This window comes from Aquarana catesbeiana, linkage group LG01 (assembly GCF_042186555.1).
Source record: "Aquarana catesbeiana isolate 2022-GZ linkage group LG01, ASM4218655v1, whole genome shotgun sequence".
Classification (NCBI taxonomy): Eukaryota; Metazoa; Chordata; class Amphibia; order Anura; family Ranidae; genus Aquarana; species Aquarana catesbeiana.
Window position 1 is genome coordinate 16,351,411 of NC_133324.1, and position 72,089 is coordinate 16,423,499.

The 72,089-nt window shown below is 42.7% G+C and overlaps 1 protein-coding gene across 1 annotated transcript; it reads right to left on the minus strand.

Moving 5' to 3' along the window:
- Positions 1–16,958: 16,958 nt before the first annotated feature.
- Positions 16,959–42,715, minus strand: LOC141130150 (vomeronasal type-2 receptor 26-like). Its single transcript, XM_073618115.1, has 4 exons — positions 41,984–42,715; positions 24,626–24,871; positions 22,325–22,448; positions 16,959–17,848 (listed from the first exon to the last, which is right to left on the minus strand). Exons 1-4 carry the CDS (start codon positions 42,713–42,715, stop codon positions 16,959–16,961), a joined length of 1,992 nt encoding a protein of 663 aa, XP_073474216.1.
- Between the last annotated feature and the right edge of the window lie 29,374 nt (positions 42,716–72,089).

The following is a 72,089-nucleotide window of genomic DNA, read 5'->3' on the forward strand; positions in this document are numbered from 1 at the left end:
ACCCGAGAATGCAGCCGGTGGTTCCGCCAGCTGACCATAGAGCTGATCAGAGATCAGAAGGGCTCTAATCATCTCTATGGCCTAAGAAATCAGAAGCTACGAGCATTTCATGACTTAGATTTCGCCGGATATAAACAGCTCCATTGGGAAATTGGGAAAGCATTTTATCTTCACCGATCTTGGTGTGGTCAGGTGCTTTGAGGGCAGAGGAAAGATCTAGGGTCTAATAGACCCCATTTTTTTCAAAAAAGAGTACCTGTCACTACCTATTGCTATCATAGGGGATATTTACATTCCCTGAGATAACAATAAAAATGATTAAGAAAATGAAGAAACAGTTTAAAAAAAAAATGTAAAAAAAAAGCAAAATAAATAATTTAAAAAAAAAAAAAAAAAGCACCCCTGTCTCCCCCCCGCTCTTGCGCAAAGGTGAACGCAAGCGTCGGTCTGGCGTCAGATGTAAACAGCAATTGCACCATGCATGTGAGTTATCACCACGAAGGTCAGATCGAGGGCAGTCATTTTAGCAGTAGACCTCCTCCGTAAATCTAAAGTGGTAACCTGTAAAGGCTTTTAAAAATGTATGGTAAGCATGTCATGTTTGGTATCCATGTACTCGGCCTAAGATCATCTTTTTTATTTGATCAAACATTTGGGCAATATAGTGTGTTTTAGTGCATTAAAATTTAAAAAAGTGTGTTTTTAAAAAAAAAATGCATTTAAAAAAATTGCTGCACAAATACTGTGTAAAAAATAAAAATGAAACACCCACCTTTTTAATCTGTAGGGCCTTTGCTTTAAAAAAATATATAATGTTTGGGTGTTAAAAGTAATTTTCTTGCAAAAAAAAAATATTTTTTCATGTAAACAAAAAGTGTCAGAAAGGGCTTTGTCTTCAAGTGGTTAGAAGAGTGGGTGATGTGTGACATAAGCTTCTAAATGTTGTGCATAAAATGCCAGGACAGTTCAAAACCCCCCAAATGACCCCATTTTGCAAAGTAGACACCCCAAGCTATTTGCTGAGAGGCATGTCGAGTCCATGGAATATTTTATATTTTGATATAAGTTGCGGGAAAATGACAAACTTTTTTTTTTGCACAAAGTTGTCACTAAATGATATATTGCTCAAACATGCCATGGGAATATGTGAAATTACACCCCAAAATACATTCTGTTGCTTCTCATTTGTTTTTGAAAATTAAGAAAGAAAATAAAAATGTATTTTTTTTTTCTTTTTTCAATTTTCAAAACTTTGTGACAAAAAGCAAGATCTGCAAAATACTCACCATACCTCTCAGCAAATAGCTTGGGGTGTCTACTTTCCAAAATGGGGTCATGGGGGGGGGGGGGGGTTGTGCCATCTTGGCATTTTATGGCCTTCAAAACTGTGATAGGCAGTGAGGAGTGAAATCAAAAATTTACGCCCTTAGATATCCTGAAGGCGGTGCTTGGTTATGGGGCCCCATACGCGGCTAGGCTCCCAAAAAGTCCCACACATGTGGTATCCCCGTACTCAGGAGAAGCAGCATAATTTATTTTGGGGTGTAATTCCACATATGCCCATGGCATGTGTGAGCAATATATCATTTAGTGACAACTTTGTGCAAAAAAAAAAAAGTTTGTCTTTTTCCCGCAACTTGTGGCAAAATATAAAATTCCATGGACTCAACATGCCTCTCAGCAAATAGCTTGGGGTGTCTACTTTACAAAATTTGGCCATCTGGCTGGGTTTTGTGCCCTCTTGGTATTTTATGGCCTCCAAAACTGTGATAGGCAGTGAGGAGTGAAATCAAAAATTTACGCCCTTAGATATCCTGAAGGCGGTGCTTGGTTTTTGGGGCCCCATACGCGGCTAGGCTCCCAAAAAGTCCCACACATGTGGTATCCCCATACTCAGGAGAAGAAGCATAATTTATTTTGGGGTGTAATTGCACATATGCCCATGGCATGTGTGAGCAGCAATATATCATTTAGTGACAACTTTGTGCAAAAAAAAAAAAAAGTTTGTAATTTTCTCGCAACTTGTGGCAAAATATAAAATTCCATGGACTCAACATGCCTCTCAGCAAATAGCTTGGGGTGTCTACTTTCCAAAATGGGGCCATCTGGCTGGGTTTTGTGCCATCTTGGCATTTTATGGCCTTCAAAACTGTGATAGGTAGTGAGGAGTGAAATCAAAAATTTACGCCCTTAGGAATCCTGAAGGCGGTGCTTGGTTTGTGGGGCCCCGTACGTGGCTAGGCTCCCAAAAAGTCCCACACATGTGGTATCCCCGTACTCGGGAAAAGCAGAAAAATGTATTTTGGGGTGCAATTCCACATATAACAATGGCATGTGTGAGCAATATATCATTTAGTGACAACTTTTTGTAAATTTTTTTTTTTTGTCATTATTCAATCACTTGTGACAAGAAAATAAAATATTCAATTGGCTCAACATGCCTCTTAGCAATTTCCTTGGGGTGTCTACTTTCTAAAATGGGATCATTTGGGGGGGGGGGGGTTGTACTGCCCTGTCATTTTAGCACCTCAAGAAATGAGATAGGCAGTCATAAACTAAAAGCTGTGTAAATTCCAGAAAATGTACCCTAGTTTGTAGACGCTATAACTTTTGTGCAAACCAATAAATATACACTTATTGACATTTTTTTTTTACCAAAGACATGTGGCTGAATACATTTTGGCCCAAATGTATGACTAAAATTGAGTTTATTGGATTTTTCTTATAACAAAAAGTAAAAATTATTGTGCCGGGAACAAGGCGGCGGGCCGCGGCCAGCTTATCGATAACAGGGGACCAAAAGGGGGGCACAGCAGCACCTCCTCCAGTGCCTCCAGCCCAACCACAAGGAGTCCAGTGAAAACAAAAGCCTGCAAACACTCTCAACCCGGAGACCCAGTGGCACCAGACATGGAGGTGAGTGAACACCAGACATCCCAAGGAACCACCCCATATCAGCTTTCCCCATTACAGGACAGCCTGTGTCAGATACTTTGCTGAAGGATATGATGTTGTCACACAGGGCATCCCTGCAGGCTGACTTAGTGTCCACTGTGAAACAGTGCCAAGTGGAAGTGCAGGTTTTAGGAGGTAGAATAGATCATGTGGGACACACCATCAGGGAATACTCTGCATCCTTTAATAGTGGATTCCCATAATGCACAAAATGAACACATTACAAGGTTAAAAAAAAGGTTTCTGACCTGGAAGACAGATCCAGGAGAAATAACATCAAAATCAAAGGCATCCCTGAGTCTGTGCCACCCAACCAACTGCAACAATTGTACTGAGCCTATTTTCCTCAGCGCCAGCACTGTCAGCACAAGATCTAATGATTGATCGGATCCACAGATTGCCTAAACCATCTTTTTTGGTTGCGGATGTGCCTAGGGATGTCCTTTTAAGAATACATTTTTACCACGTGAAGGAATTACTGATGACATCATTCCGGAAAGCTGAGCAACTACCAAATGTATATGCAACAATTCAGCTCCTACCTGATTTATCCAGACACACCCTTCAATGCCGCTGAAACCTGGCAACAATCACTAAAGCTCTAAGAAACCATCGGATTCTACATAAATGGAAATACCCTCCTACAATTTCAATTACCCACAATGGAGTAACAACCACAATGTCAACACTAAAAGAAGGTCTTGCCGCCTTACGCCAATGGGGCATACTTCCTGAATCTTCATCCGCACCAACCTAACCAATACCGCCAGTGACTGTGGAACCAGAATGGCAGGTGGTATCACACAGAAGGAATACTAAAAAACATGGTAGTGGAACATAGCTCTTCCACATATCACCCAACCGAGCACAACCCTCCGGTTAGAGGAAAGTTATCCATACCTTCCTTCCCCCCTTACATCAGTTGCATTTATTGCACTCGGATCTAACAAAGGATCCTCTTTTTTACTGTTACCTATGTTCAGGTTACTGCTTGTTGTACTATTTTATTTCTCTCTCCCCCTATACGGTATACAGCATGTTGGAAAACACCCGATAATCGCTTCTGGATATAATCTCCACCCAAAGACGAAAACGGGCACACCACAAACTCGCCGTACCGGTGAGTAGCAGCACCACATCATCACACACATCCTTGACATTACAAAATGACTTTCACTTGCCTGTCACTCAATGCTAGGGCCCTAAACCACCCAGCTAAATGTTTCTCTATGTGGAAGGAAGCACGCAAGTACAAAGCTGACATACTCAGCATCCAGAGAAAAACATTTTCAAGCCTCCAGCATACCCAAATGCTCCCATAAAGACTATCCCGACATGTATCTGGCATGTGCCCAGGAAAAGAAAAAAGGCGTTCTTCTAGCCATTCAGAACTCTCTTGCTTTTCATCTAAAGGAATCCATCTTGGACCCACAAGGCCGGTTCATCATTATTACCTGTGACATCAACGCACAACCATATACATTGGTGGCATTATATGCACCGAACTCTCACCAACTTAGATTCTTACGAACACTCTTTAAACGCATCGCCTCTGTGAAATACAGACAACTTTTGATATGTGGGGACTTTAACTTGACAATAAACCCTAACCAAGACAACAGCTCTCAGGTGACAGGCCGTAATGCCTCATTACGTCAACTGCTTGCTATTCAAATTCAAATGTATTCTATTCGAAAATTCAAATTTCAGAAGATGGTTATATTCTTTCTATTCTATTCTATGCTGTTGTTTTTTTCTATACTATTCTGTTATTTTATATTCTAATCTATTTTTTTCTATTCTATTCAAATTCAAATTGATTCTATTTGAATATTTGGGAAATGGTTATATTTTTTCTATTATATTCTATTGTTTTTCTAATTCTATTAATTTCTATTCTATTATAGTCTATTCTATTCTTTTTTCTATTCTATTCTATTCTATTCTATTTTTTATTCCTCTCTTTTCTTATGTATTCGAATTTGAATTTATTTTAATTGAAATTTGAATTTCAGAAGATGGTTATATTCTTTTTATTTTATTCAATTCTTATTTTATTCTTTTCGATTCTATTCTCTTCTGTTCTTCTATTTTCTATTTTGTTCTCTTTTACTCTATTATATTCTATTCTTTATTTTATGTTATATTCTTTTCTATTTTTTTATATTCTATTTCTTTATTTTCTATTCTATTTTAGTCTCTTTGGAAATTATTCAAATTTGAAAACTGTTTGAATTCGAGTTAAAAAACTATTCAAATTCAAAAACGATTTGAATTGATTTGAAAACTATTCAAATCTATTCAAATTCGAATTCCATCCAAATTTTTTTTTCTTTTTTTTCAGATTCATTAAAATTTGGTACTGTTGTAATTTGAAAATTCAAATACATTTGAATTCCTGAAAAACGTCATATGACAACCTCCCGTACATGAGCTGCCTGTGCGGTTCCTGTGGGGTGCACGCGGCACTCTCTGTGATCAACGAGTCTATTAGACTCAGCTGATCACAGATCAGAGTAAGGGGCTGATCCCGGCCCCTTACCACATGATCAGCTGTCAGCCAATGACAGCTGATCACGTGATGTAAACAGAAGATTGGTAATCTTTTTTCCCCCCTCACGCTGTTAGCGTGAAGAAAAAAAAAGGCGATCACCAGCTTCTGTCAGAGGGACGTCGGTCCCTCACACAGAGAGCCGCAGCTGCCTCATCTGTGCCCACCAGTGCCACCTACCAGTGCCACAGTGCCACATACCTTTGCCCAACAGTGCCACCTATCAATGCCCATCAGTGCTGCCAATCAATGCCCATCAGTGCCTCATCATCAGTGCTACCAATCAGTTCTGCCTATCAGTGCCCATCAGTGCCACCCATCAGTGATCATCAGTGCCACCTATCAGTGGCGGCAATCAGTGCCACCTATCAGTGCCCTTCAGTGCTGCATATTAGTGCCAATCATCAGTGCCCATCAGTGCCACCTCTCAGTGCCCATCAGTGCCACTTCTCAGTGCTGCCAAACAGTGCCACCTATCAGTGCCCTTCAGTGCTTCCCATTAGTGCCAACCATCAGTGCCCATCAGTGCCACCCATCAGTGCCACCTCTCAGTGCCCATCAGTGACACCTATCAGTGCCCATCAGTGCTTCTTTAATAAGTGCCCATCAGTGCAGCCTCACCAGCGCACATCAATGAAGTAGAAAAATTACCTGTTTTCAAAATTTTATAACAAACTATTAAACTTTTTTTTTTCAAAATTTTCAGTCTTTTTTTGTTTGTTTAGCAAAAAATAAAAACCTAGTGGTGATTAAATACCACCAAAAAAAGCTCTATTTGTGTAAAAAAATATATATAAAAATTTAATTTGAGTACAGTGTTACATGACCGCGCAATTGTCATTCATAGTCTGACAGCGCTGAAAGAGCACCAGCGGCCGTTCTTTCAGAGCGCATGCGCCGATGACATCATCAACGCAGTATACAGTAATTATCCCCTAAACGGCGCATGTTTAGGAGAAATTTACAGTACCTATAGGTAAACCTTATTGTAGGCTTACCTATAGGTACAAATGTTACAGGGAGGTTTACAACCTCCTTAATGGGGAATTAACCTCCTGGGACTCAAATTGTCAGCAGAACTGTATACTTCATCTCAAAAGACTATCTCACAGTCTATTGGCTTCCGTGACTATACCTCCCACCTTGCCTCAGGAATACCATAACTTTGCAGATGTCTTTTGCAAGAAAAAAAGCAGAGGTACTACTCTCACACCACTTTTTGGCTGTGCAATGAATCTGATCGGGGGGGGGGGGGGCATCTCTATAGGAGGGAAAGACATATCCATTGTCACAGCCAGAAGAAAAGTCTGTGGAAGAATATATTCAGGATGACTAGGAGAGAGGTTTTATCCGTCCATCTTCATCTCCAGTCGCGGCAGGATTGTGGTCTCCGTCCATGTATCATTTATCGTGATCTAAACCAGATCACCATGAGAGACCTTCCACACTATAGCTTTACCGTTGTTTAAACAGTGCTTTTCGGCAGCTAGCGGGGCACTTTTAACCCCACTAGCGGCCAAGGAAAGGGTTAAAAGCACCCGCAAAGCACTGCTGCCGAAGTGTTTTGCAGGCGTTTCGGCAGTGCTGCCCATGGATTTCAATGGGTAGGTGCTGTGGAGGAGCGGTGTATACATGATGTTAACTATGATGTCGGGAACCAAGAATTACCATATTTATCGGCGCATAACACGCACTTTTTTCCCCTTAAAATCAGGGGAAAATCGTGGGTGCGTGTTATACTCCGAACCACTGCCTCGGAGGGGAAGGAGGGAACGAGCGCCGCCGAAATAGACAGAGCCGAGTGTACTGTGTACTTGGCTAGGCTCGGCTCCGCTCGCAGTCATGCCCAGTCCCGCCTCCTAGCATTAATGTCTCGCCATTGGACCGATGTTGTGTCCATCATAGGAGCCAGGCCAAGGACTGGTCAGGACTGCGAGAGGAGCTAAGAGGAGCCGAGAGGAGCCGAGTACACAGGACATCGGGCTCTGTCTATCTCGGCTGCGGTAACAATTAAAAAATGGTCATGCTGCAATTTTGGGCAAGGCTGCAGATGGACACTGTTGGGCAAGGCTGCAGATGGACACTGTTGGGCAAGGCTACAGATGGACACTGTTGGGCAAGGCTGCAGATGGACACTGTTGGGCAAGGCTGCAGATGGACACTGTTGGGTAAGGCTGCAGATGGACACTTTTAGGCAAGGCTGCAGATGGACACTGATCATTCTGCAATAATGGGCAAGGCTGCAGATGGACACTGATCATTCTGCAATGATGGGCAAGGCTGCAGATGGACACTGTTGGGCAAGGCTGCAGATGGACACTGTTGGGGAAGGCTGCAGATGGACACTGTTGGGGAAGGCTGCAGATGGACACTGTTGGGTAAGGCTGCAGATGGAGACTGTTGGGCAAGGCTGCAGATGGACACTTTTAGGCAAGGCTACAGATGGACACTGATCATTCTGCAATAATGGGCAAGGCTGCAGATGGACACTGATAATTCTGCAATGATGGGCAAGGCTGCAGATGGACACAGATAAGGCTGCATTGATGGGTATTTAAAATGTAAGTTTTTTTCCTTAAACTTCCCTCCTAAAAGTTTTTTCCTTAAACTTCCCTCCTAAACTTGGGGTGCATGTTATACAACGCAGCGTCTTATATATAGATAATTATGGTACTTGCAATTAAACTTGCACTGTCTGAATGGAGGCATCTCCTGGTAGGGACCCCAAAGCCTTTTATTATACTGACCAATCACAAAAACCTGTTGTATCTCCATACAGCTAAACTTTTGAATTCATGTCAAGCCTGACGGCCTCTTTACTTTTCCCCTTTCAATTTCATCTTCTTCTATGTTCCAGGACACAAGAACAAGAAAGCAGACAATTTAAAACTACTGAAGTAGTCCAACCCACTGAACAGTACATAATCCCACCACATAAAATCATGGCACAAATCTCTACAGCCCTTCTACACCAATTACAGGAAGCCCAAAATCATATTCCCCAAGGTCTGAAAGTACCATCTGGTCATTTGTTTGTAACCCCCTAGTCTCCGGAAAACAGCACTCCTTTGGGCTCATAATTGAGTATTGTTTGGCCATGCTGGGGTCATGATCACTCTAATGCCGCGTACACACGGTCAGATTTTCCAACAGAAATGTTCGATGGGAGCCTGTTGTCGGAAATTCCGACCGTGTGTAGGCTAAATCGGACATTTTCCATTGGAATTTCCGTGACACAAAATTTGAGATCTGGTACTCAAATTTTCCGACAACAAAATCCGTTCTCGTAGATTCCGATCATGTGTACACAATTCCAATGCACAGAGTTCCATGCATGCTCGGAATCAAGCAGAAGAGCCGCACTGGCTATTGAACTTCATTTTTCTCGGCTCATTGTACGTGTTGTACGTCACCGCGTTCTGGACGTTTGGAATTTCCGTCAAGATTTGTGTGACTGTGTGTATGCAAGACAAGTTTGAGCCAACATCCGTGGATTTTGTTGTTGGAATGTGCGATCGTGTGTACGCGGCTTAAAGAATTTGGAGCATCATATTTGGTGGCCAGGTATGATAAAGGATGTTTCCAATTATGTAGTCACCTGTCCAACCTGTGCTGCTAATAAAACTCCACGCACCCAACCCACCGGCCTGCTACAACCACTCCCCAAACCATGACAGCCTTTGACCCATTTGACAAAAGACTTTATCATGAATCTGCCCAAATCTGTTGGAATGACTGTAATATCGGTCATAGTGGACCAATTCACTAAAATGACTCATTTTGTACTGCTTCCTGGACTACCTAGAAGTGAAGCATTGTCTTCCCTCTTCTTAAATCATATCATAAAACATCAAGGGATACCTACCAGTATTGTGTCCAACCAGGATTCTCAGTTCACTTACCAGTTCTAGAGAGCCTTGTGTAAGAAGTTGGCGGTAACAGTGTCTCTTTCTACCTCACACCACCCACAAACTTATGGACAACCTGAATGCATGAATCAGACCCTCGAAACCTACCTTTGACACTACATCAGCATACTACATTCTAAGTGGTCTGAATACCTGCCTTTGGCTGAATTATTCATCAACTCACATTGGCACAGTGTCCTTAATACCCCACCTTTCTATGCAGCTCTAGGCTACCACCCACAGACTTTCCCTTTATTGCAACCTTCCTCTGGTGAGGGCCCTCTGTTGAAGTCAAAGGATATGACGAAACGCGTCAGGGCGTGGCTAATACGACGTAGGAAGTGACGTGTGCGCTCCACCTGAGTCATCTGCACAACCAGGAAGTGCTCATCCTTTCCTGTGTAGCGGCGCTGACAACTTTGGGTGAAGTTAACACACTGGCATTACCTGCCTGTTTGATTGATTGCTCATTGTTCGATTTACTTGATGTACGTATTTTTATTGAAGGGGGGTTCTCTGTCTGTCTTTGTGCAAGGGGTCTGAATCAATAAACAGGATTACGCTATGTGCACCATTCTTTCTGTTTCTTTTTGATTCATTATGAGCCCTGCAAACCTGTGACCCTTTGTATGGTGATGATGGTAACAAACTGCTTTTAAAGAGTGCTGACTCTGAAGGTTTTACTGCTCCCCTTTTCTGGTGAGTTTAACCCCCTAGGGGGAGAGTGTTTGTCACCGGGTGGATTTCACAGTGATCGGTTGAAGGTGCATGTGGAGGACTGTTTTTTCATGATCACCTGTTTATTATCTGAACTACACCCTAAACTCTACATCACTTCCCTCTATAAGGGACTTTCTTCTAAAGGACTTTTTGATATAAGATTGTCCATATATGTGTTGTTGGCCACAAGTTTCAATTGCTCAACATTAGCGCTGTCTAGTGTGTTAATTTAGTCTAAACGGTGATTACTTTATAACACTGCTCTATCATTTGGTATTTTTGGTTTGAGACAGCTGCTGCTTACTAGATTGTCTCTCTGCCTAGACAGACACAGTGGAGTTCAATCTTATTTATGTGTAACTCTTAGTTGCATACTGATGTTCATTTACGGCTACGCACCTTTGAACATTCACTAGTTTTTTTTAATATCAATATATCTGCACCTTGGGTCTGTTTGGATATTTGCCGCTGAGTGGTGTTTCTGCAGGTCTGGTGAAACACTTATATATCACTATTCCACCATGTACCGCTTCCTTTACAGGCCTTCATCCACGGCCACGAGTAGCCATGACGGCATGCAGGATCCTCCGGAGCGCTCTGAGCCCATGACAGGTACTCTCTTTGATACTGTCCCCACGCCCTTACAGGGATCATCCCCCCACTAATGGCAGAGGTTTTAGACACTAAACTGCACTCCATGCTCCAGGCCATCACCCATAACATTGCACATGAAGTGGTTAAACTTGCCAAGGAACTGAGAGGGGGAAATAGGCCAATTGGAAGACCGCACTGATACACTGGAGTCCAAGTTTGATGAACTAGTGCAATATGTTCAAGTCTTGGAAGAAGATAATGCTGCCATGAAGCACTCAGTCACCCAGCTCCAAGCACAACAGGAGGACCTTGAAAACAGGGAATGCAGACAGAACCTGCGAATCAGAGGTATACCTGAAGCAGTAGAGGATAGAGACCTCCGTTCATACCTCCTAAGCCTGTTCAATGTTGTGGCCCCTAATATCCCTGACATAGACTGGCGTTTAGACAGGGCCCTAAACCCCCGGCTGGAGCCAATCCGAGGGATGTGATTGTCAGATTTCACCACTATGACAGCAAAGAAGCACTTACTATTGCCACCCGCAACCAATCCAGATTGGACTTCAAGGGGTCTAAGATCCAGATTTTCAGTGACCTCTCACTTATCACCCTTGCTAGATGGAGAAATCTACGCCCGCTGACATTACACCTTCAAACCCACAAAGTTATGTATCGCTGGGGATTCCAGTTTCGCCTCACTGCTTCCCGTGAAGGCATACAGTATTTACTACATGATCTTCAGGAAAGTGACAACTTTCTACGTAACCTAGGCCTTCCGCCGCTTCCAGACAAGGACCCTCTGCCGCTCCCTGCTACCCCTAAGCCTCCATCAGTTCCGAGTCGCATCTGGACCCCAGTGCGCTAGAAGTCATCCAAAACCAACCTCACACCTCAAAGGCACCCCACCTCTAGGTTCCCGACCTAAAGACCCTGTCACCTGGATACAGATTTGATTTCCACTTTCCATGACCCTTTGAGGTTCCTGTTGGGCCCATCTTCCTGTGATGGATTCATTCACCCCTTGCCCATGGGGTGTGCTGCCTGTTGTTTTTACGGCACCCTGGCTCACAAGTTAGTTTGTTTTATAGTTCCTGTGTTGTGACTCAGGCCTTGATAGCTGGAAGGTTGGGGACCGTCCATTCCCCATTTTTGGAGGTCCTCATGGACCCCTTCCCAGCCCTAGGCCCTGACGTAGGTTTCCTGGAGGCTCTCAGCTTTCCAGGCTTCTTTTTTGACACAAACAGATTTTTCCTTTTTTCTTTTTTTAATTTTAATTTTCCTCTTTCCTCAAACATTTCCCGACATCCTTCATGGCCTCTGACCCGTCTGGAAAAGCAGGCGTTGCAATCTTAATCAATTGTACCTGTCTTTTAAGAGTCAAATCCTCACACCTGGACCCCCAAGGCAGATTTATCATCCTAGACTGTGCATTTCTCACCCAATCTCTTACCATAGTAAATGTTTATGCTCCCAACTCAGGCCAGGTTCAGTTCCTAACCACTATGTTTGACACTCTCGATAAATTTTCACAGCCTTTTCTGGTGATTGGCAGGGATTTTAATATGACCATGTCTCCCAGTAAGGACAGACACATATTATTCCCACCCACAACATCAACATCATCTGACCGCATCTCCAAATCCTTTCGTAAGCTTATTAGAGGGAAAAACCTCCTAGACATTTGGAGAATTAAACATCCCACACACAAGCAATACACGTTCTACTCTCACCCCCATAAACTTTACTCCAGATTAGACCATTTCTTCATCTCCCCTCCCCTCGTGACGTTCATGGTCTCCTCGGAAATCAACCCCATAACTTGGTCGGACCATTCCTCCGTACAACTAGATATTGCCCTGTCTTCCACCTCCCCCAGAACTTGTCATTGGCGTCTAAATGAGTCTCTTCTCCACACCCCTGAAACTAGGGGCTTCCTCTCAAAAAGATTAACTGAATACTTTGATCTTAACATAGGCACGGTCTCGGGCCCTCCACCCTGTGGGAAGCCCACAGAGCCGTCTTCCGAGGACATTGCATAGCCACTGGTTCTCGCTTGAAAAAAGATGCAGCGTTCCAACGCTCCTCTATCTTGTCTAAACTCCACAAAGCTGAGAAACTCTTGCTGTCCTCCCCCACGGCGGCTGGGCTCCGAGCCGTTATTTTTCGCAATCAACTTAGATCACTAGATTTGAAGAGAATTGACAAGTCTCTCCTGTGGTCCAAACAGAAATTTTATGAATATTCAAATAAGCCCCACAGAATGCTAGTGAATAAATTAAAACCTCGCCCTTCTCTCTCATCTCCAGATTTCCTCAGACAAACTGACGGTACTCCCACCTTCTATCACAAATTATATAACTGTCTACAAACTGACCCTAACTATGATTTTACGCAGAGGAGATTTGACTCTTTCTTTGAATCGCTACATATACCCAAACTATCCCCTGATCATCTCCTTTCTCTGAACTCTGCAATTACCCCTGAGGAATTAGCTGAAGTAGTAAAAAATCTTCCTACCCAAAAATCCCCTGGCCCAGATGGTCTGCCATTATCATATTATAAAACCTTTTTACCTATTTTAAGCCCACATTTGATTTCTCTCTATACTTCCTTATTTCAAGGCACTGAGCCTCACTCCCAATTCCTTCATGCCCACATCTCCGTGATCCCAAAACCCGGTAAAGATCCCTCCCTTCCTGACAACTACAGACCCATTGCTTTACTCAACTCCGACTACAAAATATTAACAAAAATCTTAGCTAACCGACTTTCTCGCTTAATACCCAGACTCATACATAAAGACCAAGTAGGCTTTGTAACTGCTAGACACGCTGAAGATAATACAAGACGTACCATAGACCTCATAGACTTGTTTAACAAAACGTCCCACCCAGTCTTGATTCTGAGCCTTGACGCACAGACAGCCTTTGACAGGCTCAGTTGGCCCTTTCTGTTTGCTACACTTTCCAAGTATGGTTTCAATGGCCCCTTTATAGCAGCACTACATGCCCTATACTCCCATCCTTCCTCCCAAGTCCAACTATCATCCTACCTATCACCTTCTTTCTCTTTGAGTAATGGAACCAGACAGGGATGTCTGCTTTCTCTCCTACTTTTCATTCTCTGTCTAGAACCTCTAGCCACAGCCATCCGCACTCACCCTGACATCCGTGGAGTCTCCTTGCATCATAATGAGTATAAACTGTTATTGTTTACAGACAATATTCTACTGACTCTGACCAGACCTCACACCTCTCTCCCAAACTTACACGCTCTACTCAAAGAATTTAGCTTTCTCTCAGGATATAAAATCAACACAAGCAAAACAGAGGCCCTACCACTACATATTCCACACTCAGATCTTGCCATTTTTCAACAAAACTATTCCTATCACTGGTGCCCGAATTCTCTTAAATACTTAGGGATACATCTCACCCCATCATACCCCTCCCTCTATCAAGCCAATTTTCCTCCACACTTCCGTGACATTGACCGCCTCTTGCGACAGTGGGATACTTATCCCATCTTTCTCTTGGGTCGTATCAATGTCCTGAAGATGTCTATTTTGCCGAGACTCCTTTATCTATTTGAAACCCTACCGATCCCTGTTCCCATGTCCCAACTCAAAGCCACTCAGAGGCCATTCCTCAACTTTATCTGGCACTATAAGTCCCATCAAATAGCCAGTTCAGTGGTATTAGCTCCTAGATCTAGAGGTGGATTGGGAGCCCCAGACTTGATTAAATATTATTTTGCTACTCACCTCAAATCGATCATCACCTGGTCTTCCAGAATGGTATCCAGCATCTGGGCGAGATTGAAATGAGTATCACCAGTCTGGTTCACCCCTGTTCCATGATTTGGACAGATCTAGAGGCCTTTATGACACAACTTCGAAGCCTTTGTTTAAACCTGATGCTATTCACCCTCTCCATATGGAAAAAATGTTCCCGCCAATTCACCCTTTCTTCGCCATGTCCACCCCTATTGAACGTATTGTTTAATCCTGACATTCCAGATAGCCTCTCCTACACCTGAATGCTCCCATGGACACAGGCTGGAATCTTTCAGCTCTGAAACTTGGTACATCCACTCACCCACACACTCCTACCTTTCAATGAACTGCAGCGTAAATATCAGATCTCTAAACAATCATTCTATTCATATCTCCAGTTTATACACTACTTTTTCTCTAAAGCCTCTGATTTAACCTTGGATAAGCCCACTCCATTTGAACTCTTGTGCTCCCAAGGCCCATACCAAACCCATCTTATCTCTGATATCTATAGATATCTACATGAAGTTCTCTCACTCACTAACACATATCATTCCTACATGCAGAAATGGTCCCAGATCATTAAGCAGCCTATTCAACTTCCTCAATGGTGGAGGATAAGGGAGACAGCTTCCAAATCTTCAAGATGTATGGAACAGAGAAAGACGACATATAAAATATTTCTTTTTTGGTATAGAACCCCAGAGATCTTACACAGATACGACCCCAAGACTCCCCGGGTGTGTTGGCGATGCCGGGAAGACACTGGATCCCACTTTCACATTTTTTGGGAGTGCCCCATTATCCAACCTTTTTGGGATTCTGTACATGCCCATCTACAGAAACTCCTTGAAATTACTCCACCCCTGGACCCGATCCAGTTTCTTCTGGGTTTGCCATTCCCTGGCATCCCCAAACACACACAAAAATTAGTTGCCTATATTCTTCTGGCAGCAAAAAGGGCTATACCCCTGAGATGGTTGTCTACCTCCCCACCTACCCTTGCACAGACCTTGCAATTATTAGAACACATCTGCAGAATGGACCACCTAACTGCAACAGTTCATGATACACTTCTTCAATTTAAAAAAAATTGGGACTTGTGGGATCACTCAGGGCTTAACCCAGGCACTGTTCTTTTACCCTCTGGTTGTGTGGTACCCTCTTAAAGATAGATGTTGAACATTATCCTCTACTATTTCTACTAATCTGTTTCTTTTGGAATACCATGGTGTTCACCCTATCTCACCCCAACCCCCCTTTCCCCAAGTGGAGTCCCCCCGAGGCGCCCTGATCCTCTCAGTTTGGGCGCCTTGGAAACCCCACTGACATTAGATCCAGTGAGTGACAATTTCTTTTATGTGAAGTAATATTTTTGTTTGTTCAGGCACTCCCTGGGTCCTTCCTCCCCTCCCTTAACTCCCCCCTGGTTTATATGGTACACATCCTAGGTTTTGATGGACTGGTAGCACTATGACATTACTATGCTTTGACGTCTATTATATGTTTTTTCAATGACTGTACTTATTACGCTGTACCATTGGTTTGACATTTACTACCTGTTTGTATTTTGTTTTTGATATTGAAAAAAAATCTTAATAAAGATACAATTTATTAAAAAAAAAAGCCGAGAGTCTCTGCCCTGCAGGGGAGATGGAGGAACGATGGACCTGAGATGGTGATTATGGCCGTTTACTGGGGAAAAGGGGAGACATGTGTTATTTAGAGATGCGTTATACCATTATGGTGAAGGGGCACGTATTAGCGCAGGTGAGATTGGTTATGTATAGCCAAACTCTCCACCACACCTTGGGTGTGTGGTATACTGCTGAGTTACTGAACTTCTGGACTATTACCTCTGTCTTTTTCCTGGATTACTCTCTTTGTCTGACTATTCTACATTACTCTGCCAGTCTTTGTATGACCCTGCCTGCCTCTGACCACGCTTCTGGATTATGACTTTGTACCTTGCTGTCAAGATTTGTTGCTGACCCAGCTTGCCTTACTCCACTAATAGCTCAACCCCCAGCCAAAGCTGCACTCTCGACTAAACCTTTTACAGGTACCTTACAGGCACCAGCATTGTATTATGAGATGTGAGGGGAGCATGATTGACTGCTGACAAGCAAAGTCAATATTTTCCTACTACGAGAGCACAGAGGACAGCATGTAGTGCCTCCTATCATACAGTTTGTTTTATATGGTCTACTAGCAAGGTGTCTTACAATGTTTGATTACAACTTTTATACAAGTATGCATTATTTATTTTTTAAACAGACCAGAAAACTATCAAAAAGTTGCAGGTGAACAATGTGGCAATAATCTAATCTTCATATTTCAAGTATCGACAACATAATTAGCATGAATAGTATTTTAATAACTAAAAACAATTTTAATAAATAAATTATGTAACTTGGTCAAGGCATTGTTCAGTTTAACAGATTGGTTTTCAGCATTATGTTTTTTTCCTGGTGTTCAGCTCAGGTTTCAAACTTATAATATAACATTTTGGGAAAAATATACAGCCTAATATTCCAGTACTGGAGGCCAATATGGCGAATACCTCCACAGCCACCATGTATTTCCCTCTGGTGCTCAGATAGGCCGGGATCATAGCAATCCAGACACTGCAGAAGACCAGCATGCTGAAGGTGATGTACTTGGCCTCATTAAAACTGTCCGGTAATGTCCTCACCATGAAAGCCAGAACAAAACTCACAGCTGCCAGAAACCCCATATAACCCAACACAGAGTAGAACCCGATAACTGACCCTTCATTACACTGAATGATGATCTTCCCAGGATAGGAGTGCATGTCATACTCTTGGTAGGGAGGAGACACTGACAGCCAAATAACACAGATCAAAACTTGGACAGAAGAACAGATCAGAATAATAGAATTGGATCCTTTGACAGTGACCAATTTTTTCCAGGAACTACCGGGTTTGGTGGCTTTGAAAGCAATCCAGACAACAGTAGTCTTGGCTAGAACAGAAGAGACAGCGACGGAAAAGAAGATCCCAAATGAAATTTGTCTCAGTATGCAGGTTATATTCACAGGACGTCCGAGGAACAAGAAGACACAGAGGAAGCTCAGCAAGATGGAGGTCAGGAGGATGAAGCTCACAGTCCGGTTATTGGCTTTCACAACTGGAGTGTTCCAGTGATAAATAAAGATACCTAATACAAATAATGTTATAATTGCAAATATTAAAGAGGTTGACAAAAAAATTAAGGACATCACTTCATTTTCATAGGACAGAAATTCATATGTTTTGGAAACACATTTCACTTTCCTCTCATTTGGCCACTCTTCATCAGGACATTTGACGCAGTTTCTACTATCTGTAATGAAAAAGGAAAATAAACTATTTATGCCAAAAAGGGCAGAATCTTTACATACAAATGCTAATTTCATCCTAAAATAATGCTTTTATTTTGCATTAAAACTAGGCTGTGATAAATCTTTTGCACAACATATTTATAAAATAACATTATGTTTTCTAAACTATATACATTCAAAACTTGATAGTCCTACATAAATCAATGTAGAATTCTAATTTTGCACAGTCAGAAAAGGACAAGAATTACCGCTACATCCCATGGAAACAAACACAAACGTGTATTTTTTTCCGAACAACACTACTAGATCTATTTTCAAAACCAAGCTAAATCTCCACCAACATTCATACCAGAAAAAAGCATCAATGCCTAACACAGGAACCTTCACCAATTCTTAAGTTCCCTATTTTGGTTTTGAATCCCCCGCAAAGGATGAAAACCAAAAATAATTAAGACATCTATAAACTTCTTTCCTACCTTTCTTTAATTTATGAATAACACAGTTTATTCACTTTTATATACAGATTAAAGTTACAGCATTTAGAATGTCATTAACATATGTCTAAGAACAATTATCATTGCAAAAGCAACAGTATCTCTATTACTAGGATCTTCTTTGTTCCTTAAAATTTTTTATGTGATTGATGATTTAATATTTATTTAAGATTACAGATTTTTATATCGTACTAAAACAGGCTGCTGGCAAATTAGCAAAACCTGGACACCGGATTAAAGGTTCTGTCCCGCCAATACTCTTTGTAACCTTCAAGCTCTTGGCCCACGATCCAGAACTACCACTTTCTCCAGACACAATCAACCTTCCAGAGCTTCTCAAAATGAAGCTTTGAGAATCTGGTGTTGCTTTTATGCCCATTCACAGGGTCCTGCATTATCACACTAATCAGAGAATATAGTGCTTCTCAGTTGGGCTACTGATGTCAAAGGTGTTGGAAATTGTCACTCCACCTGATTTGGTGATAAAAGAAGGATCTACATTGGAGATTACCCAGGGGTAGAAAGACTATACTCTCTATTAGGGATGGGCCGAACACCCCCCGGTTCGGTTCACATCCAGAACATGCGAACAGGCGAAAAATTTGTTCAAACACACGAACACCGTTAAAGTCTATGGGACACGAACATGAAAAATCAAAAGTGCTAATTCTAAGGGTTAGTATGCAAGTTATTGCTCGTACCTGTCTATAGTATGCCTGTAAAGTAGCGAATTGTTCCCGTGTTTAGAATAGTCCCTGCAAAAAATTACATTTCTAAAGGAAAAAAAGTCATTTAAAACTACTTGCGGCTATTAATGAATTGTCGGGTCCCGCAATAAAGATAAAAGTCATTGAAAAAAACAGCATGGGGTTCCCCCACAGTCCATTACCAGGCCCTTTGGGTCTGGTATGAATATTAAGGGGAACCCTGAACCAAGATTTAAAAAAAAAATGCGTGGGGGTCCCTCCAAATTCCATACCAGGCCCTTCAGGTCTGGTATGGATATTAAGGGGAACCCTGCACCAAATTTTCTTTAAAAAATGGCGTAGGGGTCCCCCTCAAAATCCATACCAGACCCTTCAGGTCTGGTATGGATTTTAAGGGGAACCCTGCACCAAAATTTAAAAAAAATTGGCGTGGGGTCCCCCCAAAAAACCATACCAGACCCTTATCCAAGCACGCAACCTAGCAGGCCGCAGGAAAAGAGGGGGGGACGAGAGAGCACCCCCCTCGTGAACCATACCAGGCCACATGCCCTCAACATGGAATCTGGAAGCCCCCTTTAACAAGGGGACCCCCAGATCCCAGCCCCCCTTGTGTGAATTGGTAATGGGGTACAAATGTAACCCTACCATTTTGCAAAAAAAGTGTCAAAAATGTTAAAAAAGACAATAGTGGTTTTTGACAATTCCTTTTTTAATGTCTTCTACTTTCTCCGCTTCTTCTTCCATCCTCTTCTGGTCTTCCTTCGGTTTTCTTCCTCCATCTTGTTCTTCCCCCACTTCTTCTTCTATCTTCCTCTGTGGTCTTCTCCTCCAGCATCTTCCTCCAGCTGCTTCTTCCCAGCTTTGTCCCCCAGATGATCCACCTCAATGGAAGGGTCCCGCTGTGTGACGCTTCTGTTCTGTGACAGTTCTTATATAACTGAGCGCGGGGCCACCTGGTGACCCCACCCCCCTCTGATGCACGGGGACTTCCCTATGGCTTTCCCCGTGGAGTCAGTGGGGGGCGGGGCCACCCGTTTACATGTTGAGGGCATGTGCCCTGGTACGGTTCAGGAGGGGGGGGCGCTCTCTCATCCCCCTTTTTTCCTGCGGCCTGCCAGGTTGCGTGCTTGGATAAGGGTCTGGTATGGATTTTTGGGGGGACCCCCACGTCATTTTTATTTAATTTTGGTGCGGGGTTCCCCTTAAAATGCATACCAGACCTGAAGGGTCTGGTATGGATTTTGAGGGGGACCCTGATGTCGTTTTTTTTTTTTAAATTGGCGCAGGGTTCCCCTTAATATCCATACCAGACCTGAAGGGCCTGGTAATGGACTGTGGGGGAATCCCATGCTGTTATTTTCAATGACTTTTATCTGTATTGCAGGACCCGACAATTCATTAATAGCCGCGAGTAGTTTTAAATGACTTTTTTTCCTATAGAAATGTAATTTTTTGCAGGAACTGTTCTAAACACGGGAAAAATGCGCTACTTTACAGGCATACTATAGACACCGCTCAGGTACGAAATTTAAAGGAATATTTCACTTTTATTGTTTCACTTTAAGCATTATTAAAATCACTGCTCCCGAAAAAACGGCAGTTTTTAAAACTTTTTTTGCATTGATACATGTCCCCTGGGGCAGGACCCAGGTCCCAAAACACTTTTTTTGACAATAACTTGCATATTAACCTTTAAAATTAGCACCTTTAATTTCTCCCATAGACTTTTAAAGGGTGTTCCGCGGCTTTCGAATTTGCCGCGAACACCCCAAATTGTTCGCTATTCGGCGAACGGGCAAACAGCCAATGTTCAAGTCGAACTCATGTTCGACCTGAACAGACAACCCATCCCTACTCTCTATGGGCATAAGCTTCCAGTTGATAACAGCACCATCAAAATAAACCGGTAGGCAGTCCTTTGAAGCAATTTTTTGTTGAATTTTTCCCTATACAACCTCAAAAATTGGCCTACTAACAAAGCTCCAAAGAGGCCACATAGCTGGTTTTGTGTATACAAAATTATTTAACATATAACAGTGGAACAGTAGCAAAATATGACAGCTTTTTTTAAAGATGAGGTTGGTCCTTTATGTTACCAGAAGGTGGTGGAGGGCTCTCACCAAGGTGCAGGCTCTATGAGTGACTGGTCATTACCGGCACTTCTGATGGTAAGGTAGGTTTTGGCTACAGGCCTTTTGGGATCACCCAGTCTATGGTCTTTTGGGATCACTTCACTTACAATCAAACAGGAACAGGCAGATAATCAATTTGTAAGACAGAGTCTTAAGTTTAGAACATAGATCAGGGAAGGCAGAAAATAACTATAATCAGGCAGACCAGGGCAGGTGTCAGGTATTAGGAAATGTCACATAACAGTGCGTAGAAGGGCCAGCACATGGCCAAGCAGAACTGAGAATTGGCACATAGAAACTGGCCAATGCAAATGCGCATGTGCGCACGAGCAGGAACGGCCACAAGGATCCATGTGCCATTGCGCATGCGTGTGCACCAAAGTGCACGCAATATGTGATAGATGCTGATGCCCAGTGGCCTATTTAAAGCCAGCAGCATGAGCCATTAGTTGCTAGATGATCTTCAGCCCCCCCCCCCCCCCCGTGTGTTCCTGTTCTTGATACTATTGGATTTCCTGTTACCGACCCGGCTTGCCTTTGATCTGTCTTGACCCCATTCCTGGCTTTTGTCCCTTGGCTTGCTCCATTGACCCCACTTCTTTCTGCTGATCTGTGTATGACCTTCTTCTGCCTGATTACCAGTGTATGACCCCGGCTAACTCCTGACTCTGCTTGCTGTCTTACCCCTGGCTGACATTCCGTGTATGATATCTGGCCTGGCTCCTGACCCTGCTTCCAGCTCCCCCTTCTGCCAAGTCTCATCGGATGTGGCTGTGGGACTCCTGCCTAGCAGTGCATCCTTCTTGTCCAGCATTCGTCCAGCAGACATTACTGCCTGTTGCAGCTGACAACCCCTGCTTCTTTGGGCATAGCACTCCCTGTCACCACCTTCAGGGGTGCCCTGCACCCTGCAAGGGAAGCCCTCTCAGAACTTAAGCCTCCAACCAGATACGTGACAGGAAACCTGATATACACATGATCGTTTCAAGGTTAGAGAATCACTAAATAGTGAATCAAGAGGGGTAGAACCCTTGGCGTGAACCTTTACAAACAAGTCCGTAAAAGCATCTCACATATTCCGATCATATTCTATTTGTTGGATTGCTAATCACATATTTCTGCTATTAACTTTTGGCCATTCTCACCTGTTACATTGGACATCTCCCCCTCGGAACACGGGACACAGTCATAGCAGCAGAAATGGATACTTGTAGTCAAACCTTTTCTATAACCGGGAGGACATCTGTCATTGCAGTAGGATTCTGGCATCTTGAACATGCAATGAAATATACATAAGCATATTTTCACAATCAAATATTTTCACATTTTTACTTTGTTATTTCAAGTTTTCACAAGACTGTTTTTTTACTTAATGTTAGTTATATTTGTATTAATGTGTATTAGTGTGTCATTCATTATCAATATAATCTGTGTGCTTATTGCACAACTCTATCAGAAATATCTATTACAAGATAAACCAGCTGCGGAACATTCTGCTTTTATGGAAAGTCTAATGAAGTACAGTACATCTGACCACACACTTTGGGTTTTATTTATAAAGCGGAGAGTGTGGCTCATACCAAAAATGCACCAGTGGTAAATTATTTACTGTGTATTAAAGTGATTGTAAATTCTTGTTAAAAAAATGTATTAAAAAATATAACAAACATGTTATACTTACCTTCTCTGTGCAATTGGTTTGGCACAGAGCAGCCCGGATCCTCCTCTTCTCGGGTCCCTCTTCTGTGCTCCTGGCCCCTCCCTCCTGTCGAGTGCCCTCACAGACAGAAATCCCTCCTATGGGGGCACCCGAGCCGAATCACAGCTCCCTGTGTCCATTCAGACACGTTGCCCCGAGCCAGCCCTGCCCCCTCTCTCCCCTGATTGGCTGACTGACTTTGATTGGTACCCAATGGCTCTGCTGCTGTGTTTAAGCCAATCATGAGGAGTGTCCCAGACGGCTTAGACATTCGGTAAAATTCGCTGCCAATGGCGCCAATTAAAAAAAAAAATTGACAGTATTCAGAATCGCCGTTTTTGGCGGCCTGAATACTTTTAAGTGCAAAGGAGGGATTTGGGGTCTTTTAGACCCCCGATCCCCCCATAAAGAGTACCTGTCACCACCTAATACTGTCACATGGGATGTTTACATTCCTTGTGACAGCAATAAAAGTGATCAGATTTTTTTTTTATTTAAAGGGACAATGTAAAAAATAAATAAAATAAGAAAAAAAAAATGTAAAGTGCCCCCACCCCCAGCGTGCTCGCACAGCAAAGAAAACGCATACACAAGTCACGCCCGCAAATGTAACCAGTGTTCAAATCACACATGTGAGGCATCGTCATGATTGTCAGAGTGAGAGCAATAATTATAGCACCAGACCTCCTCTGTAACTCTAACCTGGTAACCATCATTTTTTTTTTTTTTAAGTGGAACCTATGGAGATTTTTAGGTACTGTAGTTTGTCGCCATTCCACAAGTGTGCGCAATTTAAAAGCATCACGTGTTAAATATCTATTTACATTGTACAATAAAAATTGGACTAACTTTACTGTTTTTTTTTTTTAAATTCATGAAAGTGTATTTTTTTTCAACAAAATGCATTTGAAAGACTGCTGCGCAAATACCGTGTAACATTAAATATTGCATAGATAGATTAGATAGATTAGATAGATTAGATAGATTAGATAGATTAGATAGATTAGATAGATAGATATGGATTTTAACTTGTAAGCAACAAATGTTAGAAATAGGCTTAGGCATGAAAGGGTATTTATATTATATTAAGGGAAAAATAAAAATAGTTTAAAAAATCACACAAATGTATAAATACCCTTCTTCCACCAAAAACAAAAAAAAGACAATGTTGTCTTTTTTATTGGTGGAAGAAGGATATTTATATATGTGTGTGTGATTTTCTATACTATTTTCATTTATAAAGATATTTTTACATTTACATTCATTGATCTTAGTAGTTAAAGCAGCTTCCCTCTTTCCTGGTATTCCAGTCACCTTTTTTCTTTGATACATACTTTGATACATACATACTTTGATACATACTTTGATACATATGCTGCAGGGAGCGCACTGACTTAGTGAGTTGGCATATTTCTACAGTTTAAACCATTTTACATCATTATTAGCAATACAAACTGACAGTTTTCTTCTCCACTGCATCCTACTGGATATCGCATGAGATAAAATAACAAAACAGTTTCAAAAGATAAATACCACACATTTCAATGAAATACAGTACTGCATGCCTTATATTTGTTGCTTTTTTTTTGTGAATTGCAAAAAAAGTTAGAAAAATGCTATGAGACATTTTACCGCAAATTTTAAAGAGGAAAATACAGCGTTGGAAATTGCGCCCAGAGTTGCTAAATATTTATAGATGGATAATAATAGCGATGGATAATAAATATAAGGTTTTTTTTTTTCTTACTGTGCCCCCTTTCCATATGATGTCTTCTGGTTTAACATTCAAAAGTCTATCAAGCTCCAGATAGTCTCTAAATTTGGCCAGTGGTTTAATAGAAATGTTGCTCAATATTCGATCGTTATTACTTTTAATATATATTAAGTTTCCTAAAATCTGCTCGGTGGGTACTTCCCCTCTCTCGTTAATGTAGATTTCTTCTCCGGTTGGTTCCACATAATGCACTTTCCTGATATATCTGTGCAACTTTCCCTAAATTAAAAAAAAAGACACGTTATTAAAGTTGTTGTAGTTTTAAAGTTAGCATGTCCCCCAAAACTAAAGGGAGCTCAAAAAATGATAGCGTTCAGTTCAGTAAAAAAGTGACACAATTTTTTATAAAATGAAATACATGTAATATGTTTAACCGCTTCAGCCCCGGAAGATTTTACCCCCTTCCTGACCAGAGCACTTTTTTGCGTTTCGGCACTGCATTGCTTTAACTGACAATTGCGCGGTCGTGCGACGTTGCACCCAAACAAAATTGACGTCCTTTTTTTCCCACAAATAGAGCTTTCTTTTGGTGGTATTTGATCACCTCTTTTTTACTTTTTGCTATAATAAATATCCCCCATAAATATATAAAAAAACTAATTTTTTCCTCAGTTTAGGCCGATATGTATTTTTCTACATATTTTTGGTAAAAAAAATCGCAATAAGCGTATATTGATTGGTTTGAGCAAAAGTTATAGCGTCTACAAAATAGGGGATCGTTTTATGGTATTTTTATTTTAATTTTTTTTAATTAGTAGTGGCAGCGATCTGCGATTTTTATCGAGACTGCGACATTATGGCGGACATATTGGACACTTTTGACACTATTTTGGGACCATTGTCATTTATACAGCGATCAGTGCTATAAAAATGCACTGATTACTGTGTAAATGACACTGGCAGGGAAGAGGTTAAACACTAGGGGGCGATGAAGGGGTTAAGTGTGTCCTAGGGAGTGATTCTAACTGTGGGGGGATGTGCTTCCACTCACATGACAGTGATCACTGCTCCCGATGACAGGGAGCAGTGATCTCTGTCATGTCACAAAGCAGAACGGGGAAATGCCTTTTTTACATAGGCACTTCCCCATTCTGCGGCTCCGTGACACGATAGCCGGGAGACCGGCAGACATGGAGTCCACGGGTCCCACGGGCACGGCCACGCTGTACGCACCGGGCGTGCATGCACATCCTGGCAACCCTTCCATTTAAAGGGGACGTATAGGTACACCCATTTGCCCACCGCTGCCATTGTGCCAATGCATATTGGCGTGCAGCGGTCGGCAAGTGGTTAATAATAAGTAGAATGTACCTGTTATCTATCTCTTTTCCTTTGTTTCATCTTTCGATTGCAAGCTTTTTTTTCTGCTGTTCTCAGACTTTCTAATCTAGGGCGGTAATGTTCTTTCTCCATGCCCCCCCCCCCCCCCCCGTGTATGTGAACATAGCCACTTTCTCTTGCTTGCCTTCAAGATGGACTACACATCCACCTGTAGACACATTAAGCTCTATGGGAATTGTCGTACTCATAGAGCGGAGCATGTGGCCAGTAAAAACAGCACTGCTCACTCAACACTAGTAGCAGTAAGGTGCATCAGTGGAGCACAAGGAGTATGCACAGGGCAAAAAAATAAAGAAGCTTGAAGACAAAGGTAAAAGATTTTTGAAGCAAATACATGTAGCAAGGAGCTGGCTATCTTACCTGCAGAATCAGAAGACACTCTACAACATTGTTGCAGTGAGACTATTTTCCTCTAGTGCCAGCTAAGACTCTGTGTCATCACATCCTGTCAGCAGATTGATTGCAAAGCATGCAGGGAATTGTAGTCCCAGAACTCATGTTTTACATTCAGATTGAACTGTATGGAACTACAAGAGCATGCCCTGGAGAAAAGGACACAAAGACTCCATCTTGTTTGCCTGAAGGAGTTCAGTCACCACGAGGCAAGAGAACAGACTGGACTTAGGGGAGAAGTGCTGCCACCCAGGTCACTCCAGTGCGTTGTTTCAGGCATCCACAGCTGGTCTGGGACATCCAGCCTGAGAGAGGGGGATCCCAGGTGCATATCCAAATACACATGCATTGACGGTGTGAAGCGTTCCGGTGTGAGGTGACCAGTCGGGTCACTAGAAGATCCTGCCTGTTCCAGGAAATTTGTTTGGGCCTTGACCGCAGGATTGGGTGAGAGGGCATTTGCCCATTTGCAGGAAACAAGGACACTGCACACAGATAGAGTTGTATGGACGCTGTATACAGACATTATTGCTCTTAGTCACCTTGCTAACACTTGTACTGCCACAGGACACAAGACCATTCAAATACAGAGACACTGTCTACAGACACCTTGCTGAGGAAGATCCTGCATTCTTTACTTGATAATCCGGGTCAGTTGTGTTGTTTGACCCTGCTATTCAGGAGTTTAAGTGCACCAACGAGAGCGGCTAGCTGAAGATCCAAGGCCTCATCTTCCTTCCAAGAGACTGAAGTTAGTGGTGCCATATGGGCACGCACACACATGTTCAAAGCTCTGTATATGAAGTGGGTGTGCGGGATAGTTTATTTGGGAAGTTAAGCCACTAAATGTTGAACTGAGTACAGTGTGTGTAATTGGGCCTGTGGTATCAGGGGATAGAAGATAAAGACTAAAGGGAGAACACAGGAAGTGCCACCTGAGTGTAGTATTAAAAGCAGCTTTAATGGCAAGGTAACAAAACTCACTTACAAGAGGTAAGAACATAATAGGCTCATCTGTATAAGTATGTGGAGTCCATCTGGAGGTCCATGGATCCGGATCCAGTCACTGTGTGTTGCTGTGTGATGGTTCGGTCTCTCAGCACGTCCTGTGGCCACCAGGAGGGAGCCGGAACCGGCGTCGGACACTCGTGGATGACGTTACGGGTCACAGGAGCACATCCGGGGGAACTTCCACAAAGAAAGAGAAAAAGGACTGGCAGGCTACGCGCTCGGAGCTACAGCTCCTTCTATTGGCCAGGTGGGAGGGCGTGAAGTTGTTAAACTGCCTGGTTCATTCTTTCCAAGCCTTTTCCTTGGTCAGAAATATCTGAAGGTTCTCTGCTGTGTTCCTGTTAAAGACTTGCCTGACTGATGTCCCTTCTGGTTCCTGATCCTGTTTGCTGCCTCCGACTACGCTGTTCTTTGGCTTCCAGATTTACTGGCTTGCTCTGACTACCCATTTTGGTTGCCGTTCCGATTGCTATGTTTTGACTATGCTTACTATTTGTACCATTTTTACCATTATATTGTGTGATTTTTACTGCATTTTCTGTCTCCGTCTGATTCATGGTTCCTGACAGTAGGCGAAGGCCATTAATTCAGAAGATGCAGGCAATCCACCTAGTGGTAATATTTTTTACAGATTGAATGAGCAGGACCACTGCATGGATCAATTTGCCATATCTCCTGATTCACACTGCTCACCTGGATCCTCCCACTGGTGGCTGTTCCGGTACAACCTATGTTGCAGGCCTTCCCTGCTGCTGCTCCAGTCTCTGTGCAGGCACCCACCACGATTATATTACCTCTGCAAGAGGTATGTCTGGTTCCACTCCGTTCTCCAGTAATTTGGGGCGATCTAGTTCAATGCAGAGGGTTGCTCAACCAGGTTGGGATATACTTTGAGATGCTTCCCCAGGCGTTCCCCACCGACAGAAGCAAAGTAGACTTCATTATTTCTTTGCTTTGAGATAGAGCTTTGGCTTGGGCAAACCCTCTATGGGAGATGCAAAAACCCATTGTCCTGAGTTACCCTAAGTTTGTGGCTTCCTTTAAAAAGAAAAGGGTATTTGACGTTCCCGCATGCTCCACTTCTGCTGCCAAGAGCACTGTGGGAACTGTTGCTGATTATGACATTGAATTCCGTACTCTGGCAGCAGAGGTCACTTGGAACAATGAGGCCCCCGTGGCTGCTTTTTCTCATGGTCTCTCGGATAACATCAAAGATGAGATAGCAGCCTGAGACATACCTACAGATCTGGAGAAGTTGATCATGTTTGCCATTCTCATTGACTCCAGACGCCAAGAGAGACCTTCCTTTAAGGGACGCTTGAAGAAGCCTCCTGTACATTTGGCTCCAAGCTTTGCAGTCCCACCTTTGCCTCCCTCACCTCCCATGCCTCCTGGTAGTGAGTCTGCCAGTGAAGTAGAACCCATGCAGTTGGGCTTCACACATCTTTCTGCAGATGAGAGGGCCTTTAGGAGGAGGGAGAGATTGTGCCTTTATTGTGGCCAGGCAGGTCACAATACTTTGAAGTCTTGTCCAACCCATCCGGGAGAACGCTTGCACCTGAGGTCCCGTAGGGGACAGACCTTAAGTGGCAATGTTACATCCCCAGTTATCCTGAAGGATAAACAAACAGAGAAGAATGGCACAAGAAAAATTGCCATAGACAGTCCGGAATCTAATAATAAAATCTAATAATAAAAGCAAGGTGCTATGCAGACTGAGGAAACATAAGAAAAAAGTCCATATATAAAGTTGTCCTAGAGGTTGAAAAGGACTACACTTGTGGCAGCTCCCCTGTGAGGCAATTCTCTGTAATAAAAGCAAAGGAAGAGCAAGGTGCGCCAAACTAAGTGTAGTAGTTAAGCCATAGGAAATTTTAATAAGCAAACAGCCAAATGGGTACTCACATAACATGAGAAATAAAAGGCATGATTGTAACAAGTCCTATGTTACTGCGTTTCAAAGCACCTGCTTTTGCCTCAACGTCCTGACGTCACATCCGGTCCAGCTCTGAGTAATCTGAGTGCGTTCCACCGTGAGGCAGAGACCTGGCCAGCTATTACATCTACCCTGCCGACGCCATATTTCCAACCATTGAACACGGAGCTCCCGCATGACGTAGAACGTATTACAACCATGCCTTTTATTTCTCATGTTATGTGAGTACCCATTGGTTGTTTGCCTATTAAAATTTCCTATGGCATAACTACTACATTTAGTTTGGGGCACCTTGCTCTTCTTTTATCCAGAAGGATAAGCCTTTAGTTTCGGTTACCCTTTCTTGGTCTGAGTTGTCCATCGAGACACAGGTGCTAATCAACTCTGGGGCAGCAGTCCTGTTCATAGATAGTGTTTAAGCACTTGATTCCGTTACAGCTTTGTGCCACCCCACTTGCCATTGAGGCTATTGATGGGAGACCTCTACACCCTGCTCTGTTGACCATGGCGATAGGGGCTCTTCACCATGAGATAATCCAATTCCAAGTTATTTCCTCACCTCATTACCCGGTGGTTATTGGTTATCTTTGGTTACAGAGGCACAACCCCTATTTTGAGGGGTTTTTCAGGAATTCATCAAAGATGTCCTCCGAGATATGTTGCAGCAATATTTGTTCATTTTGATGATATTCTCAAATATTCTAAATCCCTAGAGAGCCACCACACAGATGTCTCCCGTGTGCTACGGAGGCTGAGAGATAATAACCTATATTGTAAGTTGGAAAAGTGCGAGTTACATCGTGAACAGGTTAAATTTCTGGGTTATGTCATTTCTACTGCTGGTTTTTCGATGGACCCAGAGAAACTATCTGCAGTTCTAAAGTGGCCTCAACCCGTAGGTCTAAACCCACTACAACGTTTTCTTCACTTTGCCAATTATTATCGGAAATTTATTCCGAACGTCTGTTCTCTGGTCAAACCCCTGGCTGATATGACCAGAAAGGACAGTAACCCACAGAATTGGTCTCCCGATTCCATCAAAGCATTTGAGTCTCTCAAGGCTGCCTTTGTTTCAGTTCCTGTGCTGGTACATCCTGATTCTACGTTACCCTTCATTCTTGAAGTTGATGCATCTGAGACTGGAGCGGGCGCCCTTTTGTCTCAACATCCTACCTCTGAGAGCGCTATGCATCCTTGTGGCTACTTTTCCAAGAAATTGTCTCCTTTAGAGTGCAATTACGAGATTGGGAACAGAGAATTGTTAGCTATCATTTTAGCTCTGAAAGAATGAAGGTATTTTCTCGAAGGTACCACTGTGCCTGTCCACCTTTTTATTAACCATAAGAATCTCACATTCTTGTCTGAGGCAAAATGCTTATCTCCCAGGGGGGCATGATGGGCTCTTTTTCTGTCGAGCTTCAATTACATAGTCTCATTCTTACCCGGTACTAAGAATGTAAGGGCTGACGCATTGTCACGACAGTTTTCCTCTGCTTCCAAGATGGAGTAGGTTCCGGCTCCTGTGATACCTCCTAGTCGTATTCTGGCCACTGTTCGTACCAGTCTCACTTCACCTTTGGGTGACAGAATCCTTAACGCTCAGATTCATTTTCCTCCTGAGAAGCCTGGTGACTGCTGCTTTGTCCCTGAGAATCTCCGCACTGCTTTGCTCCCGACTTAACATTCTCCCAGTGTAGCTGGCCACCCAGGGAAGAATCAACTAATTTGGGCTATTTCTCAACAATTCTGGTGGCCTAGCCTCCGCGCTGATGTGACCACCTTCGTAGCCACTTGTTACGTGTGTGCTCAGTGTAAGACACTACAACATCTTTCAGTGGGCCTCCTACAACCCATACCCAATGGAGAGAGGCCTTGGACCCACCTGTCTATGGATTTTATTGTGGAGTTACCCAACTCCCAGGGCAACACAGTTTTTCTTATGGTGGTTGGCTGGTTCTCGAAAAGGTCTCGTTGTATTCCACTGGAGAAGTTGCACACATCCAAAGTACTGGCATCCATTTTTGCTTGGGAGGTCTTTCAGTTACATGGGCCACCAAAGATTATCATCTTGGACAGGGGTAGCCAGTTTGTTTCCAGGTTTTGGCAAGCCTTTTGTGCACAGTTAGGAATTCAGTTTTCCTTTTCCTCTGCATATCACCCACAGTCCAATGGGGCCACAGAACAAGCCAACCAAGCCTTGGAGCACTTTATACGTTTCTATATTTCTGACCACCATAACAACTGGACAGACCTCTTACTTTGGGCGGAGTTTGCTCACAATAGTGTCGTCAATACCACTTCCTGAATTTCTCTGTTTATGGGGAATTATGGTTTCCAGCCATCTATGTTGTCTGACTCATTTGTTTCCTCAAAGAATCCCTGTGTTAGAGGAGCATCTCTGTGATCTTTGTTAAACTTGGGTGCAGGTCCAAGAGTCCTTGCAACATGCCAGTAATAGGTACAGACTCCATGCTGACCGCAGATGCCTACCCGCGCCTTCCTACCAGGTTGGGGAGAGGGTCTGGCTGTCATCCAACATTCATTGTTCCCTCATTGAAACTGGCACCTTGATTTATTTGGCCTTTCCATATTCTCTGTAGGATCAACCCTGTGGCTTACGCATTAGACCTACCTTCTAACATGCATATTTTGAATGTATTTCATGTCTCCTTATTAAAACCTTTGGTGTTCAACCATTTCACCACCTCGGTATCACGTCCTCGCCCGCTTCAGGTTGAGAACCATGAAGAGTATGAGATACAACTGATCATTGACTCCTGTAGGTTCTGTGGGCGCATACAGTACCTTGGAAAGGAAAGGATATGGTCCAAAGGAACGTTCTTGGGTCTCATCCTCGGACATGCATGCTCGTGTCCTCCTCCGTGCTTTCCATAGACATTTTGTCCTCAAGCCTGGTGGTCCTCCGAGGTGGAGGGGTCATTGAGGAGGGGGTACTGTCAGGACTGGGCTCTCAGCCCTCCCTTCTCAGTGCTCAGGTTTCCCAGCTGTCGGTTAATTGCCAGCACTCATCATTCCACAGTGGCTCACCTGGTGATCATTTCCTGATCATCAATCCAGCCTACAGCCAGTCACTTCTGGCTATTTAAACTGCCTGGTTAATTTCTTCCGTGCCTTCGCCTTGGTCAGAAATATCTGAAGATTCTCTGCTGTATTCTTGTTAAAGACTTGACTGGCTGAAGTCCTTCTGGTTCCTGATCCTATTTGCTGCTTCCGACTACACTGATCTCTGGCTTCCTGATTTACTGGTTTGTTCTGACTACCCATTTTGGTTACCGATCCCTGGCTATGTTTTGACTACGTTTACTATTTGTACCATTTTTACCATTATATTAAAAGGTGTGATTTTTACTGCATTTTCTGTCTCCGTCTGATTCATGGTTCCTGACAGAGGAGTACCAGGAAAGAACAGAGTCGTGAAGGCCAAGGGAGTGGAGTTTTTTTTTTGAGGAGGAGTGGGTGGTCAACTGTGTCAAAGGTAGCGGAAAGGTCTAATAGTATGAGTATTGAGTAATGGGCATTTAGCAGATCATTAGTGAGTTTTAATAGGGTAGTTTCAATGGAATGTTGGGGGTGGAAGACAAACTGTAGGGGATTGAGAAAGTTGTTGTCAGTGAGGTAGCAACTCAGTTGAAGACAAGGCATTCAAGAAGCTTGGAGGTAAACGGGAGCAGGGAGATGGGTCTTAAGTTATTAAAACAGGTGGGCTCCAGTGAGGGTTTTTTAAGTATGGGGGGTAACCAGTGCATGTTTGAGCAGAGTTGAAAAGGTGGAAAAGGAGAGTTTGAAGATGTGGGTTAGAGAGTTTAGGATAGAGCAGGAAGGGGGTCATAGTAATTTTGAGGGGACAGGATCCTGTGGACAGGTGGTGAGGTGGGCGGCGGAAAGGATTTTAGCAACTTCCTCAGTGGTAACAGGGTTGAAGGAGGAAAGTATAAGAAAGCTAGATGCTGAATATCTCATCATGAATTGTGTTGATTTTGTTTTTGAAATGACTGGCAATCTCCTGGGCAGTAAGTAAGTTGGGGGTGGAAGCAGTGGGGGGTGAAGTAAGGAATTAATGGTAGAAAAGAGTTGACGAGAATTGGATGAAAGGGTTTTGATGAGAGTGGTTTAGTCGATTTGTTTAGCAGCGTGGAGGCAGGAGTTGTATTCGAGAAGGGCAGATTTGTAGAGGGTGAAGTTTTGCGGGGATTTAGTTTTACACCACACTCGCTCAGGAACATGGCTGTGTCTCTTGAGCGAGTGTGGTTTCTAGTGTTGTCTGTTTGTCAAGCAGAATCCACTTAAGGCTCAAACCCAGGGTTTTGGTGTGCTTTATGCAAGTGGCTATAGTAGGGAAAGGTTCCCCTTCTGGCAGAGACAGTGATAGCAATAGGGAAAGGTTCCGGCAGAGTAGGGAAAGAGTTAAGGCTATCTCTACCTTCTCAGAAGGCTTCCCATTTGGGTTGGACTGACTAGGCCTCACTCAGCTCCTCGTGGCAGACGCTGTCAGCATCACTGAGTCTACATACCGCTGTCGCTATGCTGCATTACTGTAAGTGTTCCCGGTCGGGTGGGCCTCCCTGACGGTTCTGGTTGTACTATTGTGTTACTTATACAATGCATCTTTGGGCAAAGGGGTGTGGCAAACTCACTATTTCTGATATGGTAAAAACATTTATCTACCCCCTATGTTGAGGGCATGTGGCCTGGTATGGTTCAGAGGGGGGGCAGCCTTTCCTGACCTGCCAGGCTCCATGCCCAGATAAGGGTCTGGTATGGATTTTGGGGGGACCCCACGCCATTTTTCTTTCAATTTATTTTGGCATGGGATTCACCTCCAAATCCATACCAGACCCGAAGGGCCTAGTATGGACTGGGGGGACCCCACACCATTTTTTTCTTTCTTTATTTTTATTTTTTTAAACCACATGTTTATTGAATTTTTGTAAAGAGATAAAAAAGTATTGAATATCAAGTAGTTGTACATAATAGTATACAATGTTCAGTTAAGTAGTTCGGGGGTGCCATAAAATGAAAAATAGTATAAGTAATTGCTTCATGAGATTAGAAGTAACATTAATAAAACAATAACCAAACATTAAACACCTGAGAGTGTGAGATGATCTGTGCTTTACTGTATTAGTCTTATTGATTGGACTTATATTAGGGTATATTACGTCCAATTCGTGGGTGCTAGGTGGGGATTGGCAACCGCATCCATCCCATCACCCCCGTGGGAGCAAACTGTGGCGAAACAGGTGCTGGCGACCTACCCCGGAGTCCTCTCTGTTGTTTCTGGAAGGAACCTGTCAGGTTTACTAAAGACTATAAGGTATGTGAGAGTAGGGATAGGTCAAGGGTGAAACAGAATTGCCTGTAAGGAGTTAGGTACCATCTTTGAGAGATCTTTTGGGATAGTTCCCATAGGGCAGAGCAACAGGTAGATTGATATATAGATTTGAATGCTTTTCGCCATTGTTCCTCGGTAAAGAGGTCTCCCAAGTCCGATTCCCAGTGTAGATGTGAGGTAGATTTAATAAAGTCTTTCTTCCGGTGTAAAGTGTTGTAGAGTAATGAGATACCTTTTTGTTTAGGCAATAAGTGGGTTAAAAAGGACCATATGGTTGAAGGTAGGGAGTCTGATGGTTTAGGTTTGGGTAGTGTAGATAAGCAATGGGTTACCTGTAAGTGAGTAAAATATTCTGAGGCTGGGAGAGCAAGCTCTTTTCGCAGCTGGGAGAAGGTTTTTAAGTTCAAGTTGTAGAACAGGTCTTGAATGTGTAGGATGCCTTTGCTTGTCCACTGGTATAGTAAGAGGTCTGGCGTTAGTTGTGTGAGAACTCCTAGCGGGATGGGGGGTGATATGGTTTGTGAGAGTGATAGTGATATTTTTGTAAGTGCTTTCCATTCCAGGGTTGTGGCTTTCATTGTAGGGGAAACAACATTCGGTACAACGATGCCTAAAGGGATCCCTAAAATCCAAGTTTTTAGATCTGATCTGATGAGTGAAGAGGATTCTATTTGTCCCCAGTGGGTGTTAGGGGGAAGACTAAACCATTCTCGTATTTTCATTAGTATGGTGGCTAGGTAGTAATCTGCAAAGTCCATGTAGCCTGATCCTCCTGTTATTCTATGTTTGCTGAGTTTCGAGTGGGCACATCTGGGTTTCTTACCTTGCCAGATGAACATGTTTAGGATGGTTTGTAGGGACTTAAAATAGGATTGAGGTATCGGGATGGGTATTGTTCTAAAAAAATAGAGCAATTGTGGGAGGTGGTTCATTTTGAATGATGCTAGTCTCCCTGACCATGATAGTTCGTGTCACGCTAGTTTTTGTAGGTCAGCCTGCAGCTTTTTAGTAAATGATATATAGTTAGACGCAAAAATATTTTTTACTGATTTAGTGAGTTAAATACCTAGATATGAGATACTGTTTTCTGCCCAGGTGTAAGGGAACTGAGATTGTAATAGATGTCTAGTCATAGCGTCTATACCTAGGTTGAGGATGAATGATTTTTTTTTTCATTTATTTTGTAGTAGGATACCTTGCTGAACCAGGTGAGAGTGTTTTGTATTGCTGCCAGGGAAGGAGTCGGGTTGGTGACCATTAGGATGACATCATCGGCAAATGGGCTACTCTTTTGTGAGGTCCTGTTGATTGTGAAGCCAGAAATGAGGAGGTTGGTTCTGATGTGTTCTGCTAGAGGTTCCATAAGTAGATTAAAGAACAGGGGGGATAATGGGCATCCTTGCCGCATGCCGTTGGTTATTTGGAATAATTGGGATAGCATTTCATAGGAGTATACTTTCGCAGAGGGTGTTGTGTACAGGGCTAGAATAGCTTGCAGAATGTTGCCCTTGAAGCTGAATTTGAGAAGGACTATGTGGAGGTCCAGTGTATCATGTCGAATGCCTTCTCTGCATCCAGAGACAGAAGCAGAGAAGGCGTTCCGCTGGACTCAGCGTGGTGGATAATATCTATAATTCTTCTGGTAGCGTTGGGTGCTTGGCGACCCATGGTGAAGCCTGATTGATCGAGGTGTACTAGGGTGGGCAGTATGTTATTTAGTCAGGTGGCAATAGCTTTTGCATATATTTTTAAGTCAAGATTTAGTAAAGAGATTGGTCTAAAATTTGGGGGAGTAGTCGGTTTCTTCCCTGGCTTTGGGAGGGTGATTATCATTGCTTGTAATATTTCATGAGGGAATGAAGAAGAGGAGGCAGTGTCATTGAAAAGGATAATCATATAGTGAGTGAGTACGGGAGAGAATCGTTTGTAGTATTCGCTAGTCAGTCTGGACCTGGGGCTTTCCCTGTTGGGAGAGATTTGATGACAGATTGTAGTTCTGAGGTTGTGAAAGGTGCATTCAAGGATTCTAGTTGTGCGTCATTTAGTGTTGGAAGGTTTACATGGTTTAGAAAAGTGTCAATATCTGCAATAGAAGGTTGGTGAGTCAAGGCATCTAGTTTAATGTTGTATAGGTCACTGTAATATGCACTGAAGATATCAGCAATGTCTTGGGGATTTAGCATTTTTTCTTTTGTGTGAGGGTGAATTAGGTAGGCTATTTTGGTTTTTGCTTGATATCCCTATAGGCATCTAGCTAGAGCTTTCCATATTTTATTTGAGGTGGATTAAGCTGTAGCCTTCAATCTACATTGCAATTTTTCAAAGGAGTGCAAGAGTGGGTTCTGAGCTCTTGCCTTAGGGATAGAAGCTTAGCAGAATGTATGGCCTGTGGATTGGCTTTGTTGATTTTCTCTAGTTCTGTTATGTCAGCCGTAAGATAGTCTAGACGCTGCATCCTTTCTTTTTTCATACGAGAATTAATTTGCATTAATACACCTCTGATAAATACCTTGTGTGTATTTCATACTATGCTGTAGTCGGATACCGAGCCCACGTTGTTAATGAAGAATTCAGAGAATAGAGTGGTGATTTCTGCAGTATATGCTGGCTGTTGCAGTAGAAAATTAGCTCGCCAGAGATTGGTTTTAGATTGTGGTGGGAGTCTGCAATTGAAATACTGATGGGTGCGTGGTCCGACCACAACATGGTATGGATAGTCGAAGAAGTGGCTTTTTGAAAAAGCCATTTATCTGCAACAAAAAGATCAATTCTCAAATATGTTTTATGAAGTGGAGAAAAATACCTGTAGTCTTTTTCAGATTTGTGGTGACATCGCCAAATGTCAAACATGTCTTGGTCAAGTAGAAATTTTTTCAGAGGGGAGTCACGCCTTTTGGATGTCGTAGATGAGTCCATGAATATATGGTACTAGGTTGAAGTCACCACACATAATCACATGGCCTCTTTAGTTTGATGGATTGCATGAGGTGTTTGAGGAAGCTTATTTGGCGGACATTATGTGCATATATGTTTATCAAGGTATAGATGACATTGTTAATAGTGCATTGTAGTATAATGTACCGACTGCTCGGGTCTAGAGTCACCTGATGGGGCTGGAAGGTTACTGTGTCTTTGACTGCAATTAGGACTCCTCTTTTTTTGGAGGAAAAAGAGGCCTGGAAGATGTGTGGGAAGTGCTTCTTGGAGCATTTAGGTGTTGCGGATGATGAGAAGTGAGTCTCTTGGACACATAGAATATCGCAGTTGGTATCTTGGGCAGTTTTCCAAAGGGAGGGGCACTTGACTGGATGATTGAGCCCATTTGTGTTTATAGATAGGATATTGAGTGGCATATTTCTGTGGAAACGTTGAGTGTTAGGTATGCAGGCACTTACAGTTAGTTGGATCTGGTAGAGGTGTTCCTGTTGATACTCCTAGTTGTCCTGCTGTGGTAGAGTGGATCAGGATAAGAGATAGCTGTGGAGCTTAACTGTGCTACTGGAAAGCTCAACTGTGTTCAAGTTAAAAAAAAATAGAAAGAAAAGAAAAAAAGAAAAGTCAGCGTAAAAGAGCAGGATATCAATCAAAGGTGGATTATTGCGGTATATTCTATGGCGGATCAAATAAGCTAAGTTTAGCAAATCCGCAATGTGGGGAGAACAGTCAGTTGTAACAGTTGTTTAACAAAGCTATGCGAGAGCTATAAGCCATGAACTGGGGAGAAAAAGGGTTACATGTGGAAGGCCCATCCACGGGTTAGAGGTCACAGGTGTCAGTCATATTGCTTCTGCTGGTTGCGACGGTTGTATGGAGATTTGCATTGTGGCAAATCGAAGACTGGATTCCTGCGGTTGTTCTAGAATGATGCTCCAGGTGTATAGGAGTTTCATTCCTCCTGTAAGGGGGGTTATAGAATGATCTGTGCCATTTTTTGCGATTAGCAGAGTTGCTCGGTATCGCCATTTGTATTGGATTTTATGATTGCGCAGCGCCTTGGTTACAGGACTTGGCTGTCTGCGTTGTTGTAAAGTGAATTTAGAGAGCTCTGGATAGAGCTGTATTTCAGCGACTGGTGCAGGAAGGGTTACAGCTGACCTGGCAGCTACCAGGAACATTTCTTTAGCGTGGAAAAAATGCACCCTCATAAGCACATCTCTGGGTACCGAGGCAGCTAGGTGAGGCAGTTTGGATATTCTGTGTATACGGTCTATAGAGATTTAAAGTAAAGTGACGTTGGGAAGGATAGTGTGCATGAGGTCACTCGCATATTTTTGAAGATCAGCAGTCATTACTGATTCAGGTATACTGCATAATTTGGTTTGTAGCAAGAGATATACAAATAAACCACCCCTGAATCTCTCTTACTCCACTGCGCCAAAGAAAAGTGCAAAGCTATATAAAAGATGTGTAAATGAATACAAAATATGTGTACATACACAGTGTACAGTGAAAAAAAAAAAAAAAATTGATGTTATTGCGCCGAGAATGATCTTCCAGGTCTGCCAGTTTAGCTTTAATCGAGGATTGCTCATCTTTCACTTTATTGTATGTGTCCACAAGATCGTTCACAGTTGTGGTGCATTCCTCCATTTTATCTTCTATGTAGGAGAACCTATTCCCCAAACTGTTGATGTCAGAGGAGAATTTGGTTTTAAAGGAGGACATATCTGACATTAATTATGTCTGCAGTGAGAGGGGCATGTCCCTTAAAGTTGTGTCTAGTATAGATTGTCCTGTGATAGGAAAGGCAGCCACAGAGGATTGAAGTGCCTGGTTTGACTGGAGAGGGTTAAATGGGTGGGCAGCATTGTGCTCTGAGGGTTCATCAAGCCTCATACAGGCCTTAGCAGCTCCCTGAATGTGGGCTTCCTCCAGCCAAATGACCGGGAGATTGGGGCAACAGTTGTGGCTCTTGATCTCCCTGCTAATCATCAGAGAAATTTGTGTATGATAATCGCACTGTGGCCACGCCGGCGCCGTTTTGGGCAGCACTGACCTTAGATGATGCCTTGAGGAAGAAGGCTGTCAGCTTTCTGACCTGTTTTTATCCTTCTTCTTGAGGGACATGCTGCAGGAGGGTATCCGGGGTGTGAGGAAGCTGGATGGCTGCAGATTTCCCGTGGATGTGGGCCGTCATCACTCCGGAGCTCTCCCCAGTGTACGGAGCTCTGTGTCTTGATGGCCATTACACTTGCTGGCAGACCAAGCCCACTCCTTTATTTTTTTACCGGCACTTTTTTTATCATTCAGCTGTCAGTTACATAGTTACATAGTCAGGTTGAAAAAAGACACAAGTCCATCCAGTTCAACCATAAAAAAAAAAAATATCGTACAATCCAATATACCCAATTCTATACCCACTGTTGATCCAGAGGAAGGCAAAAAAACCCAGCAGAGCATGCTCCAATTTGCTACAGCAGGGGAAAAAATTATTTCCTGATTCCCCAAGAGGCAATTGGATTTTCCCCGGATCAACTTTATCTATAAATGCTAGTACCCAGTTATATTCTGTACATTTAGGAAAGTATCCAGGCCTTTCCTAAAGCAATCTACTGAGCTGGCCAGAACCATCTCTGGTGGGAGTCTATTCCACATTTTCACAGCTCTTACTGGGAAGAAACCTTTCCATATTTGGAGATGAAATCTCTTTTCCTCTAGGCGTAAAGAGTGCCCCTTTGTCCTCTGTGTTGATCGTAAAGTGAATAACTCAACACCAAGTTCACTATATGGACCCCTTATATATTTGAACATGTTGATCATATCCCCCTTATTCTCCTCTTCTCAAGAGTGAATATTGTAGGGTGTCCATCGGGGTAAACACCCGACAAACACCCTGCAAATTCGGGTGTTCATCGAACGACCGAACAGGAAAATGTTCGGCCCAAATTCATGCTCGGGCCGAACTGTTCGCCCATACCTACTCACCAATGATAATCCTCAATCACAAAGCAGAAAAGTATTCACTAGGGGCAGACCATCTAAGACAAAGCAACTCTGCCATTTTTTACAATCTTTACACAAAAATGTTAAAATGCACATTTAGACCTAAAGATTGGTTAAAACCCCCCCAAAAAGTAAATGTTTTCTGAAGCAGTGGCCCTGAAGGACTAAATGGTGGTAGTTGCAATATTGTATGTCAAATGATATTAGCGCAACAGTTAATGAAACCCATATTTTCAGTGAAAAATACACTAAGGTTCATTTTAGTGTACACAAAAACAACATACTACTCAATGTTTTTGTAAACTATAAAAGTCAAGCCTGCTTTGAGTAAATAGATACCAAAACTTGGTATGAACAGATTTGCTGATTTCTCCCAGCTGTACCCGCCAATACCTGCAGTGCTTACATTTAGGAGCAGTAAGGACCCAGAATAACATGCAGGGGGGTAACTTCAGCAGTGTGTGGAGGCGTTTAGGCGGCTTTACAGATGTCTGAATCACTTCCATCAGAAAGCCGATACTCAGTTTGACTAGTATAAACACATTCTTGGCTGCTATAGCAGCTGAGACTGTGTTTAAACCCCATGTTACTCCCCTATCCCATCAGTGACTCATCAGTTATGCTCCACCTTATTCCCCCATACCATTAACGATTTATCTGCTCAGCACCACTTGATCCAGGGATCTCCAAACTACGGCCCTCCAGCTGTTGCGGAACTACACATCCCATGAGGCATTGTAGAACTCTGACATTCACAGACATGACTAGGCATGATGGGAAATGTAGTTCCTGAACAACTGGAGGGCCATAGTTTGGAGACCCTTGAACCTAACAGTGAAGTTAATTCTGCCTCATAGAAGTAATTCAGTAGCTCAGCTTACCCTGTTCCACCCTCCAAGCAGTGACTCAGCAACTCAACTACTTCTGCTCTCCCCTTCCAGCAATGCAAAGACTTAAAAACTCAGCACCCCTTCTGCACCATCCCATCCAGCATGGCCTCATCATGTTGCTCCTTCTGCACTCTATTCTAGCATTGACCCTAATTCCACCTCCCAGCAAGTAATTCAACATCTCAGCTCAGCCTGCTCCACCCTCACTGTATTATCTCAATAGATCAGCTCACCCTGTTCTAAGCAGTGACTAAGCAGCTTATCTCCTCCTCTTCCCACTCCTATCAGTGATAAAATAGCTCACCTCACCTTGATGCTCCATCTTGTCACTAAATTATCTCAGCCCCCTGGTTTTCCACTACCGACAATGACTGCAGACTGATGTGAACTGTATAGCTACGTAACTGAAAAACAATAGCAACAAGAACAATAATAATAATATAAATAATAATAACACAACTTACTATATGTTTTAGTCCATAACTTCCAGATTTACCTTTTATCAAGTTCATGCATTCCAGGGCAAAGGCCAGAATAGATACTGCTCTAAACACATAGACTGGCTTTGAGTCCTTTATTCCATAAATAATTGGCTTGAATCTGTACAAATCTGTGTAGTTTACTCTAATAAACTTAGAAAGGGTATGAAATTGTTCATTTTTCTTTGGGATTGAAGAAACAATAGAAAGCATCTGAAGCCAGAACTGTTCTCTTATCGGGTCATTTGGAGAGGTAGAGAAAATATGATCATTGACAAACTCTTCTATTGCTCTGAATGTTTTTAGAGGCTGCAGGATTATTAAACTGCAGTTGACTATTTTATGATGAAAAATGTCCAGGCTCTTTAAATACTTCCACGGCTCATGGAAAATGAAGGTCAAGTTGACCTTCTGTTCATTGTGCAGTTCAGTAAAAAAATGAAGAAAGTATTCTGAGAAGAAACCACATACTATTATAATTTTAGTCGTTGACCTCCGAATAACTGTTGTTTCCTGCTTATTCAATGTTCTAAGTTTATCACTAAATTTGATGACATATTCAATACAGATTCCATGCTGAGCCATCATCTTCCTCAGTTCCTGTACCTCTGTATCACCACTTCCATCATTTGGTGTCACTATCCCAACCCAGGTCCATCCAAAATGTAGCAAACATTTTAAAATAGCCTTATAACAGATCCATTCATCTGGGATCATTCGGTATAAAGTTGGAAACATTGATCTGTCGCTCATTAGAGGGTTGGTGACTTGATAATTAAGCTGTATAATTGGATGATCGATAGTACATTAATAGGATGCTATTCACCAAATAATAAAAAATATCAATGTAGGGGGGCGTGACTGACATCTGGCAAGAGGGATGCTTGTGCTCAGAGCTCCTCACACTCATCAGGAATATCCGCTCCTGACAGATATGCCAGCACATCTCCACCACCACTCATCTCCACTGCCTTCTGAGCACCTGAGCCATGCAGGAGAGAAACCCCACAACCCCAGAGACTCTCAGGTTTCTTTCTGCGGATGATCCAGAGGTCACAACAAGATGGCGGTGGTGCCCACACTACTTGGGCCACCACCGGGCCACTAGCGGTTGCTCCACTGAGATCCCCTAATACAGAGACCACTGAAACCAGAGAATGACTTGCATCTGGATCTTCCTCACCTACATTCCAAAGCCCTGTATAATCTAAGCCAAGAAGCGAATATGTGGAGAAGAGGGAGGATACATGCTTACTGAGGTAAGCTCTGAAACTGACATACCACATACCGTTCCTCAGCTTGATCTGATTGCTTCATTTACCACTAGCGGGCAACCCATGTCTAAAACAGTGCTGACACAGAGCATCCTTGCTGATGGACATTTTAGCCTGTGTACAACAGTCAAAGTTGGAAATACAGAAGCTTGATGACTAGGTAGATCATGTAGAGCACTGTTTTTTTTCACTACTAATTATAACACCTTGGTGGACACACACACTGCTCAATCCAATGACATCACATGGATCAAAAAGAAATTAGAGGATTTTGAAGATAGGTCACAGTGAAATAACCTAAAAATTAGGGTGATACCCAAATCAGTACAATTCTCCTAACTGCTTAATTTTGTACGTGATCTGTTCTGAGCCTTGATCCAGTCCCTTACATCTGGGGACTTAAATGGTTACTAAACCCACAACAGTAAAATCAGCCTGTATTAGTGATGGGTAGGGATGGGCCAAACAGACCCCTGTTTGGTTCGCACCAAAACTTCCAAACACAAGTTTTTCACAAACTTTTTTTTTATTGATACATGTCCCCTAGGACAGGACCCGGACCCCTATAACCATTGTATGCCCAATTACTTGCATATAAGCTTTTAAATGGGCACTTTAGATTTATGACTTTCGTTTCCCATTGACTTTGATGGGGTTCGTTATTTGGGTCCGAACTTCCAGCACCACCAAAGTTCGGACCTAAATAACGAACCCCATCAAAGTCAATGGGAAACAAAAGTCATAAATCTAAAGTGCCCATTTTGAAAGCTTATATGCAAGTAATTGGGCATACAATGGTTATAGGGGTCCGGGTCCTGCCCTGGGGACATGTATTAATAAAAAAAAAGTTTGTGAAAAACATAATTTTTAAATGAGCAGTTATTTTTTGATTTTTAAAGTGAAAGCCTAAAAATGAAAAATTAATTCCAATATAGTTCCTGGGGGGTCCCCTTAGTCTACCTGTAAAGTGGCAGATCTGTACCATGTCTAGAATCTGCCACAGCAATAATTGCATTTATAAAGCCCAAAAAAATGACATTTTCCCTGCAAGGTGCCTTTATTTTGCTCAGCAACAGCTGGGGAACCAGTGTATATGATGAGGCCACAATGTAGTGCACTGGGAACAAGATTAGAGATTTTTTGGATACATTCTGGTGTCACTTTGACTTTGTATAGAGGTAATGGGTGCGTAAAAATTAGTCTTTGGGTGGGGCAGAGTTAGCCGGAGACCGCGATGGCCACATAATAGTGGAGCTCCGGTACCAGCGGACCTAGAACGGCACAAAACAGACTACCCAGGCCGATTGATATCATCCAAACCCGGCGGTCTGAGCTTATATCACTAGCGACACAAGCAGGCACCATGAGCAGGCAAAAGAAGGAGGAGAAGCAGCCACAGAAGCTGATGGAGTTCTTCCCTCCAGAGCCAAGGCAAAATGGCCCTGGCTCTTCCCCCACGCCGGCATCTAGATCCCAGGATCGAACAACACAGCAAGGGAAACCGCAAAAACGGAGCAGTCCTCCCAAAGGCTCACACTCTCCCCCGGCCACACCATCATCTGGGAGTCCAGAAAAGGCCAGATTTAGGCTGGATGCAGCGGATGCCGATCATGAGGTGAGCTCTCTCCATGACTCAGGGGACGATACCAGGGAGCTGCCAGACTCCATAGACACGTTCTCCACAAGTAATCAGCCTGTAATAGACACTGTCCTCAAGGAGATGTTAGTCTCTTTGAGGAGTTTTTTACACTCAGATATGATATCATGTGTACATAAATTCAGAATGGATTTGGGATCGGTGTCAGAAAGAGTGTCTCATATTGAAAACAAAATGGGAGAATACGCCACCACTATTAATGATCTGGTTGATACAAATGAAAGCAATGAGGATGAAATGGAGGTGATGAAAAGCCAAAATGACGGACATGGAAGACTGATCTAGGAGGAACAATGTTAAGATAAGGGGAATACCAGAATCTGTTCAACAACCAGATCTGCGCAATTATGTCTCCCAATTGTTTACTACAATTCTGCCTGACATGTCTGCTCTAGATTTTACAGTAGACAGAATTCACCGCCTCCCCAAACCATCCTATCTCTCTGACAATGTCCCCAGGGATGTTATACCGAGGCTTCATTTCTACCATACCAAAGAGAGGCTAATGGCAGCGTCCAGGCAAAGAGACCAGATCCCTGTGCCTTACTCCACTCTGCAGTTCTACGCTGACCTATCCCAGTACACTCTCCAGAAGCGCAGGAACCTGAATAACATAACTAAAGCCCTCAGGAACCACAAGTTACAAATGGGGCTTCCCGACAAAGCTAATCGTCACTAAAGATGGTAAGGGATATGTCATGGAAACAGTGGCCAGAGGCTTGGCATTGCTAAACACATGGGGGATAATTCCAGATCCTCATATATAACCACGTCAGAATGGTGGTAACAGCAGTTCTGAGTCTGAAGTGACCTCTTCTCTACATCGTTTACCAGATATACCAGCCAAAAACCAGTACGACCACCACAGCAACCCGAATCCACTAGTGCTCCTCAGCCGCAGGCCAGGACAACACTGAGTGTAAGTGAACTATTTTTATTACTCAACACCCAGCACCACCATACTCTCCCACAATGGCGCTGACTTTCTTGACTATAAACGTTAAGGGGTTAAACCACCCGGCCAAACGTAGGTCCCTGTGGAAGGAAGCCATCCATCACAAATGTGACATTTTATGCGCCATGTCTTCTCCCAAATGCACGCATCCCAAGTTTCCATTCATATTTCACGCTAATACAGACAAAAAAAAGAAAGGTGTGATGGTGGCAATTAAAGATACGGTCGCCTTCAAACTTCACAAAGTTAGGTTGACCCACAGGGTCGTTTTGTCATTCTGGTTTGCTACATAAACTCATACACCTACACAGTGGCGAATATCTATGCAACTAATACAGGACAGATCAGATTTGTTAACAGAATGATAAAGAAGATCCAGTCTATCTAACAGGGTATGTTGGTGCTATGCGGGGACTTCAATGTAGTTCCTGATCTAGTGTTAGACTCCACCTCTAAACCAAAAAGCCTACCACCATCATTGAACTCAGCTATACGTAAAAACAATCTGTACGATTCTTGGAGATGCCTTTATGCGAATGAGAAGGACTATTCGTTCTTATCATATAGACATAAGTTATATAGCAGAATCGATCTGTTCTTGGTAGATAAGTGGCTATTATTTCAATGCAAAACTGTAAAGACTGTAAAGATTAACATTATTACTTGGTCGGACCATGCTTTGGTAAAACTAGTAGTGGGGGATCATAATACCCACAAGCCTACATTCATTTGGAGAGCAAATCCTAGACTTTTTCAGGATGCTCCGACCAAGTCTAGAATAGAAGGACAGATAAAGGAATTTTTTGAGACTAATAGGGAATCGGTTTATGATCCCTTCACTGTGTGAAATGCCCACAAGGCTTTCACGAGGGGTATTTTGATACAGCAAGGTGAAAGAGGAAGAGGCAGCAGCAAACGGTAGCATTGAGATAAAAAATAAATGCTCTTGAAAGACTAAATATGACCCAACCATCCCAACATTTGACAGACAAACTGACAAACACCCACAATGAACTTAGACTTCTATTCCTAGATGACTTTGAAAAAGCCTCTAGGAGACTTAAATTATCTTACTACACTAGTGGCAATAAAGCAGGGAGACTTATGGCCAATCGCATTAAAGGCTACAGATACAAGATCCAAATTCCATACATACTACACCCTAAGACCTTGACTAAACAATATCACCCTCAAGCAATAGCAGACGCATTTAGTCAATACTATGGATCACCATATAATCTCAAAAATGATAATACCAACCCTCAACCATCACCAGAAATCATAGAAGCATTTTTAGAAAAGATTAAACATCCCAATCTAACTCCTGTGCAACTTGACACTCTAAACTCCCCCATCACAGACTCAGAAATATGCAAGATCATACAGACTCTCCCATCCAATAAGTCCCCAGGCCCAGACGGGTTCACAGGGGAATATTACAAAGTTTTTCAGGATGCTCTGACTCCACAATTGGTGGAAATCTTTAGTTCGACTGCTGCCTCATCCTCATTTCCCCCGAAGATGCTTAGGGCAATGGTAGTTGCTTTACCTAAACCTGGGAAAGATCCAGATACCCCACAAAACTTTAGACCTATATCATTATTAAACAATGATGTCAAAATATATACTAAACTACTGGCCTCCAGAATGATGGACATACTACCCTCACTTATAGATAAGGACTAGTCTGGTTTTACAAAAGGCAGGCAAACGCCACCAGGCACCTGTTAAATGGAATACACATGGCTAATCGGAATAAAACACCTTCTCTGCTCCTAGCTTTGGATGCAGAGAAGGCGTTTGATAGGATTCATTGGCAAATCATAGCCCAGGTGTTGTCCAAATTTGGTTTTAGAGGTCCCATATACTCAGCCATTATGGCATTGTATTCCTACCCATCAGCCCAAGTATATATATCAGGGGCGTTGTCAACCCCATTTGATATCACTAATGGGACGAGACAAGGTTGCCCTCTCTCCCCACTGATTTTTAATTTAATGATGGAACCCTTGGCATCCTTCCTAAGATCACACCCCCAGATAACCGGTATACAGGTAGGACAGAAACACCACACCATAAGTCTATTTGCTGATGACATCATTTTTATGCTCTCAAATATAGAAACCTCTTTACCAATAGTTCATCAAGCACTTCAAACATTTAATAGGGTTTCGTACTATAAGGTAAACGGATCCAAATCATATATCCTAAATTTAGGTGTACAAGAAGAGATTAGAAAAAAACTAGCTCTAATGTTTCCGTACATATGGGAAAAAGATGGTATCAAATACCTGGGTATTATATTAACTCCAAAACTAGAAGACCTCATAACGGCTAATTATTTACCTTTCCTGAAATCACTACAGGCCAAGCTGAACAACCTTGCTTCGCTTGAGCTGTCGTGGTTGGGCAGACTGGCAGCCTTTAAGATGCAAATTCTACTACAACTGCTATATATCTTCAGGACATTACCAATCAAACCACCCAACTCATACTTTAATGCTCTCCAACCAGTCCTAAACAAATACCTATGGCAGGGTAGGAGGGCTAGATTTGCATTTAGAAAATTAACCAAACATAGGAAAGTGGGTGGTATTGGCCATGCTAATCCACAAGACTACTATTTTGCAACTATATTAACGCAGATTCAACATTGGATGCTGCCAGACTCTGACCCAGTGTGGAAGGAAATAGAACAAACCCAAATCCAAAAAGGTAACTTACAAGACTTCTTAATGACAGTGCATCACAACATATCTCTAGATCTCAAACTCTCTCCCCCTATTTTAGCATCAATAAGAGCATGGATCCATCTTAGGAAATACCAAAAATGGAGTGGGAAAACATCACCTTTAAAACTCCCCATTTCAGCAATAGTTCATATAATTCCTGAGGGCAACTTCAAGCTATGGATGGGAAAGGGTATCACCTACTTAGAAGACATACTAGACGGCTCAGGAATTTAAAAAGTTAAAACCTCTACAAACACAATACCAGTTACCCCCACAAGAACAATATAAATACTACCAGATAGTCCATCTTCTTAAAAAGAACTCCCAATTATTCACAATATTCCCAGAAAAAATAATCCAATATTACCAACAAAACCTACCTGTGACAAAGGGTATATCATCAATCAATGATAGCTTGGGAACTGGAAATAGGGACAGAATACCCAACTCAACATTGGGAAAAAACACTCTGTCTCATCTACAATTCCACAAAAAGCACAAATCTATGGGATATGCAACAGAAATGAATTCTTAGATGGTACCTGACCCCATTCCGTATTGCAAAAATATACCCTGAGGCTTCACCAAATTGTTGGAGGTTGTGCGGGAACAGGGGAACACTTTTACATATTATGTACATATTATGTGGTCTTGCCCAAACCTACGGTCACTTTGGTATCAAATAGAAGGGCTACTACTCAAAACCACAGGCCAAGTGCCACTTAGTCCAGGAATGGCAGTACTTTCACTAGAACTAAATAATATCCCTTCACAATATAGGATAGTGGTATCACATATACTACTGGCTGCTCGTCTAACTATCTTAGGACACTGGAGGGACCCAAAAACACCAAATATTGCTGAAGTAATACAAACCATGCATACACATGGTACATATGAAAAATTACATTCTTCATCCACAGGTAACTACGAAAAGATGAATCAAAAGTGGAAGTCTTGGTTTGAATGGTACACAAGAGAAACAGTTTTGGAATAAATATGATCCGCATTAAAAGAGGCACCATGACTGATTAGCAATACTTAGCAGATTGTTGTTAAGACAGGTTGTGTTGCTTGTTACATATACCGTATTTATCGGCGTATAACACGCACAGACGTATAACACGCACATTAATTTTAAGAGGGAAATTTCAGGAAAAAAAACTTACATTTGAAATAAGGAACTTTGAAGCAAAAAAATGGTCAGTGCCCATCTGCAGCCTCACAAGTGCCATTAACGTAGCCTCATCAGTCCACACCAATGCAGCAGCCTCACCATTGCCATCAATGCAGCAGCCTTTACCATTGCCATCAACGCAGCAGCCTCACCGTTGCCATCAACGCAGCAGCCTCACCGTTGCCATCAACGCAGCAGCCTCACCGTTGCCATCAACGCAGAAGCCTCACCGTTGCCATCAACGCAGCAGCCTCACCGTTGCCATCAATGCAGCAACCTCACCGTTGCCATCAACGCAGCAGCCTCACCGTTGCCATCAACGCAGCAGCCTCACCGTTGCCATCAACGCAGCAGCCTCACCGTTGCCATCAATGCAGCAGCCTCACCGTTGCCATCAACGCAGCAGCCTCACCATTGCCTCAGTGCAGCCTGATTGATGCCCATCTGCAGCCTAGAGGGAACAGGGAGGGACGAGCTTCGACAGATTACATACAGTGAGAATCTCCTATGATAGACAGAACAGTGGTCCAATGGCGGCCCAGGAGACAGGACTCCCTATTACAGAGGCCGCCAAGTAAAAAGGAGATTCTCACTGTATGTAATGTGATGGAGCTCATCCTGCTCCCCTCCCTGTCCCCTCCGAGGCAGCTAAAATTGAAGTATTGGCGTATAACACGCACATGGTATTTGCACCTGATTTTCATGGTGAAAAAGTGAGTGTTATACGCCAATAAATACAGTAATTCTTTTTGATTATACTTATGTAAACCTTGATTGTTTAAACTATAGGGAAAAACTTAGAATTAAGATTCGGCCCCAAGACCAAATAGAGTTTGTACAATCTTGCAAATAAAAAAAGTTTGTTATAACGTAAAAAAAAAAATGTAAACTAATAAGGAAAAGCAATAAGCTATGAGATGTAACACAGCCATGTTGTTGTTCTGTTATAATCTTTGTTTCCTTTGTTTCCTTTGTTTTCTTTGTATTCTTGTTTTCTTCATGCAAACTATAAAACTCAATAAAAATTTATTGAAGAAAAAAAAAATTGGTCTTTGGGTGTCGATGGCACCTTCCCACCATAACCCTATAGAGGTACTCTTGAGTAAAGCAAGAATTGGCCTAGCTGTAAAAAAAATTGCAATGAAATGCACCTGTCAAACAGGTGCAGAAAAATTACTCTTTGGGTGTCGGGGGCACCTTCCCACCACAACCCTATAGAGGTGCTCTTGATGAAGGCAAAAAAAAATTGCAATGATATGCATATGGTTGGTGTTTTTGCCACGTTTGATGTGCCTGAGAAACAGTTTGCAGATAGCAAAAGTGCAGATGTGCTGAAAAAGGCCCAGACAGCTGAGCTTTGGGGAGTGGGCCGGGAGATAACAGCTGCAGAATGTGATGGAATAGGGTGGCCTCCTTTGGGTTGTGCCGCCTCACCTTCAGTTTCCTCCTCTGCTCTATCTTTCACCTAAGTCGCATCAGTGACCTCATCATCATCATCTCCATCTCCTCCATCTTCATTGTTGCCACTGGAGACAACTTGGCAATATGCTGCGGCTTGGGGAACATGAATGCCAATTTGTCTACCAGTGTTCCTCCCTCTCTAGGCTCATATTCCTGTCATCCTCAACCTCAGAACCAACATCTGAATCCAGTAATGACTGGACATCATCAAGGAGCAATTGGCTGATGCTGTGGTCAAATAACTCAGCTGACTCCTCAATGGCTGATGATGGGGCTCTGGCGGGAATAGATGTGGACAAGGAGGCAGGTTTATCCACTCTGGCAACTGCAGGGAACTGCACACTTGTCTCTGCTTGTGTGACAGAGGATGTGAAAGGTTTAGTAAGCTAGTCCACCACCTCCTCTGCATGCTGTGGCTGGATAGCATGGACAAACTCACTAAACAGAAGAAATGATGCCCTGCCTGAGGACTGACCACCACGTCCACCTTTGCCTATGGACACATTTGTTGCTGGCCCCCTTAAAGTTCCAAGGGAACGTCTCCCTCTCCTTGTTGTCCTCCCAGACATTATTGGGAGGGAGGGGGTGTTGTTTATAAGCAAATGTAAAGAAGAAGTTGAAATCTGTATGTAGATGCACTTTAATCAATGTAAAGAGGTGTTTGGTGCACTTTAATTTGAGTACTCACACTACACAGAACCACTCCACGGATACACTATAATATACTGCAATATAATGCGCCAAACGTACAGTAACGCACAGAACTATATGACGTTAAACTGGCAGTAACGCACACAAAAGTAAATGCCGTTAAACTGGCAGTAACGCACAAAACTATATGGCATTAAACCAGCGATAACTCACAAAGAACTATATGGTATTAAATTGGCAGTAACGCACACAGAACTATATGGCATTAAACTGGCAGTAATGCACACAAAAGTAAATGGCGTTAAATTGGCAGTAACGCAATCGAATAGACGGTGTTCAACCGTCACTACACTGACGCTATCTAAACTGTCTCTGCTCTAGCTATACACTAATGTAAAGATTACTGACACAGTCTCACTACACTACACTGAAACTATATAAACTGTCCCTACTCTACACTAATGTATGTATGAATGACACAGTCTCAATACACTACAGTGAAACTATCTGAGCTGTCCCTACTATGCAAAGCTGAATGATGGTCCTCCTCACTAAACTAATATTCTACACCAGGGGTGCCCAACCTTTTGAGGAGCGAGGGCCACTTTATCGACTTGGTAACCGGTCATGGGCCACAATGAGCATAAAGGGGGATGACAGGTCTGTGTCCACTCTGCATATGTAGAGCAGACACGGATGCAACCCGCTCTACCCTAAGGGCCCTCCGATCTGCCTAGACAGAAGGGGACAGATCCCCTTCTGTTTTTTTTAAGGAGAAATCAGATTGCAGATAGGCGGGTGTAAACGGACAAGAGTCAGTTTACATCTGCCGCTCTATAGAGGTGAATGGAGAGTCTGTTTGAGTCCACCTGAAAAACAGATAGGCGGACCCGATCAGACCGATCATGTGAAAGGGGCCTAAGGCTGCTTTCACACTGACGCACAGCGGTTTACCTGCTCCTCAACTGACCTCAATCTTCACTTCTTCCTCAGGATTCCTGTAGCTGGCTGGTACTGCTGGCTGGTACTGCCGGTGGGTGCTGCTGACAGGTGCTGGTACTACTGGCTGTTACTGGTACTGCTGGCTGGTACTGGTACTGCTGACTGGTACTGCTGGCTAGTACTGCTGGCGGGTACTGGTACTGCTGGCTGGTACTGGTACTGCTGGTGGGTACTGCTGACTGGTACTGCTGGCTAGTACTGCTTGTTGGTTACTGGTACTGCTGGCTGGTACTGGTACTGATGACTGGTACTGCTGGCGGGTACTGGTATTGCTGGCTGGTACTGGTACTGATACTGGTGGCTGGTACTGGTACTGCTGGTGGGTACTTCTGGCTGGTACTAGTACTGCTGGTTTATACTGCTGGCTGGTACTGATGACTGGTACGGATGGTGGGTACTGGTACTAATGACTGGTACTACTGGCTGGTACTGGTACTGCTGGTTGGCACTGGTACTGTTGGTACTGCTGGCTGGTACTGCTGGTTTGTACTGGTACTGTTGGTTGGTACTAGTGGCTGGTACTGGTACTGTTGGTTGGTACTGCTACTGCTGGCTGGTACTGGTACTGTTGGTTGGTACTGCTACTGCTGGCTGGTACTGGTACTGCTGGTTGGTACTGGTACTGTTGGTTGGCACTGGTACTGTTGGCTGGTACTGGTACTGATACTGGTGGCTGGTACTGATACTGGTGGCTGCTGTCCCAGATCGCGGGTTCCTGTGTCCCGACCTGCCATACCCGAGCATAATTGTGACAGAAGCATGCAGCTGCAGTAGAGAGCAGAGCCGTCACAGGCGGAGTACATTTGGTATCACTCCGCCTGTGAAGGAGCCGGTGCTATACAGGAAGCATCGGCTCTGCTTCCTCTAGCGGCGGCTCCGTTCTTCGCACTAATGCTCAGAGATGGCAGGTCGGGAACCCACAATCTGGGCTTGCCGACCCGCCATCTCAGAGCAAGACATGGCGGGCCACATCGGAGGTCGCCGCGGGCCACATGTGTCTGTGGTAAATGTGACCATGTTACCTGAATTAAGATAGACAAGTAACACTAAAGTATGACTGATTTGTTAAATATGTTTTGCTACGAATGTTTGAGGGTCTAAGTAAGTTTAATATTAGAAACATTAAGTAATGAAGGTGAAAGTTATGAGAAAAGAGAGCCATTGTATGGGTAACCAGCCCACTATCCCCCTTAAAAGGAGATATCACTATCACAACAACATTTATTGGTCATTTACTCACATACTTGCTAGACATGTGCAGAACGAAAAAATTAGTTTTGTTTCAATTCATTATTATCGTAAACTTGTTTCATTAAATTTGTTTATTTCGTTTGATTCGTTTTCGGAATTTGTTTCATCTATTCTTTTTCGGATAGATTTGAAAAGTTTTTGAATCAAATTCAAATAGTTTTCGAATTCGAATAGTTTTCCGATTTCCAAAGAGAATAAAATAGAATAGAAAATAAAGGAATAGAATAGAAAAAAATGTAATAGCATAGAAAAGAATATAGCAAAACAGAACAAAATAAAATAGAAAATAAAATTACAGAATAGAATGGAATAAAATAGAATAGAAAGGAATAGAATAAAAAAAGAATAGAATAAAACAGATTATAACCATCTTCTGAAATTCAAAAAGAATAGAAAAGAATAGAATTAAAAAAACAATCGAATAGAATAGATTAGCATAGAAAGAATTTTATCATAGAGCGACACATATGTGAGAGTCTGAGAGGACTGCACACCCCAATTAAAGTAATTGAAAAAAGTGGAAGGTTCCCCACGGGGCTTTTTAGCAGCAAATAGGAGTCAAATATTTTGTAAAAATCACAGATTTTTTATTTCAAAAACTGGTAAGACACAAAACATACAGTATATAAAAAAAATAATAATTAAAATATGAGCTCTGGTATATACAAGGCGAGACAAATTAGGCCAGGAAAGGTTATACATCAAGGGCGATACATTGTTAAACTTGGAATTGCACCATCCAATGTATGGAAATGCCCCAATGCATTTCGACCTCAAAGGTTATGGTCTTCTTCAGGGGGTTCTTACATTTCTATAAATACATCAAGAGGACAGATTTCAATATTCTACTTGTCATATAATTTGATATCCAATGTAGTCTCATTTATTACGTCTACATTGTCTCGTGTTTGATGTAATGTGATATGTAATCACAGTGTATTTACCCTTTCCGCCAGGAAGACTCGCTTAACCAGAGACTTTTTAAAACCAGATAATCCCCCTCAAATGCGATCCCGGGCCCACTGAGAGCCTGTCCACATCCTCAACCCAAGGGGGGGGGGCGACCCCGATCTGTGAGGCTTACAAGTGGTCACATGTTAACGGTTTTAATCTATTCGTTTCTATTTTATTCAAATTCAAATTGATTCTATTTGAATATTGGGAAATGGTTATATTCTTTCTATTCTAATCTATTCTATTGTTTTTTTTAATTCTATTCTTTCTATTCTTTTATAGTCTATTCTATACTTTTTTTCCTAGTCTATTGTTTTCTTTTCTTATGTATTCAAATTCAAATTTATTCTATCTGAAATTCGAATTCCAGAAGATTTGGTTATATTCTTGTTGTGTTATTTTGTTCTAGTCTATTTGTTTCTATTATATTTTAGTATATTCTATTCTTTTATTTTCTGTTATATTCTTTTCTAGTCTATTTTTTTTTCTATTCCACTCCTTTATTTTCTATTCTATTTTATTCTCTTTGGAAATCGGAAAACTATTTGAATTCGAAAAGTATTCGAAAACGATTAGAAAACAATTGGAATTTGAATTTCTCACTAATTTTTTTTTGTTATTTTGGATTTGTTTAAATTCAATGCTATTGTATTTCGGAGATGCAGATACATTCAAATTTCCGATAAACGAAAATTCATCCGAATTTTAATTCGGAAAGAAACGAATCGCACATGTCTAATACTGGCATGTATCTATAACAGTCCAAACTGGAATAAGCTAGTTTCACATCAGAGCTGCCATTGGGCACGTGTCTGAACCTGGTCAACAGCCACACCATCATGGGCGGAACTCCGTGGCAAAACAGCATCTTTGGTTAAGTATTATAAAAAAGGGGGTAAGATACTGCACTTGTGTCAACTTGCAATATAATGTATAAGCTGCAAACACATCAGCGAGATATTTGTCACGGAAATTAATTAATAAACAAAGTGTTGCGCTACAAAATCATAGCGAGAATCATCCAAAACATGAATAAATGAAAAGTCCCAAGTGGAAAAAGAAATAAATAGTCCTTAAAAAAAGGAATAGTGAAGAATTCTTCTCACCACCATTGCACTCACCATGTAACCAGGTCCCCCTATTTATATGTAGACATGCGCAATTCGTTTTGTTTCAAATCCGTTTTTTAATGAATTAAGATGAATTTGGTAATTCTGCAATATCCAAATTAAGGAAAACAATTTTTTTTTCCAAATAAAATTTTTTTTTTATTGTTGTTTGTATTTGCAATACAAGGATACACAAGGGCAGAGCCTGCTAGGCTTTCAAAGGGGGGTTGGAGGGGAGAATTATAGGTTTGGGGCTATAGTTAGGGCGTAGTGGCAGATTTGCAGGTACCCGTAAAACACCTGGCGGGGCAGATCGAATTTGGTCTGAAGTTTGGCAAAAGGCAACAATTTGTGTGATCGAGAGTCCACTAAACGAAAACACATTTAATTAATTTTTCCGAATATTCGTAAATTCGAAAATTCAAAAATCTGAAATAACTAACTAATGATAACTTTACTATTACTAAATACACTGCGCAAAATTTTAAATGTAACACTTTTGTGTTTGACCCTATTTATCATGAGCTGAACTCAAAGATCTATGACTTTTTCTTTGTACACAAAAGGCAGATTTCTCTCAAATAGAAAAGCAGACAGACTCAATGGACCACTTGGTCTTTTTTCTGCTGTCATTTTTCTATGTTTCTATATTTCTAGGTACTGTGAGACTTTACTGTTTATGTTGTTCATGATTCATATGGTTCATGGTTTATGCTAATCCTTACTAGTGCTGCTGACACCAATTAGATTTTGCTTACTGCCACTGGGATCTGAACTAACTGCCATATCCTAGTTGGTACTCATGTCAGTTAGTTCACTGCATTCAAATGGATTTATTTAGCTACTTATTGTTCTTCTGCCCTACCCTAAATCCTTGCAGCATGTCTCTCTTTTGCTGCTGAACTTCTAAGATACATCTTCAGCATGTGAGATCTCTATAATTTGAGATCTAAAAGTCTGACAACACCAATCTTTGAAGTAGAATAAAATCCTTACAGGATGTCTCCAACTTACAAGTAGACCTCAATGCACTGTTTGATTGGGCAACTATGTGGCAAATGAAGTTTATTGTTGATAAATGTAAAGTTACCCAAGGATGACGTCATCTGTGATGAAACGCGTAGGGCGGAGTGATGTGCTGACGTCACCACGTTTGTGCAAGTGCCGGTCCACGGGCTGTTTTAGAGAGCCGGCGAGCTTAATTTTTATGCTACTATTTTATGCTACCACTACTTACCAATGTAAGTGCAACCTGATTTAATTAATGAATATTGAGGATTTTACACTATGGAGGCCTTATCTCTTTTTGGACCTTATATGTAATCAAATCCAATTCGGGCGGTGGAGGCTTGACATCACGATCCCCAAAGACGATCAAAGGCCCTGGCTGGCTATATAGCTGTAAGCGCGAAAAACCTTCCGTAATAGGAAGCCATGAGGAGCTGGTAAGCGCCCATTTTATTAGGTGGAGGCTTATCTTGAAAATTTGTTCTGGTGAAAGTATGAGGCACTGAGGGTCACTTTATGGGCTTTTCTTTTCCTTTTTTCTTTTGTATGTGCTTATGGATTCAGCAACACTCAGCAATCATTTATTAATTTATTCAGCGCAATTTACCTGTGGCAGAGAACAGAGGACCCATCATACCAACCGGCTCGTTTGGGGTTAGCAATAAGTTATATTATTTTATTTTACATTAATCACTTACCTGTGTGTACTGATACTGACTGAGTAAGTGGGCCATGGCATGACTTGTGTAGAAATTGGAGTCACCAATAAAACCAGCAACTTCCCCGTGTCCTCTACAGGAATAATTAGGAGCCTCCATCTTTTCTCCAGACAATATCTGCAGGACATATCCCAAAGTTTTCTTTGGATCTCCACAAGTATCAAATATACGATAACCCAGTGTAACATTGGGCAGAATATTGGGGTCCTTGTTAATCTCATTGACAGCAAAGATCAGCGCCAAGATGTTTTTATATTCTTCAAAGTTAACACTGCAGGATATCAAGAACTATTCAAATAAAGTGAATGTCTTTTTCCTGGAACAATGTATGGCAGAAGCACATATGTTACTGTATATGGCTATAGCAGTGTTTCTCAAAAACAGTCCTCAGGGCGTCCCAACAGGTCATGTTTTCAGGATTTCCCTCAGCTGTGGTAATTACTAAGGCAGCGAAACTGATCAAGCCACCTGTGCAAAATAATGGAAAGCTTAAAAACATGACCTGTTGGGGAGCCTTGAAGACTAGAGTTGAGAAACACTGGGCTTTGTAGACATCTCTACCATCATACCTATATATTATTTCTAAACCATGGTAATAATATGAATGCCACCCCCCCACCCCCCCCCCCCCACCCCATTTGCAGCTCTAACATCATCTACTGTTCTAGGAAGGTCTTCCACAAGATTTTGGCGTGTGTTTGCGGGAATTTTTCCCCATTCAACCAAAAGAGCCTTTGTGAGGTCGAGTACTGATATTGCACAAGAAAACCAGGCTCGCATTTGATGTTTCCAATTCATCCCAAAGGTGTTAAGTATACATTATAAGGTGTTGAGGTCATATCTTTACGGTTGGTTTTGTGCACAGGAGTACAGTCACACTCAAACAGAAAAAGGGTCTTGTTTAAACTTTGCCAGAAGGTTGTGTAGCACTACCCCCAATGGAGCCATTTGAAATTGCCCAGGTTCTTTTCCCAGTAGTGACAAAATGACAAAAAGGGAAGTCGCCTCTAAGTGCAGACTGTTAAAAAGTATTTTATTACAGTAACAAAGATGATATGATGATGATGATAATGGTGGTGGTCCGAGGTGAGTTAAGCTATGGAATGTTCTGTTTTTGTCTTTGGTGGTATGAGGACAGAAAAGGCACATCAAAATGTGGAAAATCTGGGAAGGCTGTGCTGGATGGTATGTCGGGGGGCCACCAGGGTCCGCTACCACGCCATGGAGTGCAGGAGAATGCCAGTCAGACCTTCCGAAGATGGCGCTGGATTACACACGTGGCCCACAGCGTCAGTGGTATGATAACACCGGAGAAGGGAGTAGTGATTGACGCGTTTCTGAGCATGCACAAACCCTCAAAGGGGCATGCACGCTCTTTCATCAGGCTAGTACTGCAGGAAGACGGGGTTTCTTATATAGAGCTGGATGAGCCCGCACAAGAACAATGATGTGAATGATACCATTATCTAAAACTACTATACTTATGCCAGAAATCATACAGTATAATATAATATATATTATACACAGTTCATAAAGAATATGCATTATTATACAAGAAAAAAACTATTTATAAAAGCATGAACCAAGGTAGATAAATAATTAAATTATATAAAAATAAAAATAAATGCATTTTGTTAATTCTTATGTAAAGTGCATCAGTCCTACTTAATTGTATGGGTATATAAGGGATGTGGATGAATTAAAATTAAAATAAGAATAGAAATAGAGATAGAATAGGGACCTAGAAGAATAACTAAGATGGAGATAAGGAATGGAAAGAACACAGCTATAAGTGACAATTGTATCTTGTGTACTTACTATGGGCATGATGGAATATTCTACTCATGAAAGATAATAAAGAAGAAAATTATACCTGAAAATTATAGTAAGGATAGTATGTAAAATTAATAGAAATAAGAATAACATATAAACATAGTTATTTATATTTTAGTTTTTTGTTAATGCATGTGCTTGCAAATGTCTCTACAATTCCATTATGAATCTAGGTGCTGGTTTCTCATAAGGGTACAGACTATGGTAACTGTCTAGAATTAGAGGATGGTGGCCACCTCCAAATCTTCATTAAGGCCACCAGGGGAGAGGGTCTCAAGGTTATATATTCAGAAGGTCTCTCTCCGGCAGAGTCTGAAAAAAAACATTTCCGGGGTTGGATTTGTCGTGGAATTCTAGAAAGTGCTGAGGTACACTGTGTTTGTCCTTGCCCTCCTCAATGAGGTGACGGTGTTTACCAAATCTTTTGCGCAATGGTCTAATGGTGTTGCCATCATATAGGAGGCCGCAGGGGCAATACACAATGTAATCCAACAAGCAATTATAGAATTCATTTATCTTGTATGTTTTGCCCTTGACTGTGAAGTCCTGTTTATGTTGTAGGAAGGGGCAGGTTATGCAAAGACGTTTCTGGCATTGGTACATGCCAGAATAGACAGGGTTCAAAGAGAGGGCCCCTGCCCCCACCTATAACTGGCCTTCACAGCAAGGAGAACATGGAAGGGCAAACGCATGAAAGACAAAACCAGAGAAAAATTCCCAGCTCAACTCACCAACCAGTCTGCTTAACAACCGAATTAACCTGTCCAACAAAATGTGTTAAAAACAGGGGTTTAGTTAGCACACATTTGCAAACGCATGCATAAGCTGCAAGGCCTCTTAATGGCACCCTGTGTATCGCTTGCAATCCTAACCTTTCTAAATGTATGAAGGTCTCCACAGTTGCTGTGAAGGCCAGTTATAGGTGGGGGCAGGGGCCATCTCTTTGCTACTGGTGTAAATTTGGTCAGGGGACACACTGGGCACCTTTGCTGCCATTGTGCTCTGTACTGGGTGTCCAATGCGCCCCTGTGCCTTTAAGTAGGACTGAGCTACCTCCAGGCCCACCTGCCCCACATTTATACATTAGAATGCATGTGCTCCCACTGTGGAGACCTTCATAAATTTAGAAAGGTTAGGACTACAATCGATACACAGGGTGACGTGAAGAGGCCTTGCAGCTTCTGCATGCATTTGCAAATGTGTGCTAACTAAACCCCTGTTTTTAACATATACTGTTGGACAGGTTAATTCGGTTGGTAAGCAGATTGGTTGGTGAGTTGAGCTGGGAATTTTTCTCTGGTTTTGTCTCTATATATATATATATACTATACTATATATACATACTATATATTTTTCAGGTGGACACTGTGATATGTAGTCCTGATCCCGTGTACAGATCTGTCTTAGACGAAAGAACTGGTAGTTGGGTATGTTCTTGATCCATGGCGGTAGATGACAACTGCTATGATGTGGAAGAGTTTCCTGCTGTGGGTTTACATTTTATGATGACGTTGGCGTAATCAGTGATCTTAGGATGTTGGTTTTGGCCTGTGTGAGATTGCTGGACCCTAGTTTGTGTTCTTTAATTTAAGTATTGATTAAGTGTAAGAAGTTGGAGTAGACAACCCTATAAAATGACTCTAAATTATTATTATTATACTGGATTTACATTGCGCCAACAGTTTACACAGCACTTTACAATATAAAAGGGAGACAGTACAGTTACATGATGATGGAAATGGTAAAAGATTAGCTGGAGGCATGATAGGCATAATAGGCTTCCCTGAAGAAATTCGTTTTCAGGGATCGCCTAAAGTCAGAGTAGGAGAAACCGGGCAGATTAAGTTAGAGAGTTCCAGAGAATGGGAGAGGCTCTGAAAAAGTTGTGAAGATGAGCATGGGAGGAGAAGACAAGGGAGCTTGAGAGCAGGAGGTTTTGAGAGAAATGGAGAGGACGGTTTGGGTTATATTTGGAGACTAGATTGGTGATGTAGCTCAGGGCAGAGTTGTGAATGGCTTTGTATGTTGTTGTTAGTGTTTTGAATTTAATTTGCTGGGCGATCTAAAGCCAGTGTAGGGATTGGCGGAGAGGGGTGGCAGACACTGAGCTATTGGTAAGGTAAATGAGTCTGGCAGCAGTATTCATGATAGACTGAAGAGGGGATAGCCTATGGAGGTGTAGGCCTATGAGAAGGGAGTTGCAAGGTGAGAGATAACAAGGGAGTGAATAAGGAGCATGGTGGTTTCATTAGTTAAAAAGGGGCACATTTTAGAGATGTTATGGTGTACAGTCTACAAGCTTTTGACAGTGATTGGATTTGGAGCTGAAAGGACAGGTCAGAGTCTAGGATTACACTTAGCACCCTGGCGTGAGGGGAGAGGTTGATGGTTGCATTATTGACCTTGATGGAAAAGAAAACTCATGGAGGTTGGCACAGGCAGGAGGTAATATTACCAACTCGGTTTTAGAAAGATTTAGTTTAAGGAAGTGGTGCGACATCCATGCTGATATGTCAGTTAGCATGTTAGTAATGCGAGAGGAGACTGAAGGAGTGAGGTGAGGAGTAGACAGATAGATTTGGGTGTCATCGGTATAAAGATGGTATTAGAAGCCGTGGGAGGTTATCAAATGACCAAGGGAAGAGCTGTAGATATAGAGAAGAGAAGGGGTCCAAGAACAGAGCCTTGGGGGACCCCTACAGAAAGAGGAAATGGAAAGGAGGAGACAAAGGTCCTTTAGCATGTGAGGTATGGAAGGTGGACTTAAGTTTGAGGGAGGTATGCACCACAGGTGGGGATGCAATGAGATGTTTTGTAAAAGAAATAAGATCATGGTCCACATTTTCCGCATTTAGATCTTCCAACATATCTAGATCTTCTTGGTCTGACTCACCAGCCCCACAACTACCCCATCTATGTCGCAGGCAGCTTCGGCAGGTTTCCCCTGCACCTCCACTTCAACAGCTTCCCCCTTTGTCTCCTCCTCGGCAGCCAATACGGTCGCTTCTCCTCTCGGCCAGTTGGGTCTTAAGACCTGCATCCTGATTGACCAGGAGGAGAAGCAAGAAGACAATAGCAAATATTAATTCGCTATTGTCACACAGCTGGGTGGGTTCAGGGTGCAGCGGTCTTGTTATATCCTCTGAGTTGTGAGAGACACAAGACTCTGGAACAATGGATGTTTATTTCAGTACACACTGTACACTGCAACATGCATCTCAGGACAGGTACATCTTGTATGCTTCCTTACATGTGCTCTAAGATGGCTACTCTACCCCTTGACCCTTGTCATCACTCCTGGGTGGAGCCAGCCTTAAAGTGACAGTACATGTGGAACCTTTCAGGTATAACACCTTCCATCCATCCCTAAAAAAAAAAAAAAAAATTACAACAAAACGAGAAAAGGCACAAAACATTAACTAATAACTGTCCAATAACAGTCCTCCAAACACAGGAGATGCACCGGATATTTCCTGCATCCAGATGTGAGACCAAGCTTCCAGGGACAGTTGCGGGGATACAATGTCATCGGATCACTTTCGGCGGCCCCGTCGAAAGTCTCACAACCGGTCTGGAAGCTGAAACCGATCAGGAGGGCGACAGTGTCGTTGAGGTCAGGCACCCAGCGACTCGGGGCCAGGAGGAAACAGGGCTGGCCGGAATGGGCACCGGCAGGGCCAAGAAGGGATCCACCAGCTCAGTGGGTGAACAGACCTCCGGACCAGGGCTGGAGGGCTCTGTTGGAGCTGAGTTCAAAAGTTCAGAGTCCCCCCAATCATCAGTCCCCGTGCATTCCGATCCGCTGGGAGCAGATCCTTGCGACACTGGTGGTTCAACTGGCGTCAGGGATTCGGGCAATTGAAAATGAGGACGCAGTTGGTCTGCATGCCGTCTGCAAATGGAACCATCTTCCAGGCAGACCCTATACATCTTGGGTCCCAAAGTCTCTGCAATGACAGCAGGAAGCCATCGGGCGTTGGAAGCCCCATAAGATCGGGCCCATACCTTTTGTTGGGCTGTGAATCGAGGGAGCTCATCATGTTTGACCATCTTGTCTTGGGACTGCAGTACATGTTCCTGGACTGTTTGAGGACGGAGCATGTCCAAAACAGTCCATGGCTGCCAACCCAGAAGGAGTTCTGCTGGAGTTTTCCCAGTGGTTGCATGTGGTGTGTTTCTGTAAGCAGAAAGGAAGGAGTCCAGCTGCTGGGGTGACAGGGACTGTTGTTTGCTTGCAGCCACTGTAGCTTTGAAATAACGTTTAAAAGTCTGCACAAACCGTTCTGCTTGACCATTAGTAGCCGGGTGGTAAGGTGCAGTCAATTTGTGCTTGATGTTGTGGGCAGTCAGGAAACGCTGAAACTCCTGACTGGTGAATTGTGCACCATTGTCAGTGATGATCTCTCTGGGGTATCCAAACGTAGCAGCGAGATGTAACAGTATGGAAACCGTTGCCTTAGTCGTTGGCTGAGTAACAGGAATTACCTCAGGCCACTTTGAATGGGCGTCCACTATGATCAAGAAGGTGTGTCCTCTGATCGGGCCTGCAAAGTCCAAGTGTAGGCGAAACCAAGGAACCGTGGGCCAAGTCCAGGGCTGGACACACCCTCGAGGAGGGTCTCTTGCAGTTTGTGCACATCCAGCACAAGCATTCACATATGTTGTGATATCTGAGTCTAGGTTTGGCCACCACACATAGCCTCGGGCCTTTTGTTTCATACGTGTGCCCCCGGGATGACCAGTATGTAGCAAGCCCAAAATGTGTCTCCGGAGGGTCTGTCTATGATCCCCATAAAACGCAGTTGCCAGCCACAGTTAATTCCATACGCCTACGAAAATAAGGTTCATAATCCTGTGTGACGGTTGCAGGCCAACCAGACCGTACCCAGGAGAGTATTGTTTTCAGAAAGGTATCCTTGGCTGTATGGGCTGCTATCTCCCCAGAAGACAAGAAGGACAGGCTGGTGTAACGACAACTCTTGACCGCTGGAGAAGAGTCCATCGACTTCCCTATCAGTCGGGACATTGCGTCTGCATTCGCATTGGAATCATGATCGCGATACTGGATTTTGTAGCTGTATGCTCCCAAGAATAGGGCATAGCGTTGGAGGGGGGCCGCAGTAGTCTGAGAAATGCATTTGTCAGGGCTAAGGATCTGAAGGAGTGGTTTATGGTCTGTCAGTATGGTGAATTCCCTACCATACAGGTAAAGATGAAACTTCTTAATTGCCCATATCAGCGCTAGAGCCTCTTTGTCAATGTGTGAGTAATTGCTTTCTGCTTTTGTCAAAGACCTGGAGGCAAATGCCACTGGTTTTTCTGACCCATCTGGTAAGATGTGAGATAGTACAGCACCCAGAACATAGGGTGAGGCATCACAAGCCAAGGTGAGAGGCTTCTGGAGGTAATAGTGCACGAGCATGCGTGACGCCAACAGCTTCCGCTTAGAGACTTCAAAAGCCCGTTGGCATGCAGCCGACCAGTCCCATCTTGAGTGTTTTTCCAAAAGCTTGTTCAGCGGAAACAAGGTGTGTGCCAGATCTGGCAGGAATTTGTGGTAATAGTTCAGCAAGCCAAGGTATGATCTCAACTGCTGGACGTTGGTTGGGGCTGGAGCTTTGACTAAAGCAACAACCATGGCTTCCGTGGTGTGTATCCCCTCTGCATCCACAAGGTGGCCACAAAACCCCAATTTAGGCACCATGAATTGGCATTTTGCTAAGTTCACTTTTAGACCCTGTTCTTGGAGTCTCGCCAACACAAGTTCCACGTTCCGCTTGTGTTCCTGCTCTGTCCGTCCTGTGATGAGCATGTCATCTAGCAGGCACTGCGTGAAAGGAATGTTCGCCAAAATCTCGTCCATTTTTCGTTGCCAAATGGCTGGGGCGGAGGCTACACCAAACACCATCCGATTGTATTCATACAGTCCCTTGTGGGTGTTGATGGTTAGAAACTTGCGGGAAGAAGGATGGACCTCAAACTGTAAATATGCTTGTCTGAGATCAAGCTTGGTGAACTTTTGGCCCCCTGCAAGAGAGGCAAAAATGTCATCTACTCTGGGTAGAGGATACTGGTCTATCTCCAGTTGGGAGTTCAGTGCCATGCGGAAATCGCCACAAATGCGTAAGTCCCCATTTGCTTTCTTTACTGGTACAACTGGTGATGCCCACTCGCTGTGCTCTACCTTGGAGATGACACCTTGTTCCTCCAGCCGACTTAGTTCTGCTTCCACTCCTGCTCGCAGTGCGAAAGGTACTGTCCGAGCTTTGAAGAACTTAGGCTGAGCGTTGGGTTTCAGCTTGAGTCTTACACAGTCGTGCTTTATTTTCCCCAACTGGTCATCAAAGATCTTTGGGAAACGCTGCTTCAGGGACACCACCCATCCCTCATTATCTCCTAATGGAATTGTAACAGTGTTACAGGGATTTATGGTGATGTCTGGCATACCAAAGTGAGCAATCCAGTTTCTCCCAAAGAGAGGGGGTCCCCCATTTTCTAGGATATATAATGGTAGTCTCTTTGTCTGACCCTTGTACAATACCTGTACTTTTGCATAACCCAGTGGGTGGAGTATCTGCTTTGAATATCAATATTTAAATTAATTTTGCGCAATATTAAACCTAAAATAAAAGACGTGTGGATGAATATGCAAAGTGAGTATTATAATACAGGTGTGGGACACTGGTAACTGCTGCTATTGATGTTAGGATCACTGGTCTCTGTTTTGCAATATGATGATCGCTGCTAATTACCAATATGGTGATGGTATTCAAATAATTACAATTAAATACTAAGTGAATTGCCACCAAAAAAATGGCTGCTCACATGAATGTCCAAATTATAGAGCATTACCCTCAACAAAATGGAGGAGATCAAGCTTCCCTAGACCAAAGAAAAATGGCCGCCGAGCGAAATTAACATTAACCACAAGTAAAATGGTGGTTTCGGAATTTCCGGTTTTATAACATATAAGCCTACACAGAACAGCCAATCCGGTTCCCCAGATGAAGACACGTGACGGTGTCGTAACGTGTAGGGATTGGCTGGAGCGATACACACTATCTGAAGCACAAGTGAGAGGGCGCTGAGAACGCCAGACCGTTTTTACATTTACTCTGCCTGTTTTTACCATTAGAAATGTAAGAGCATTACCTAAATAAACAATCCCCCTTTGGTTTTATAACTTTAATGCACTAGTGGAGCCTCTTTATAGAGGGAATGTTGGAGAATAAAAATAACAAAGAAAGAAAAGGCTGCCAGAGACCACTCCCACTCCTTAAAGACATACTATTGAATGCCTGATTACTACTAACTGAAGGTGAGGGTTCTGTGAGACCACACTAGGAGACACCAGCAGCAGAAGGATACACATTTGTCACATCTTATTTATCAAGATTAAATAGAAGAATAACTCATAGACTTTTTATATGCCAGCACCCACTTACCTCTTTTAAAGCACTTTTTTATCCAAACACCTGCACTTTATTTTAGCACCAAAATGGAATTTTATCACATATTTTAATGATCACTATTTTTATGTGTACTTTTCTATGACATTACTTATGATTGATTGCACATTTTGATTATTGATTTTAGAAGATTTCATTGTTTTTTATTTCACCAGGAATTGTCATTTTTTATGCACGTTATTTTTTTATGCTGATTACAGGGTGGCATTTATATTATTATTATTTTAGTATTTAATTGTAATTATTTGAATACCATCACCATATTGGTAATTAGCAGCAATCATCATATTGCAAAACAGAGATTAGTGATCCTAACATCAATAGCAGCAGTTACCAGTTTCCCACACCTGTATTATAATATGCACTTTGCATATTCACCCACACGTTTTTTATTTTAGGTTTAATATTGCCCAAAATTAATTTAAATATTGATGTTATTAAGTGTTGGTGTGAACACCTTCATTTTGCTGCAATATTAACACTTGTATTACCTATCACCATCTACATACATAATTATTTGGCGACTTCACTTTTTATTATCCATCAGCGCGAAGGACACTTTTCAATTTTATCTGCTTTGAATATGTCTGCAGTTTGATTGGTGTTGGGCGGACCGTTGTTTGGGTCTGAAGTTGTCTCCATTGTTTCTGGGTGATAACTGAAACTGCTGCTCCTGTGTCTACATCCATCTTGAGTTTCTTTCCCTCCACAGTTACCTCTACAGTCATTGCGGAGGGTGCTGAATGCATATGATGTATGTCTAATCTGTGGAGCACTTCCTCATCCTCTGACTCAGATGAGGATGTATATCTTCCCACAATATATGTCTTTGTCTTGGGGTTCAGAGGTTGTTTATCTCGCACCTTCTTGCTACGGCAAACTCGTTTAAGATGGCCTGTCTTACCGCAATTATGACAGGTCTGATCCTTAAACCGGCAGACTTTGTGGTCATGGTCTGTATTTCCACAACGGTAGCAGGCTGACTCCCAGCTTGGTGGGGGTCTGTATTTCCAGTTTGCGGCAGTTGGCTTGACTGCTGTTCTGAAAACTTCCTGTTTCACCTCTTCCCTTCTGCCCTGGGGGTTCAATTCCTCTGTATCTTTCACAGCCATTTCCATCACTGAAGCTATTTCAATTGCCTTTGTAAGGGTAAGATCCTTCTCTGTTAACAGTCTCTTTTGGCTAGACTCACAATTCAGTCCCATTACAAACTTATCTCTCAGTGCAGTAGGTAGATACTCCCCAAAAGAACAGGTAGAGGCTAGTCTGCGAAGGGCGAGCACATAAGCTTTAATTTCTTCAACTGGCTTCTGCTGCCGCTGATAAAACCGAAATCTTTCTGCAATCTCTAATAGTTTAGGCTGGAAGCGATCCTCTAATGCCCCGTACACACGGTCGGATTTTCCGATGGAAAATGTCCGAGCGGAGCGGACATTTTCCATGGGATTTTCCGACACACAAAGTTGGAGAGCAGGAGATAAAATTTTCAGACAACAAAATCCGTTGTGGGAAATTCCGATCGTGTGTACACAAATCCGACGGACAAAGTGCCAGGCATGCTCAGAATAAATAAAGAGATGAAAGCTATTGGCCACTGCCCCGTTTATAGTCCCGACCTACGTGTTTTACGTCACCGCGTTTAAAATGATCGGATTTTCCGACAACTTTGTGTGACCGTGTGTATGCAAGACAAGTTTGAGCCAACATCCGTCGGAAAAAATCCTAGGATTTTGTTGTCGGAATGTCCGATCAATGTCCGACCGTGTGTACAGGGCATTACAGTGTCAGGAGCTCTGCCAATGTATTAGTTGCTGGCTTTACAGGGAAAAGGAGATCTCTAAGAGCGTCATATGTCTTAGCACCAACCACTGTCAGGAATACTGCTACTTGCCTGTTGTCTGGGATGGCATTTGCACTGAAATACTGTTCCAGTCTCTCAACCCAGGAACTCCAGGATGTCTGTTCCCCATCAAATTCACCTAATGTCCCGATCAATGACATTTTCCTGCTGGGCTCTGTGATTGCTTTTATCCAGATGACAATCCACACTGCCTTTGTCTCTCTCTCAGACTGATAGACACTTTGTAAATCCCATCCTCGTCACCACTGTTATATCCTCGGAGTTGTGAGAGACACAAGACTCTGGAACAATGGATGTTTATTTCAGTACACACTGTACACTGCAACATGCATCTCAGGACAGGTACATCTTGTATGCTTCCTTACATGTGCTCTAAGATGGCTACTCTACCCCTTGACCCTTGTCATCACTCCTGGGTGGAGCCAGCCTTAAAGTGACAGTACATGTGGAACCTTTCAGGTATAACAGCTCTGCACCCCAAGCCCACCCTTTTTGGAAGCCAATTAGAGCCTCAGGCTCTAATCATGTGCTTAAATAAAAAAAAAACCCATTGAAATACGTACTTCCGGCACCCTGCATGTAGATTAGGGGCCGGGCGCATAAATTGGGGGGTGGCGCCCCTGGGCCCCTAATGGAGCGGCTGCCACTGATGAGATGACAGATTAAATATTTTCCCAGTTTCTGCTGGGCAGTGACAGCTGGTGCTCCAAATTTTTTTTTTTTTTCAGGGGGACGCAAACCAACTGAAAAATTCTGAAATAATACTGAAAAAAAAACATCATTGCAGCCTCACTGTGCCATCAAATGCAGCCACTGTGCCCCATCTCAAATGCAGCCACTGTGCCCCATCTCAAATGCAGCCACTGTGCCCCACCAAATTCAGCCACTGTGCCCATCAAATGCAGCCACTGTGCCCCATCTCAAATGCAGCCACTGTGCCCCATCTCAAATGCAGCCACTGTGCCCCATCTCAAATGCAGCCACTGTGCCCCACCAAATTCAGCCACTGTGCCCCACCATATGCAGCCACTGTGCCCCACCATATGCAGCCACTGTGCCCCACCATATGCAGCCACTGTGCCCCATCATATGCAGCCACTGTGCTCCATCATATGCAGCCACTGTGCCCATCATATGCAGCCACTGTGCCCCATCAAATGCAGCCACTGTGCCCCATCACATGCAGCCACTGTGGTTTGTCTTGTGTCCTTGGGATTTTTTTTGCGGGGGATGGTCATTTTGATGGGATGAGTGGGGTACCATGTTACCCTTATGTGATACTTGGTGGGTAACCCCAGTCGTATTATGTGATCTAGCATGCTGTGGTTGAGAGTTCTGACTGGTGATTCCACCACGGGGTTTGGGAAGTCTGTTATGGATCGGTTGCTTTCTAACTTGGGGATAGAAGGGATGATGAGGAGGACCAATAGGACAAAGATCCTTAAAGGAAGAAATTGTATTATGGCTCTGTTTCCAAGAAAAAACTCTATGGTTGTTGTAATCATCTAAATCTTGCCAAAATATCTTGAGTTTAGTTTTGAGAAGGAAATCTTCTGTTTAGTATTCAATTTGAGTTTTCTGAATATAGAAAATGAAGGCACCAGTATCAATAATATCATAAGAGGGGTATTGTACTCCAGGATAGATCTGACTACATTTTGCAAGCTGTGAGACTACTTTCTGATTCATCCACATAAAAAAACTTTCAAAAAACACACTACCTGAATATCAAGTGGAAACTGATCTTCTAGTCATGAGAGCACTAAATGGGGGAAGATAGCTATCTTTGGCTATCACTTGATGTTAATTCATTATACACATCCATTCAGCAAGTAATTGGTATTGATGCACTACAACAGTTCCTCTTTTCTTACCCATTATCCAATGCCAGACCAGTAGACTTTATCCTAGAAGCTACAATCTTTTGTCTTACCCACTACTCTTTCACACTCAATGATGAGTACTTTTTACAAGTCAAGGGCACAGCCATGGGCACCAATTTTGCCCCCCATATGCCAACCTGCGACACACGGAATCATAGCACATCTGACAGAACAACCTCTTTGCTTCTAACATCATCGTTTAGGGTTGTTTTATCAATGATATTATAATTATTTAGGATGGTTATGCTTCACTCACTGATGACTTTGTGTCATAATACCTTTGGTTTATCATTCACTTCTGTTCATGATCCCAATAATCTGGCTTTTTTGGACCTAGCCATGAAAATAACCCAGATTCACTCCAAAAACTATACAAAACCTACAGCAGGAAAACTCTTTTCTACATTATAACATTTGTCATCTACCATCATGGATTCAGAACATAATCAAAGGTCAGTTCTGTCATCTGAGATCAGGACTTTATATCCCAGAGTGTACACCTGAGAAATACATTTTTGGACAAGGGATATCCCAAATCCCACTCGTTGATCAAGCGTATTGATTAAATTGTTTAAGAATCTGTATTGTATGCTAAATTTCCCATTGGACAAGTCTTGAAGAGGATCTAGGGGGACATTGAAATCTCCACCAGAGGCAAACTATTTAATCAACTATTTTTCTACAGAAAGAAGTATGCATTGTGTTGTGAAAATAGACATTGGCCAAAGTATCAGGTGTGTCTCCCAGAAGACAGCGGGGGTGGGGAGGAGCCGGATATAGCATAGTTTGCCGCATGATGTCCGGTGCTCTTTCTCCGGAAATGGGAGCAAATACCTGGATTTAACAAGTATCTGCTATATTTGTTAAATCCAGGTATTTGCTCCCATTTTCCCCCTCCCCCATGAAAGGTGCCAAATGTGATACCGGAGGAGGGGAGGAATTTATTCAGCAGGATCTCCATTTCTGGGTGGAACTCCACTTTAAGTTTGACGTGGGGTTCCCCTTAAAATCCATGTAGCGCTGGTAGATTTTCAATCTACCGCTGATAGGTAAATCTTGTGGGTTACTTATTAGGTGAAGTTAGATTTGCCTCTG

What these genes read in the sequence shown, in the direction of transcription:
- LOC141130150 (XM_073618115.1), bottom strand. Translation starts at nt 42,715, where the DNA reads ATGATCCCAGATGAATGGATCTGTTATAAGGCTATTTTAAAATGTTTG. An exon ending in GTTATGGACTAAAACATATA is followed by an intron (nt 24,872 to 41,983) that starts GTAAGTTGTGTT and finishes TTTTTAATTTAG; the next exon opens with GGAAAGTTGCACAGATATAT. An exon ending in TCATATGGAAAGGGGGCACA is followed by an intron (nt 22,449 to 24,625) that starts GTAAGAAAAAAA and finishes TGCATGTTCAAG; the next exon opens with ATGCCAGAATCCTACTGCAA.